We start from the raw sequence: 64,880 nt of genomic DNA, 5'->3' as shown, positions 1-64,880 counted from the left end.
ATCAAAGCAAGATCTACAAAAAACCGGTAAGTGCCTTACAGTTGTAAAAAAAAGTGTTTTCAAAATATAATGATTAAGACTGGAATTTCTCGGTAAACTCTGGCGAAAAACAGTTCAGTTAAAAGTCACAATTTTAAATGTTTTTCTTTCATCGCAGGGAGTCGCTCGTTGGTGTCAATGCTGGAATGAAAGTTTATGGAAATATCTACTGGAGAATTATTAAAAGTTACTCCAGTAAACATTCCGCCAACTGCTCCTGCCATCAGGTAACTAGAACGACTGGCATTGCTGTCAAGGTCACCAGTAGCTGCTGTGTTGCTTGGCGTGGCTGAGCTATTAAGAACAATCTCCCGTAAAGCATGACTTGAATAGCCGTTGGAAGTTGTCGTGCTTGGCGTTGGTTGAAACCGGCCAACTTATTCGACATTCGCCGCTGTTTTTCCAGAGGATTATGGCTGTAGCTGGATATGGATTCGGGATTGGAGTGGCCGGTGAGCTCTGATATCTCCACTGGGTCGAAATCATCACTGAGCGCTTGGATGACAGTTTTGCGACCACTCGAATTTGTGAATTTGCCGTCTAGCGTTTTTTGAAACTATGTGGTATCTAAAAGAGGCCAGTTCATCGTCTGTATAGGCTACAATGGTTTGGATTTCGGGAAAAGATGCTTGACCCTTTTCGGCATTGATACCTGTTTTGGTTTTCTTTCGTAACGCTTGTTTGGTTTTCCTCGGCGAGAACTGTGGTTTGGCTTTCTTCCCTCGTCTCTGGCATTTTGATTTTTTGTTATGCGTTTTCTCGTACTTTTGAGCGTAATTGGTTTCCTCCAATTTTCTAAAAATTTCAATTTCAATTCAAAATGTGGAAGACATTCGTTTTCTATATTTTTGTTCATATTTGTTCATATTTTCTTAGCACTAGTTGTATTTACGTTAATTACGTTCGTAACAATAATTTTTGCTCGCGACTCACGTCAGCTATATCGCTTTATGCATTAGTGCGATTCCACGCTAAATACCCTCTCTTCCGGTTGACGTATTGACCAATCAGAGCGCGTGTTTACTTTAAGCTCTGCGATTCCACCATGTACTTGCGCTCTAAAAGTTTCGTAATTTCCATTACTTGTACAACGGGACGAAACGAGGTCGGGAGGGGATATCTACTAAACACCTAAAATGATGGTTACAGTTCTATGGAATAAATCATATTCAGCTCATCAAACACGACTTACCTAAATTATGCTTTTATTATATAGTTGCCTTGTAAAACTTTAAACTGTGTTATTTTTAGGAGTAATATTTGTCTGAAATTTTTCTATACACCATATAAGGAATCTTCAACAAAGTTTGCTGGGATAGGAGATAGCTATAGATTAGCATGTTTTTGCAAAAGTATTATAATGACCTATTATGGGAAAAAAGTGAAAGAGAAGCTCAGTTTTGCATCCTTTAGACTGAGGCAATAGCCAAAGAGTACTTTCTTTGCCAAGTTTTCACCTCGCCTTCGTGTCAACTCGCATATGTCTTCTGTCCTCGGACAACTCACTTACTGCTTAGACCCGCATAGTGCGCAGTGCTTTCTTGGGCGAAAATTTCCACACCGCTCAATGCTGCTTCACAGTAAGACCCACAACTAAAACGTAGGAAAAAAACCATGATGATGAGGATGTGACGAATGCGATAATTAAAAAGTGGTTAATAAGTGCTTAGCAAACCTCCCAAGTGCATCCATAAATCAATAGTGTACGCTGTGGTATTAACCCTTTGTTTTATAACGTAACACTAATACACTGTAGCAAAATAATTCCCTTTTATTTAACGCTGAAATCTTACAAGACCAAGAGAAAACAAGCGGGCGGAAACTAGTCTTCGCATTAACTCACGTCAGCTGCGTACACCCATGGGCAAATAGTGGACACTGACTTGACCAATCAGAGCGCGCGCTTTGCTCTGATTGTGTTATAATAAAAATTATTAAAAACTAGATCATTGGATAATGCAATTCAAGACTTTTTATTGGCTTAGCCATTATGGTATATCAGCCAATATACCATAATCTACAAATATGGCCATCGTAAGTGTCAGCTTAATATTAAAAGGGAACTAAAAATTTAATAAAATTTTATACTTAATTTAACGTTTTTAATAAAACAATTATTCCACTCGCTCTTGTTGGATATGAGATGATTATAGCCAACTCAGCGCTACGCGCTTCGTTGGCTATCTATCATCTCATATCCAACGCGCGCTCGTGGAATAATTGTTAAATAGCAAACAACAAAATACCATATGCATTACTTTACTTTTTTTCTACGCCCCTGCTCAACTTCTCTACAATCTTTGCTCGATTAATGCTGTTGATACCCTTACTCGGTAACTCGTCTGCGCTTTTCGTCAACTTTTTGACTACTTTGGTCAACACGCCTACATAGTAAACTTGTCAACGCCTCTCATCAACCTGCCTACGTTCCTTGTGCGCTCGTCAACATCTATGCTTAACACCCTTACTTTAACCGGTCAATCGCCGACCTCTTTGATGAATTCGTCAAGTCCTTTGGTCATCACGCCCACTTTTGTGATCAACGTATCCTCAACCTCTCGTCAACTCACCCCATATTTGGTCACCTCGTCTCTATCTTTGGTCAAGTCGCCTCATCTTCGGTCAACTCGCCTCCCTCTTTGGTCAACTCACTGCATCTTTAGTCAACTCGCCCCCATCTTTATTCACCTCGCCTCCATCTTTGATCAACTCGCCTCATTCTCGGTCAATTCGCCTCCGTCTTTGGTCAACTCACTTCATCTTTAGTCAACTCTTCGACATCTTTGACCACCTTCCCAACATCTTCGGTCACCTCACAAGACTTTTCTGTCAAGTCAACTGTGTGTTTGTTCAACTAGCCCACAACATAAGTGAACTCGCAAGCATATTTTAATTAACCCATTTTATGCCTTGATATGCTGTCTTTGACACAAATGTTCTCTCTTGGGTAACAGCTAACGTCAGGATTCATTTCAAACAAATGAAAACCTCACCGCGATTTATCTGTTGGATAGCGCTATCCGCCTTTTAAACAACTGGGCCCAGATATAAACAATGGAACGAAATAACTTTTAGAAGCAAATAAACAAAGACAAATACAACATTTACTTGAACGGCGAAATATAAATATTGTGATTAAGTTCTTTCCTTCTGGATGGACTAAGCAATGTTACATAATTAACATTTGAAAGGCTAGCAAATGAATGACTAAGGTAAACATGCATTTTCACTCTTACACATTCTTTGTGCCAAACTTATTATCTTAGCTGATGCCTTGAAGAAGCTGAGTTGACCAAGACCATGATTGTGTTGAGACGTAGGTTGATTAAGTGACGGGTTACCTGGGGAAGTACTCTTTCAATTGGTTAGAGCGCTGGACTGTTTATTTAATCACTTTCACCAGAGTGTGGTGAGGGTCGCACAACAGAGCGAGGCTCCAAATTAAGTGCGCCCTATATCCCACCCATCCCACCCCAGGGGAGGACATCCATCACACAGTAATCTCGTGTGTGGGAAATTAACGTCTCCTACCCCAACCCTGCAGGAGACTGGACCTCCATTTATTCGTCCCTATCCGAGAAGACTAGAATATCTAACCATTTCTTGATGTTATAGAAAGGTAGCAAATTCTTCTCAATTATTTTTAAGACCCTGAGTGTTGGTCCGGCCGGGGCACGAACCTTCGACCTCCCGCACAACAGTCCAGCGCTCTATCCATTGAGCTAACCGGGAGACTGTTGTGCGGGAGGTCGAGGTCGATGGTTCGAGCCCCGGCCGGACCAACACTCAAGGTCTTAAAATAACTGAGGAGAATGCGCTACCTTTCTTTAATAAGAAATGGTTAGATATTCTAGTCTTCTCGGATAAGGACGAATAAACCGTAGGTCCCGTCTCCTGCATCTATTAATTAGATAATTTGGTTAGGTAGGGGACGTTAAAGAACCCACTCACGAGATTATTGTGACGTGGTCTGGCCTGTTTACTGGGAATTGGGGGGAGGGGGCATCTTCAAATCAAGTTTCCTTCGATTGTTTGGAAACTGCTGATGCAGTCTGACTAAAGTCCCCCGAACACTGTTGTGATGCTCTTTTGATCATATTGACATGTTAATTTGCGCAATATAAATGTTAAATTATTATTATTATTGTTATTACTATTATCAATGGCTTAATTTTGATTAGAGTTTCTGAAGGTCTTCTTTGCTCTGCTGATAAAAAAGTCTATTTTTTCTAAGACCCAAATATGACAAGAATTTTAATCGAACGTCGTGTTTGAGAACCTGGTAATGATCCAATGGTAAAATTATTCCAAGCCGTAGAGCTACAGCCGTTTGGCCTCTTTTCTATCTCTTCAAGTAGTTTTAGTGATAGAAATCTCAGCTTTCTTCATTTATTTTGTCACACTTGCAACCCCTGAAAGTATGAGATCGGCATGAAAAAAAACCCAAACACAAGTTAACATTGATCAGCCTTACAAGCATCACTAAGATCCATCCCTTATGTTTATAACAGTCCTCTAAATTATTAGCTCCTTGTTTGACTTCATAGGCATAATTGTTGCTATTGTTGTTTTTTTTTTTTGTCTGTTTGTTTGTTTTCTTAGAAATTATTTAACGTAGAAGCAGCCAGCTGTAGCACGGAACTTAGGGAGTTGCGCACCAGGCTATATTTCAACCACTTGGCCAATCATGGTTTTTTCTTATTTTAGGTGAGTAATGCTTCGTGCCAAGCTAGAGATTATTGAAGTACAGAGGTGCTCGCATTCAGCTCGCGATTTATAAGCTTTCCTCGCGTTCTCCCAACACCCCGCATGACAATGTGTATTCTACCGCTTAATTAAGAAAGTTTAGCATCATTTTATGAAAAAAAAAAAACACTTTTCAGGTCTCTTCTCTTATCATTTTTTTTTCTTAAGAGTGAACACAGACGCCCGCAGAAAAACTCTGCAGTTGGCTGTAAGTACGTTGGTAGATGTCCTTGCTGCAAACAGTTAAAACTTTTGAAGATATACCTTCTTTCAGATAAGTATATTATGTAATTTTCTTAATAGTTCGATACTGTTCTGTTAGGCATAACTACTGGCAGTTTAGAGTGACCGCAATGTTGTCTCTTTTGAGAATATTGAATATTGTTAACTGTCGCTCATTACTCGTCTGTAGATATGATCAAACTATCCTTTCGTCCATATTATACAGTTTTGCTAAATTACATGAACAAATGAATTTATTAACACATTGTACGATATAAGCCACACACAAGGGAAAATACACTATTGATGTTCTCTTCCCACACGCGATATACCAAACATCACTCCGATATTTTACTTGGAGGGAAACTGTCCAACTAGTTTAAGCCAAGTTTTTTTCTTATTCTAGGCAACCATTATATTGTTGATGATAGTCACACAGAAGGCAGGCTCGGTGAATTTGAAACTTGTTCGATGCAGTATACCATTTGATCATTTTATCAGTTTAAAATTAAAAAATTGATTTATGCGTATATCTAAAAGTGATACAGCGGAAAACGCCTGTCAGTAAGTTGTTCAGCATATGTAACATAACAGTAGCTAATAGTATTTGCATAGCAAGGTTATCTTCGTGGTTTGATCATATGTAGTTGTTCTCAGGCTGCTTTGCTGGCAGATGTGTTTAAATCTAATCCGTTAAAAACTGTTTATAAAATCGTTGACAGCAACAGCCAATTCAAGAGAAGTAACAAGAATGGGATTGTACTTACATGAAGTGATTTCTTGATTATACATCGGCCATTTATATCTCGCGCGCAAGCATGCTTAAAGTCAGAGCAATTTTTTATTCCTTTTAACATGGTCGAGTTCATTGTACTGTTCAGTTGCGGTTATATTTATCAACTGCTGTTCACTGATGTCTTTCATTTATTCACTGATACTTGCTTGCGTTTAGAACATAAAACATTTGGTGACGTTTGTTTGCGTTTAGAACTTGAAAATGTCTACAAGTTGGTTTCCCTGAGAACTTTATGTAAAACTATCTGATTGTGTTGCTAGTATTCGAAATCTTTTGTATCTACGAATTTTTGTGCGCTTGGCATCTATTTGGTTAAATTTACTTTCGTACTAGTTTATGTACTTAAAGATGTTCGCTGGAGGTTAGCAGTAGTATTTGATTTGGTGTTGCGCGGTTCTCACTTTCTATCCGATATTTGCCTGACATAGCATTGATTTTAAAATGATTGCTTGCGGTTTTTATTTGTGTTGCTGTTGGCTTCCTGTTTGCATTTATTTGCTGATGGTTGATTTTCCTTTGTGTTCATGATTCATTGCTATCGGTTGTGGCTGTTTTTTGTTGTTTTTTTTTTGTTTTGTTCGGTTTACATTTTTTTACTATTGCTTGCGTGAGATTGGTAACTTAGTTTTTTGCAGTTTGCATTTCTATATCTGCCGCTATCTACTTTTACAATGCATATATTTGTTTCTGTTAAATAGTGCTTTGCAGCTATTATTCACTTCTTAGCTTCTTATTTTCTGTTGTTTACTTGTCCTACACATTTATCAGTTACTGTAAGCTGTTTACTTATGTTTTTGCTGTTACTATCGATGTTTGCCTGCATACAGAACCTTATGTATACTGGCTATTCGCTTTTATTTACTGTTATTTTATTGCATATAGAACTTAATATATATTTACCAATGTTTGCTTGCGGTTCGCGTTAATCTACTGTTGTCTTTTTGCCTATAGAACTTTACCTATTTACTGATGTTTGGCAATTTTCTCATATCTGAGGGTAGAGAATTCCGATTTTTGGGCCAACTCTTAGCAAAGAGCTATGTATTTTTTCAGTAGATTAATGCTTCAGTGATTGGTAATGACAGAAGCCCATTGCTTAGAGCGTTCAACTCCCATACTGAACCTATGCCACGGTATTTTCACAAAACGGTTTATTTTTAGACTATCTTTTCCCGGGAAATTAACTACGTGCTAATCGTGACTGATCGAAGGGCTTCTGTGGGAAATCCCATTTCGGGAAACTAACTACGCGCTAATCGTGATTGGTCGAACGGCTTCCATGGGAATCCCACTTCGCGGTAAATTCAAACTAAAATGGGACTTGTCTGTGAAAACACCGCAACATAAACAAAGGGCAGTTGAACGCTTCAAGTAATGGGCCCCTGGTAATGACTAATACACCTGGGTAGCCTGAGCCACATCTTAATTGATGCACTACGACAATTTAATTGATCGTTTCCTTTACAGCCTGCTTCACTTCTTGTATTCCCCAGCAATAAGAATTGGGTTTAGTTATAAAGAGAAGTAAAGAATTGTTGTTGTTGCTCGAAGAAATGACGATCTCCAGGCAAATGGCTCTGAAATTGCAGTTGCTGATGGCGAAGACAGAGATACATCTTAACTTAAGAAAATTAGGATATTGATAAGGAAAATAACATCAATAAGTTCAGTGCAAAGCGGGCCTGTTCAAAATCCCTCCTGTCGTATCTTAACCTAATCAAAGCACAGTCTAGAAACCAAGTTACAACAACTTGGACACGGTTCCATGTGACAATATGTCTGTATGTCAGCCCCAAAAGCAGCGTAAGAAGCCTTTTTACCCAAATTGCCGCCAGTGTTAGTATGGTTACTGGTTTCAAAAGAATACCCAAAGAGCTGCTGTAGTATGAATATTTTCCTGTTTGTTTCGCGTCAAAAATGTATTAATTATTGCAAATAGAGGCAATGGAAGAAGTCTCACAGGAAGATCAGGGATGGACAAACAATGCAATAATAATTTCGTCGGAAGATACTTAGAAGTCATTTTACGAAGAGCAAAAGATCAAAGCATTATCCAAAAATGCAGTGATGGGCGGGGAGAAAGATGTTAAGAACAGTAAGAAATATGAAAATCCTGATGGAACCATGCTTATTAGGTATATTTCACTGGTCGTCACTGTCCTAGATCACTTGCCGTGACGATTCCATCAAAAATACGGAAGAGGAAGAAATATGGAAGACCCCACGGTACCGTACTCATCTGAAGTATTCTTTTGACGTCCAACATCCCACTCGCGGCACGGATGTTTGCCGTCTTAAGTTCCAAGTAAAGGAAATATCATTTAAAATGGTTTTTGAGAAAAAAGGCTGAAAATAGGTGGCAAATCAGTAAAACAAAACTAGAATAGTAAATGTAACTTCTATTAGCGTCTATAATCCAGATATTGCGTCAATACTTTATAGCATTAGTCTGCAAATCATTCAATAAGACAAAACTGAAAAAACTATCTTTTAAGCACATTTCTTTTTTCGCTGTTTGATGGTAATTTCATTTTTCTCCATAGGAATGAATCTCGTTAAAAAGGCCGTAGTTTTTGTCAAGACAAAATTGTAAAGTTGCACCAACTTAGACAAAAATTGGCCTGAAATTCTAGCCAATCGTTGATCTGATTGCATCCTTTGCACTCCTTGCCCTGACAATGAGACACAGCTTTGGTCAATAGAACTGTAAAATGTATTATTTTATAAGAGCTGAAGCATCAATTCATTTCTACGTCTTTAGATCATGAACAACTTAAAGAACTTTTGCATAGCAAGCACGTTCAGGAGGTTAAAGGTGACCAATTCAAGGAACTTTAAACTGGCAATTTCAAGGGTAACGGCAAAATTAGCGTTATATTGGACTTAAATATTGGAACTCTGCGGCAGCCGTGAAATGGAAAGTTAGGAAAATTAGAAATGGCAAGTTACTTCTAAGAGGTGACTTTAATGATGGGCTGAATGGATTCTTCAAAGTAAAGATTTCAAGGGAGTTAAAAGGGAGAATTTAGAAATGCCAGTTACGAGGTGACCAAGTATTAATTGCAGAAAATTATGAGACTAAGGGAAGGGATGATTTTCTGATTCATTATCCAATTCGTTTTAAATGATATTATAAGAAAAGTATGGCAGACAGTAAGGAGAACTACCGTTCCACACTGTACACTACTATAAAACTTCCCGTAAGATTTTTAGCAGCCTACCCACTAACACAAATCATGCAAAACAACATCATATTCGAAGTATGCCTTGTGTTTGAGACAATCATGAACTGAACTAGATTAGGACTTAAAAGAAATTCAGTTCTCTTCTATACGCTCGTTGCTACATTTGCAAGTTATGTTGAGACAGTGAACGCTCTAGCATACTTGGGAAACCCTTAGGGGAAATGGAAGCTCATTTTTAATCGCCGTTTTCCCATACGTCGCAGTCACAACACATTTAGATATTCAATAACAGGAAGATGGAGAGGAGTCACTGAAATAATAATTGAACAGGCAATGTTTTAGCTGCTGAGCTGAGCTGACCTGAACTATATTCAAACACACCCAGAGAATTTTTGATTTTCTGACTCGTAATGTGTATCTTCGGAAGGGAGAAGAAACTTATTTCTGTTTGTCCACACCACTAAATACACAAATAAATCAGTCGAAGGTGGAGTGTCCTCTCAGTTTATTTCCATAAATCTCCAACTTGTTAATTGACACAAGGCCTCAAGAAAAGTCCACTGGTCTGATTTTCATTTCTGTTTTTATAGGAGAGTTGTTTCCAGCGTTGCTAGAATTTAAGAATGCCCAGTAGATCCTGTTGGCCTTTTCTTTCCCATCAAGTGAAATAACACCATTTAGATTAGCTAGAAAACCACATCCAGCGTTACTTTCGTTATGAATATACCACCAGTGGTTCGCTTCATCTACATCATTGCAGGCCCCAAACAATGTGTTATTATGAGCACTGAGGGAATCACCAACAGTCGCCTCTGTGGATAAAAGAAAAATGCTTAGAACCCCTTCAGCACAAGATTTGTTATTTCGTTACTGCACGAAGGACTCCCAAAGGGGAAGCGTCCTTTTTTTCATCCTGTATGGCTATGTTTAACGTAGCAAATAGCTAAGCCTTTAGAATTGAAGAGAAAAGCCTCAATGATATTGTGACATTTATGTTCATGCAAATAAGGTGACTTGTTGTTGCTGTCGTTGACTTAGTTAAAAGATTGCCAATGTTCAGCTGGTAAGAAGAACTCTCGTCTCCAATTCCGAACCACGCATACTCAGCATAAACGGTCTTGTTAGCAGTAACTCCAAGTTCTACTCGCAGCCTGTTCTTTGTTTTATCTCGAGTCAGACGGTAGATCTTGTTCAGTCCAAGCCAAACTTCCCTGGGAAGAAAATTACCGAAACCATGTTTGTAGTCAGCCAAGGTGCGGGTGAAATTAACAGAACTATGCTGTCTCGTCTGAAGCACTGTCCATCCCCCGCCGTCTGTTAACTGGTCGCACAGAACATTAAAGGGACCTGAACCATCCTGAGGATCGATTGTATAGACGCCACTAATCCTATGACCGCAATTGTACAGCTCAGCACAGTTCTTAGCTGTTGAAGTAAACAAATTTACCAGGAGTTGCAAGCCAAGTGGACCTTTGCTAGTGCCTAAAAGGTGCGGAAGAAGCTACAGGGATTCAAATTTCTCTTATGTTTCTTTGCCAGGTTTACAGCGGTCAAATTTCACTCAGAATAACAGTTTCCTAACAATTAGTCCATAAATATTCCATGTCCATTCCGCCAGAAGAGTTGATGTATCTGCTAAAACTTGTAAAATCAGATTTTTTCGGTGGTTGAATTTCAAAAAAGATTCATGATGACAAGTCTCCTCAAAGTGGATGTCAAATGTAGAAATATGAACCCTCGGAGACCTTTATCCGTGAATCAAAATAAGTCAGAAAGCCTCACTTTAACTCAAATTACGTCGATTTTCGACCGCTTGTCGCTAAAAGTTTGGTAAAAAGTATTAATCACTGTCTTTAAACCAGGTTATCTATTAACCTTTGTCTTACCAAGGATAAATTTTTTGATTGTTTGACAGTGAATTGGAGAGGTACGTGGTGATGCCAAGTTATGAACTGTGCGACACAATGCCACAAGCAGCAAAACAGGACCCACTGAAATAAAGATAATGGTAGCATTGAATATTCCATTGGTTGTATTATAAGCAGCTTCATACCACAGAAAAAATCTGTTTCAAATTGTATGTATGCTCATGCAATCTGTCAGTTTATCAGATAGCCCTATCGACTGCACCTTATTGGGTCAATATTTTCCTAATACGCAGCAGACCACGGGGAAAATCGGAGAAATCGTTACAAATCCAAGAAATTAACGGGGGAAATGCTAAGTTGTAACACCAAAGTACTAGCAATCAAAGATTGTTTTAATGAACTACTCAGCGTAATTTGCAGGATGCACATTGTCCAAGAAATATCAGGAAGTCGCAAACTTACTTTTTCTGCCTTGAATCATTGTTCGTCTTTGGGGATGAAAAGCAGATTCTCCAAAAAATGCTGCGAAACAAAATACAAAACAAACGTAAATGAATAAAAAGCAAACTAAAAAGGGTGTGAATAAACTTTTTGATGACTACTCCGAGATCGTATGAAAAATGAGACAACTCTTAGATGCGAACAAAACAGCTTAACAAATTTAAAAAGGATAATACATTGAGCTATCAAACAACAAACATATGAAATACATATATATGAACTGCGGTTATGAAACGTATATGTGCACGATCCTTCGCAGTAAAGCACTATTTAAGCACTATTGCTTAAATAGTGCTTTACTGCGAAGGATCGTGCACATATACGTTTCATAACCGCAGTTCATATATATGTATTTCATATGTTTGTTGTTTGATTTATCATCTTACGGGTTTATGTCGAATTAATCTGATGGCCTGCTCCCAGTTGGCTTGTTAGCTCAATTGGTAGAGCGCTGCACTAGTATCGCAGAGGTCAGTGGTTCGAATCCCGTACCAGCCAGATTTTCACTATTGCTTAAATAGTGCTTTACTGCGAAGGATCGTGCACATATACATTGAGCTATATTTGCTGCGTGTCAAAGCCTCCACTAAATCATACAGTGGTACCCTGTTACCATGCAAGAATACAGTTATGGCAAAGGAACTCAATGTCCTTTCACAGGACTTAAATTCCTTCATTGTTCAGACGAAGAGGTATTAAGTCTAACGTGAGATCGCAACAGAATAAAATAAGATATGCCAACCTATAAAGCGACTATCCCCGTTACCTACCTTAACCCTCCTTCGCAGTCTTGAGAACTAAAGAAAGTGCATTATGTTATTCCTTTTATGCTCCAATAAAGCTAGCAATGGTCAGCCAATCAGAAACTCCTCCGCATGGCAGGGCTTCATTTTAACCAAACCGACATTTTTGCTAAAGGATGACTTGTTTACGAAAGAATCTCCATCGGATTTGTCGGTGGACTTTTTCTTGTAAGAGGCTTTCATGTGAAAAAAATGCGCCGATGGTAATCAACTAAAGGAGATTATATCGACATGGCTTATATTCTCACGGCTGCGGCAAAATTATTTGTTTTCATATCATGGAGAAATGGAAATCTTGACAACAATCAGCGCTAACCACAGCTACACTAGGCGGTCTTAATGGGGTGAGCTGTCAGCCGTAACACGGCAAAAAAAAAATTATAAAAATAAAGGTCGTCAGGCGTACTGGTTAACAACTTTTAAACGTAGGACGTAAAAAAAGGTAACCGTGATATCGATGAAGGGTTAGCGGAAAGGATTAGCGGAAAAACCTTTTAACCATTTGCTATAATAGTCAACACCTCGATGAGACCCTCGTATACAAAACTGAAATCACAATATGTTGGACAATTAGTCCCTAAATTACGAGGTTGTGATTGAATTATTGAAAAAATACATTAATTTGTGGTACTTTAGATGTCTCTGATAGACATGATAAGGGACAGTACGTTATTCTTCACATTTTTCTTTCACTAACCAAAAAGGTGACGCCCTGGTAAACGAATATTATTGACAAAAATATCCCGACTTCCATGCGCGTGATACTGTTGCACTTTGGTACCAATGGCTTAGATCTTATGGCAAGAGAAGGGGAAGTTCCTTATTTCTCTTCTTATTGACTGGTTTTCCACTAAGGATGATGCTTATTCATAAAAGGAAACTATTTTTACCCAACTGATGACCAGTCTAGAAAGGTAAATCTGAACAAGGACTAGTTGAATCCTTAAAGAGAAATTTGGGTTAGCTAAGCATTTTTCCAAGTAGGTCCTAAAATTGACAAGTTTGCAGACGATACAATTTTCAAATTACTGGACAAACGAATATTTTCTTGAAAATTTCACTTAGATTTTAACTTCCGTGCACAAAGTCAAATGCACCAGCACTCGCTTAACAACTGCTTCTTCGAATTTTAGAACAATGACTACCGATTGAAAATGCCTTCATCGCATGTGTTCACAACACACGCCGAAGCTAAGCAATTTTTCATCCGACAGAAAATTACACAGATGCAGGGCTTACCACTTTCTTTTAATATTAACAAAAGGAGGGGTCGATACACGTCTTCTGACGTTCTTTTCATTCCTTTTAATTCCTTTTCGGATCAGTCTCCTGACGCCTCGAGGTCTCAAGGATTTTTAAAAGTATAGTTTTCATTTTCACGTTCGCATTCTTACTTTGATGTGATAACTAGCCGAATGCGTCGGCATTAGATGCGAACTTTTAACCTCGTATTAAAGGTGCAATGTGGTTTTGAGCTTATCGCCTATTATAAATTGATCCCCTTAAGCAACGTATTATACTTGTACAGCTATGAGTTGCCAACAAGAAACAAACACTAATCCTCCAAACTGATTAAGCTTACATTGCTTTATATCGATCGGCACACGCGTATAGTCCACGACCTTTTTCCTCCTTAAGATATCCTTTCTTGTCGTTTTTTTTATTTGTTTTGTATTGCGTTTTGTTTTCTTTTTCTTTTTTTTTTTTTTTTTTTGCAGTGGCGGTTTTATTTCAGCGGAAAAATCGATTTGACGCGCAAGTTGATGTCCTCAGCTTCCCTTTAAACGCATGCAATATTCTAAATACTACACTGAGGGGGTATTAGGTTCGGTTTAAAACCGCAAAACCGTACAAAAATCATCCAAAACCGCAAAACCGCATGCAAAACCCTACAGTGGCGACGATTGGAGCTTAGAAGAGAAACCGGCCAAATATGAAAAAACCAAAATCCGCATCGGAACCAAATCCGAAAACCCGTTAGTGTTTTTGACAAAAACCGAAAACCAAAATGTTTTGGCACAGAAACCGAAAAACCGATCTAAAATATAGTCAAAACCGCAAAACAGAAAATCTCTATGCCCCCCTATACCGTTTTATCAATTAAGTTAAGCGATTTCAACGATCAACCATGATAGGGTTGAGTGGTTCAGTGCTGTCGGCACTTAAGATACAGCTTATAACGAATGGGAAATGCTGTTACGCTCCCAATGAAGGGAGATTCATTTTGGCCTGAGTGATGACTTTGAAAGAAAAATAAATTTGAAAAGGAGTTACCAGATTCCAAATGGAAAATCTACAATAGACGAACATTTTTAAAAATATTTAGTTTCGAAAAGAGGACAAATTTTTAAAGGCCAACAGTTTAACCATGGTATGCAAAGGAACATTTTGAACAGACAAACATTTTCCTGCAAATTCCATTGAAATTGGAACTTCCGGGCACCAAATCTTAGGCAATTTAAAAAGATTTAAAATAATATCACAAATAACTGCTTAACTGTTTGCTCGTCAATGTCCCTATTCTGACATCGGACGGTGGTGCAATTATTACCGATTGTGAATTTTCTCACAGTAAGTGCTCACAGCACACGCCAGATCTATTTCTCATACAGAAAGAAATTACAGAGATGCAAGGCTTGCTACTTACTGCAATAAAATCAAAAGTTTCGGTCGGCCAACTTTTACCACTGTACAACTTTACTTTATTTCTTCTTGTCTACCTTCTCGGCTTTTTCTGACCACTCGAGGTCTTGAGGTACACAAAAGGGAAGTTTTGAATTGGTTTCGACCTCTTTTTCTTTGAACAATAGAATGTGACGAGCTTGCCGGTTGAGTTGGCATTGAACGCGAACTGTTAACCTCAAATTAAAGAGAGGGGCATTAGGATTGTCGGTTTTGCGGTGTTGGCTATTTGTTAGATCGGTTTCATGATCTTTGATAATAATAATAATAACAATAATACTAACAAAGTCTTTATTCCATCATAAGATAAAACTACATATCGGTTCATCCTTTATGTTACAATGAAGGTCGTAAAAAAACTAATATACAATAGAAATCTACATACATATTATGAATTAAAAAGTATATATTACAATGAATGGAGCTTAATTATCAACCTATTTACAAAGGCTTTCAAAAAGCGCTGTGTATTGATTTTCGGGCGTGCGCAGCCTTCTTTCCTAAGATTATGTGCATAAGTCTTCTGGAACGGAATGATGTCTTTCAGGGGGAGGCAATCCGTTGATATTAATTTCTTCAAAATGTTTCGGTCTTGTTTGTTTGTGCCGAAACACTTCGATTTTTCGGTTTTGGTCTCCATTTTTTTTTTGTCAAAAATACTAATCCGGATTTGGTATTAACAACAAACCCAGGTTTCTCTTCGATCTGGGTGGCAATTATGCGCCTTTATTGATCTCGAATCAAGCAGCGAACTACTATCTTATTGAGAGGAACGCGTGACAAACCAAATCTCACCAAAATAATTCCTCTTAGGTCCAAAATGGTTTTTTTTTTTTTTTTTTTTTGGACGACGAAACAACCTTTCGCCATAATTATTTCTTTCTAACGACTTACATTGTTTGCCCCGTGATGATCCCAGAAATCTTGGCGCAAACCCAAAGATTCGATTACTGGTAACTCATTCATTTTAGCAGATACTACAGGCGGCGGTCTAAGCGTACTGTGTGTGATTTTGAGGTCCAAGAAAAAAGTAGCCAAAAGAGCGTTAAAACGACCGTAAGCGACAAGGCGGCTACAGAATGAAAGTTAAGAAAATTAAAACATTTTATTCCTCGCTTTCATTATCCTTTTTGTTTTTTAGATATATTTTTATATTTTCCCCTTTTTTACGGCACACGCTTACGTTCAATTAATTGCTGCGCAGCGAGTGTAACGAGCGCGCAGCAGCATAAACAGGCATTTAAAAGAATATAAATAGGATGCAAATTCTCGAAATTATCATTTGTACCAGAATGCACCACCTTTTACCAGAATGCATAACATTTAACCAGTCTGCACTGTGCCATGTTTACTGTATTTAGTGAATTACGTTACATAGTTTTACCTGACTGTAAGGACATCAATCGTGTTGTACATCTATTTTGCTTACTAAAGGCAAACTAAGTAACCGCAAGCATTGTATGGTAAATCTGCTATCTTGATCACTGAATGAAGGACGTTTGAATCAAAGCAATGCAAGGAGTTACTTGTCATGATCAATGAATAACTGTACCTTGCGTAAGTTGACACGCTGGTAAGCCGGAAAGCAAAAGAATTGTTGAGAGGCCTGTGCGACTCCTGCCATTCGCTATAGGTTGTAAAACTTCTAGCCTCAAAGTTAACTTTTTATTAGGATATAATCTCTTAATGACGTTCCCTTGTGATGTGATAACATAGGTTAGTTTTAAGATGTCATTTCCCCATCCGTATGTTTTTGGAGTTTGGATGAGTTTGTGTTACGGAGGGCAATATTTATCTTCTGCCTGCGCTTTTTCTTTGTTTTTAAGTATACTTTCTCCCCCGCAGAAAATAACCTCAGATATAGTTTTTTTCAAAACCTCCATCTACGCATCCTCCATTAATTACGACCCCCACCACCCCAATAGAAAAAAAAACATCCAATTAATCTTGGTATGTAGTCAATGAATGAATTAGACTCTCAATCCAGTGCTCAGACAGAATATCATTTGAAGTGAGAAGGCTCTTAAATCTTAGTACTGTAAAGCCACACCATTTGACACTACTTTGGAACGTGCAGTTAGATGAATCACTGCTTAAACTTTGTATTCCCGTTAATAACCTTAGACCCGAATTCCCACTTAGTACGCTTGGGCCGCCTGTTTAGATACAAGAAGACACGAGTGCTTCTGCCAAGTTTATAGCATTCTCATATACTGTCTTGAAATTATTGTAGTTAGCTCCAGTTCTCACAGCTGTATCGGATCGATTAGGGTTTTGATAACCGTGAGGTGAAAATGCACCAGTTTTGAAGCCTTTGCATGCAGTTTTCGGTTTTCGGTTTTGATAGAATTGTTTTTTCGGATTTGCGGTTTTGGATGATTTTTCCTACGGTTTTGCAGTTTCAAACAGATTCCGATGCCCCCCTCATTAAAGGTAGCTTTGAGCTCAGCTCCATCTCTCCTTTACCACGCGTAGGTCTTTAGCTGGCCGATAAAGCGTGTGGTAACTGTCCAGAGGTCAAGAAAAATATAAATGAACACAGCCTGGGGTCAATCAGCTAATGTTTGTTAAATATTTACTCAGAAGTATTGCCAATTTTTAACCACAGGTTTAAAGATCTAGTCTTTACAAGGGCTTAGGAATAAACACAAACACCGGAAATGGTTTTCTTCACCGAATACCGTTGATTTGAAATCACGAACATTGTGCACTGTAAGGTTTGAGATCACCGCAATACCGAGATGTGAGTTGCTCTTCCCCGCATTAAAAAACACGGTTCATCACCGCAACACTGCAACCCCAATGTCCCCCTCAGGAAAGACAGGAACACGTTTTACCCCACAGTTTGAGAGGTTTGACAAAGCCACACACGAATCTCCCACACACGAAATTACTGTGTGATGGATGTCCTTCCTTGAGGTGGGATTGGTGGGATATTGGGCGCACTTAATTTGGAGCCTCGCTCTGTTGTGCGGCCCTCACCGCACTCTTGTGAAAGTGATTAAATAAATAAATAAATAAATAAATAACTAATTAACCACTGACACTAAAACATGAGGGAGTAGTCGAGAGCGTTGTTAGCACTCAATTAACGATACCTACTCCTTAGGAGCAGCTATGTGCGATTATCGGAGGCGAAAGAAAGAGTGGAGGCCAAGTATATATTTAAAGCTATACATTTAATGGGAAGAGGAGCTTACAAGAGCAAGGCCTGAGGTCAACTGAACTGTTGCATAATCACATCAGGATATTTATAAGTCGAGCGCGGTTGGTAGGTAAGAGGATTAAGGGCTAATCCCACACGCTACGGCTACGTAAAAGATCGATCCATGCTGCTCTAACTTCATTGACCGCTAGGAACACAGTTTACGCGTTGGACTGTTGTCATTGCGTGTTGGAAGGTTGTCCTTGGCAGCAGTAAGGTAAAATGACATCGTTTACCGGAGGCTTTGTCTGTAGAGGCTTTGTCTGTAGAGTCTGTAGAGGCTTTGTCTGAGAGGCTTTGTCTGTAGATCCTGACAGCCCAAAACAGGTTTTTCCTTCGCGTTCAAAGTGGAGAAGTAATTTATTAAAGCATACCTCTAGGCATATGCTAAAAACGTAAAGCATAACCGTCTAACGATACCTTGCTAATTACAATAAAACTTTTGTGGCCCGAATTGAAAAGACAAAAGTGTAACCAGTTTGAGGAAATGTTCAGATTTTCTACCCTTGAGTCTCCGGAAGATTTATCGCTCGCGTCAAAGCTTAAAAATGAAGAATCGGTTTATGGCAAGGTTTGTAAAAAAAATGTCATAGATTGTCAAAACATTCCTTTCAGAATTTGGAAAGACCTTTTTATCATTTTGTACTTCCTATAAACTTCATATAGCCACATCAATTAGATAGTAGCTTTCGTTCCTCGTATTCGTCCTTGGTCTTGATATTTTTCATTACGTTTTGTAGCGGATTATTTGTTTTGTTGTTATTGTTTTTTTTTTTTCTTTTTTGCCTCCTAGTTCTTATCCATATTAACGTCACATCACGTAGTAGTGTAATGTTTCTTTACGTAACTTCATCAGGCTTACTGTTTACGGTCAACCTTTCAACTTCTGGTGCATGTGATTTCACCCTCACAATCACGTAGCAAAATCCATTCTGCTGAAAATACTTAAATCACTTTAAAATCACCCCGGAACTGGTATAATATTTTTGCAACCTCCGCTAATTTAACTCAAATCTGAAAAAATAAATAGATAAAACATGAGCAACTTTTTGTTCAGAATTGCACTCCAAACAAACGATCAACCGGGACTTTTGAATACACACGCCTGCAATGCAAAACTTCCATTCACTGCCAAAAGTTATACATTGGCGAAACGAGAAGACGACTGAATGACCGATTCCGAGAACACCTACGTGACATAGAAAAGAGATAACAAAAACGCCTCAGAACCGGTCGCTAGACACTAAAACCTTCTAAAACACTCGAAGATGTTCTAAGCAGCACGTGGCAGTCTGCGGCCTTTCCTTGCATCGTCCGAAAAGCGTCAAAGCCATAGAAAAAATCTATCTTTAAAATCGGCACTCTTAATTTCCACGGTATCAACGAACGCTTTTCATCCAAGTAATCTATCATTGCGTTTTCTCGTCACGATGTTCCCACCAATAAAATAGCTCCATCTTTCTGGCACACACACTGCACTACCCACGAACTCACACATTACCACAAAAGGCTCGAAATGTCAGCTCAATAATCTCTTTACGGTGGCCAATTGGTTAGAGCGCTGGACTGTTGTGCGGGAAGTCGAGGTCGATGGTTCGAGCCCCGGCCGGACCAACACTCAAGGTCTTAAAATAACTGAGGAGAATGCGCTACCTTTCTATAATATCAAGAAATGGATGGACATACTAGTCTTCTCGGATAAGGACGAATAAACCGTAGGTCCCGTCTCCTGCATCTATTAATTAGTTAATTTGGTTAGGCAGGGGACGTTAAAGAACCCACTCACGAGATTACTGTGATGTGGTCTGGCCTGTTTACTGGGAATTGGGGGGGAAGGGGGGCATCTTCAAATAAGTTTCCTTCGATTGTTTGTAAACTGCTGATGCAGTCCGGCCAAAGTCCTCCGAAAAGTGTTGTGATGCGCATTTGATCATATCCACATGTTAAGTTGCGCAATATAAATATATAATTATTATTATTATTAATACACATTACCAACTCGACTTATCAAACCATATTATTTTATTTGTTTTTCACTCGCTCTAAATTAATTGTCACAGATTAATTAAAACACCCATTCCATTTAGTGCCTAGAGTAGTATTTACCCGTAGCCTAATGATATAACGCTTTTACAATTCAAACGAAATTTGAAGTTATAGCTGCAATAGCTGACCCCTTGAATCATTTACCCTACATAACATGTTTTTATAAGATTCTTTACGTTATAACTACATGCTGCTGCTTTTTTCCATGGCTGCTCCTCTATGAAACCATTACCTGCCAGAGAATAAGAAAAAAAACAAGTACTTTACATGAGTAGCTATATTTTGACAATTTTTTGAACACCAGAAGAAGTAAATTTTGTGGAATATTTCAATCATAAGTCACCTCAGCAAAAACCGCAGGATTTTGGGCATCTTTCTTTCATCAGTTCTAGTTCGTCTTGGCAGTGAAATGGTTTACTGGTCACTTCAGGGCATCTTGCTGCATAGACCGGGTGATCTTTACAATCTGCCAATCATAATCAAAAGAAATGCCGGATCATATTTAAAAATGTTGACTGAAGAAGAAGAAGAACCTTTGTTGATTTATACCGCTCAAGGAAGCCCTTTCAGATGCAAAAAGCTGTCTGTTATATCAATGGGGGCCCTGAGCGCAACAATGTACCAAAACTGTAGTGTACATATGCATTACTTAACAAATAGAGAAGCCTTGACTGTGCTCTGTTCTATAGTAAAGCACGCAGGAAGCGGCTAGAGCACGAAAGAAGTGTAGGGAGAAACACGAGACGTAGTCGAGTGTTTCTCCCCACTTCTTTAGTGCTTTAGCCGCTTCCTAAGTGCTTTACTACAGAACAGAGCACAGTCAAGGCTTCTCTATTTGTTTTATAATAAAGAATCCGTTAAATTCCCCACACATTACTTGCAATTTCCAAACAAACTTTATTTTCAAAGCGAACAACAGTGTCGTCAGCATGCTCTATACTCTGACAGAGCACGCTTACAATAAGCCAATCAGAATCCTTGTTAGAATGGGCAACCTAATTTGATTGGATGAACAAGACCAAAGCTGTCAAAATGTCAAACCATCGAAAGCTATCACTAAGAATCGTAAATCTTGCTTAATAATTCGAATGCATAAAAGTGTACTTTTTGCGTACAAAAACCAGTATCTGTAGTAACATGATTAATGAAATCCGGCCGAATTTTGGCCCATGAAAACCTGAACGTTATCAACGTGACAATTTAAAAACAACTGTTTAAAGCTTGTGGTTGGAACTTGACAAACTGCTGCGCTGTGTTGTTCTTTGAATAAACAACGGTCGAATTTACAACAGCGTGAGGATTTTCTGAACTGGTCACTGCATCAGAGGAACTTGGCAGCAATGGTCTTCCATTCAATGCACCAGAGAGGATATCTGAACAAGCCCTTAGCTGTTCACTGGATGGAAGAGTGTTGTAATTCCTCAGGCTAGCTTCACTGCGATGACGAGAGACAGCCATTATGTGCCGCGATGGAACTTGCGCGTTGGACCACAGCGCGATTGCAGTGGCTATGACACTACGGTTAGTGTAGATTCTCGAAAGAGACGCTAGTTTAGAAATTTCTTTCATTATTCCTTCAATTCTGTTGACGCCCAGAGGCTAGTTGTCATACCAAACTTTAACTTAAGATTTCACGGCTCGCTTTGGGTACTGAAAAAGTGCTTCGCAGGCAGGATTTAACTTCTGGATAGGTCAAGCTCTTTGTTGCTCATTTCGTGGAGGTTCTTAGCAACTTTTCTTTCACTACACCAAGCTATTAAAAAACGGCAACGAAAAAAAAAAAGATTTTTATTTCTATTTTGGTGTTCATTTTCTAGAGAAAGTTATAGTTTTTGGTTTGAAACGCGTGTGTGCCAGCCAGTTTTAAAATCTTCCACTTTCCTTGATTTTTGTTTTTTTTTTGCAAGAAAGTTTAACAAATGTGCGTCCACTCTATTCGAGGTTTTCATATGGTATTTATTATATTTTTGCAACGAAAAAACTCGCCTTCAAAAACTCGGATAGCCCATTTGGTAGATTGTTTGGTTTTCTTTGTTTCTGTTCTTACAATTATCTCGTCTATTGCGGCACTTGACATGTTTTCAAATCTTTGCCTGTTTAAATTGCCGCCGCGCTCATTGTTTTTGTAATTAACTTTGCCGGAAACCTCACTTTCAGTTAAAGGTAGGTCGCATTGTCATTGACAGTATCCTCTAAATCGATCGACGCCAACAGCTCGTTTTCTCTTTCGTCTTCAAGGTCGTAGAGGACTTCTGGGTCGAATAAAAACCCAAGAGAAAAATTCCGCATTTGGTCCGCCATGTTAAAAATTGGCAGATGGCGTGACAGCTTCAACTCCATGTCTATACTCTGATAGAGCACGCCCTTTCAACCAATGACAGCAAGCGTTATATCCGAACTTTATTATAAATTGATATTGGTAATGATATAGATAGAACACTGTGTACAAATAAAAGATTTAAAAGTAAATAATACGAAATACCAATAAGATAGTTCGTTAAAAAGAGTGCAACCGTAGTAATAGAAAGATCGTTTTGCGATCTCAGTCCTCGCAGTAGATGGATGTAAAAGGTTGCTTTGTCTTGTGGCGCGCGCGTAGATTGTATTATTACGTTTGAAATATCCTTTAAAATATTTGGGACATTGACCTTGTAGGCATTTCTTAACGAGTTTTTATAAACAGTTTTACGACGACGCTCCTCCAGCGTGGGTCATTACAGAACGTCCATTGCCGGGTTGCTGTGCACAGTTCCTGTAACTATTCTGGCAGCCCGGTTTTGGAAAGCTTCAAGACCTTGTTTGTGACCCTCCCAGGAGCAAATACTATTCGAGGTTCAAATCACCAGCATTATAAATTAAAAAACGTTAATTGAAGATATAATTACCGCAATTGCGAAAATGAGCCTTCACCGGTACGGGGCCTGAAAAAAATAAATTTAAAAAAGCTTTCTTAGCTACCTTCTGCTTTCTTTAATGCAATTCTAAAGGAGTTGTAGAGACGATAAACAAGCCAATAGTCTTTCCTGCCCCATAAACTCACCGGGTCAATCTAGTTTGTTCTGAAAATAAGAAAAGCTAATTTTTCTACGGTACAAACCTTGCTCGCCACAAAAGCCGCACGATCTTGGGCAGTATTTGCTCATAAATTCTCCTTTTTTTTGACAGTATTGTTGAAATGAGGCCAGTTCAGGGCATTTACATCGATACCAGATGTGGTCTTGGCAGCCTATGGATTGCAAGCAAAGGGAGATGTTAAATTACAAGTTAATGATAATTAACAAGTTGCTGTCAATTTTCTATCGTCCATAACCTTATGGAGCATAGAAATGACGCCAACTATGTTCAAAACTAAAGTGAAACCACGGGGCACAGCTAAGGTTTTAGACGATGGAAAATTGACGTCAATTTGTTTTTTTTTTTCTTTTACAATAAAATTATGGGCTTAAGTTTTAAAATTTAAGTTTTTAGAAAATCACGCGCGCGTGTGTGAACCGAGAGTTTTAATTTTCTTTTTCTTGTTTGTTTTTTTCCGCGTTTTCTTTCGTTTCCATATTTCTAATATTTGCAAATGTTTCCACGCGAAAAAATTCTTCTCCGACAGATTGCTGACCATTGCATGACATGTACGTCATTTTTATGATCTACAACCTTGCTGACAATGGCTCTGGATCCATTAAGCGTCTGAGAATTATTACGGTGATCGTAAAAAAATAAATAACAAAAAGGAGATAGTAATAATCATATATACGAGTACACCACTAGCCATCCATTAACGTTAGTGCCTTTGACGATCCTAAACTGAGGATAAACCAAGAATATTTCTAACGAAGTTTAGTTTCGATTTCAGAAGTTAGAGGAGTAATGAACATTTTTTACCTCTTAAAGAAAGCGGAAAAAGAAACAAAAAAATCAGAAATCAACCAACAAATGAGTAATACCAATCGGGAGGCATTCAACTCCCTCTGAGCTTTAGAATCTAAGAGTTTGTCTTGATGAGTTAGTTACTAAATGAAATGGTGACTGACCCTTACTGACATTATTCATTGTAACATGTGGTCAATCCCCTTCAGAAATAATCATGCATCTGAATTTCCAAATTCAAGATCGCCTTGACAGAGGGAAACTCCATGCCGTTGGGCAATGATAAGAGCTTAATTTTCAAAATTGAAAAACAATCACCGATTGAACAGCTGATGTCGCCTTCCAGATCATCAAAATTGATGTGACCCCATCCTCCAGAGCTGGAATCAACAAGTTTTATGTGTGCTTCCTGACCGGAAAACTCTCCAACATTCCAGATCTTACGAGCCATCGTTTCAGTACATTTGCCGGTTTCCTTCTTGACAACCTGTTTGTGAAGAATTCATGAAAATTGCATCTTTCAACAATTGCTTAGTGGGAGGAGAAAAGTAGTAACATTGACGCGAAATTATCTCAACAAATTCTACCGACGCGGACTAACTATTATGGCAACTGCCGTCATCCGGTAAGCTTAGGAAATTGGGGTGAATCTGCTGTTAGAGAAAAAAGGGGCTTACCTGGTTATGTACGACCAACTCAACGCGAACTTTGTCAATATCACAGCCTCCACCAATAAGAAATGAGATCGTTGGACCAGTGATTTCAAAAGAGGGCGAAATAAGGATTCCTTTCGGAACGTCTCCTTGGATTTTCCCTGCCAGGGCCGATTCAGAAGGCCGGTTCTCGTATCCTCCGATCCACCAGTCACCCTGCTGATGAGCCGGCTGTCCTCTGTTTCGAGCTGTTGGGTTATCGCCAAATGTTGGCTGGTTTTGAAACGCCTCACCAACTGCAACCCAGCCGCGGAGTCCATTTTCGAAGTCAAATTTGCAACGCGCTTCCAATAATAAATGATAGAGATTTTATAGTTTTTGTTAATATATTCACTGACTTCTGTTTCTTATTTCACTTTTGTCTGCGATTTTATAGCACAGTTGTTAACTCACCGAACCTTAAGGTGACTCGTACCGGTTTTCATCTTTTTGATGGTTTGTAACTTTGAAAGAATACAACAGAAAGACTGACCACGGCCAGTTGAACACTTTTACGGGGTTGAATTACATAATCATTGGTTATCCAAAAATAAGTGACATTTCGTCGCTTTCATAGGCTTTCATTTCAAAGCTTTCATAGGCTTATTCAGACGCATTTTTTAGCTTGTGGCTTAAATAATTCGAAAACTAACCAGGTGACCCCGTGATCTTTTTCAGTGATTGTTTTTGGCATTTGAAAAGGAAAAGGCACAAAGATTTTTAAAAAATTCTACGGAGCGGAATTTCAGAAAATCTACAAAAAGGGCAATTTTAACACATCGCAAATTTCCTTCCGTATAATTTTCTAGTTTTTTTTTCTGATGTTTCCTTTCGACGTTATTATCATATTGGAACAATAAAAAGAAAGGGTCAACAAACTTGTTTTTATGCAATAGTTTTCGTGAGTTTAGCAATTTCCACGCGCGTTCTCGCGCATTTAATAATCTGGATTCTGTAGGATCGACATTTACTCATGATCTGTTTTAGCTACCGCTGACAATTGCGTGTGCTCGCGCGAGCACCTACGATCTGATACGCCATCTTTGTTTTGAATTTTCATCTTTTGATCTCACGCTTCTTTCGCACGTTTCTCTCGCGCGCGTCACGCAAGAGTGACTTGTTCCCCGCGCAAGGAGACTGGTACGAGCCACCTTAAGAGTCACCAGCATCTTATTTCTCATCGCCATATCACCCCTGAACCGCACATTAAGATCATAAGAACTAAGGAAATGATCCGCAATTTAAGAAGCTCTTAACTGTTCAACAAATTCTCCTTGCCAGCACCATAAGAACTGTGTAGAAAATAGTACGGAGAATATACATACTGATAGTAGGTTGTGAAGGGTTAAATACAGAACACGTCCTTCAGATATTTCTGTCAAGTTTAGGTTCCTTTTGAATCATTCGAAACCCACTCGATCATTAAAGAATTCGAAATAAACTACCTATGATTTTCCATCATCGAAATGTGGCTGTTATACTCAGAAGCTATATTTGTTCATCATTGTATGTTTTTGTTGTTTATAGATGCTCGTTCACCCAAATATAATCATTCACAGCCGGAAAATAACAAGGAAAAATTACCCGGGCAGCCCAAGCCGACTTGCAGATCGTCAAAGTTGATGTGACCCCAACCGCCAGAGCTGTAATCAACAAGTCTAACGTGTGCTTCCTGACCGATGAAATCTCTAACATGCCAAGCCTTACGCCTCATTGTCTCAGTGCAGTGGCCAGTTTCTTTCTCGACGACCTGCAAAAAGTGAATGTTAAAATACATCTTTCAAGACCAACAATTGTCCGACTGAGACAGAAAACAGCATCAAATGGTCCAACTATTTCACAAGAAGTGACTAACAGATGTAAAACCCGGTAAACCAGACTGAATATTGTAAACAGAAAAGAATTTGAGAGGACGATTGCTTAGCATTGCTTCATGTATACCTTGTTACCAACAATCAACTCTACACGAACAGTGTTTACATCGCATCCTCCGCCAATCAGGAATGAGATCGTTGGACCAGTGATTTTAAAAGTTGGAGAAGTAAGAGTTCCTAGTGGACCGTCTCCTTGGGTTTTCCCTGCTTGGGTCGATTCGGAAGGCCGGTCTTCGAATCCTCCAATCCACCAGTCACCCTGTTGTTGAGCCGGCTGTCCTCTGTTTCGAGCTGTTGGGTTATCACCAAATGTTGGCTGGTTATCAAATGCTGTACCAGTCTTAGCCCATCCATGGATTCCCCTTTCGAAGTCAAACTTGCAAGGAGCTTCAGATAAAAAAGAATCAAAGATGTTCTTAATATACCCTATCTAATAACTATGGTGGTATTTTTTTTTTCATGGCTGTACAAGTACGAATGCTGTAAATGTGAAATTTCGTCCGCCATGTTGCTTGCTTACTTTCCAGCTAATGGTGGTAGTGTTTTTTTTTTTTTTTTGTTTTTTTTTTCATGTCTATCCAAATACGTATGCTGTCAATGGGAACTTTCATCAGCGATGTTGCTTGTCTACTTTCCAGTTAATGTTCAAATGTTTTTAAGTTTAAAGATGAAGAAATCCTCACGCCATACTAGAGATAGTTTCCAATTGGCTTAGTCAGGAACGCTGGGAGGATCATGATCAAATCGACTCGTGAAGAGATTATCTACGGAACTCGAGCTTCAAAAGGCAAATATAGAAAAAAGATAGGGATTGAATAAAATACGATCCTCGTTCTTAAACTCGTCGTTTTAAGAAAAGAGGGGGAGAGTACAGCTCGGATCCACTTCTCGCCTTGGTTTTGAGGAAGAAGAAGTGCAACGAAAATAATGCTATTAAATATTAAAGGGTAGGAGGAAGATTAAAGATGAAAAGCATTTTTAATTTCATGAGACACAATGTGCAATGTCCTCGGTAAAAGAAAGAATCTTAGGTAAATAAACGCATAGCTTATATAAATTGAAACGGAGACCTGTAAAAAAAAAAATCCTTAAAAATACCGTGACACCATTAAAAAAAAAAACCTTCGATGGCAAATCAACTTCAGCCAGGAGCTGCAAAAATCTTCAATTCAGGAAAAATTACCTTCGACTGGGCAGCTCATGTCACCTTTTAGATCGTCAAGGTTAATGTGACCCCAACCGCCAGAGCTGGAATCAACAACTTTAATGTGTGCATTCCGACCGATAAACTTTTTAACATCCCAAGCCTTACGCGTCATCGTCTCAGTGCAGTGGCCAGTTTCTTTTTCGACGACCTGCGAAAAGTGAATGTAAAATTACATCTTTCAAGACCAACAATTGTCCGACTGAGGCAGAAAACAACATCAAATGGTCCAACTGTTTAACAAGAAGTGACTAACAAATGTAGAACCTGGTAAACCAGACTGAATATTGTAAACAGAAAAGAATGTGAGAGTACGCTTGCTTAACATTGTTTCATGTGTACCTTAATACCAACGATCAACTCTACACGAACAGTGTTTACATCGCACCCTCCGCCAATCAGAAATGAGATCGTTGGACCAGTGATTTTAAAAGTTGGGGAAATAAGAGTTCCTTGTGGACCGTCTCCTTGGATTTTCCCTGCTGGGGTTGATTTAGAAGGCCGGTCTTCGAATCCTCCAATCCACCAGTCACCCTGTTGTTGAGCGGGCTGTCCCCTGTTCCGAGCTGTGGGGTTGTCGCCAAATGTTGGTTGATTTTCAAACGCAGTACCAGTCTTAACCCAACCATCGAGTCCACTTTCGAAGTCAAACTTGCAGGGCACTTAGCAGAAGAGTGAAAGAAAAAACCTTTAAGTTCTGTCCAAAATATTTCTAGATATTAGGAGGAAGTTTGAGTTTCGATTTTTCCGTCACAGTACTCGATACATAAAAGTAGAGCGCGATATATGTTGAGTTAAAAAAATACAAAGACTACGCTTTCATTCCTACACGCTTGTTTCGGGATTGCTCACTCATCAGGGGTATAAATATAAATAATATAAATCTGGAACCTGCTTGTTAGTAGAGTTGACCTAGATAATGTTACCCTTCAGAACTTTAAATCTGTTCTTTACGGTTATTACTCGCGGGCTCTAGCAATAAAATATGACGCGGATTCTCCAAGGAGCTTCAAAAGCATTTGTTTGAAATGTAACACAGCCAGGTGTTTAGACCAAGAAATTAGCAGCTGCATGTGATTTAAATTGCTACTTTTTTTATATACTTCATATATTTGTAAATATCTATTGTATATACTTTATATATTATTTATATACTTTTAAATACTTTTATTTCTGGGTCCGCAGTAATTGGCCTTAGCTGTTGAGGTGTCCCTGCCCAAATTTTAAAGTTATTATTAGTGTATTGTTGTGTTCTTATTATTTATTACTAGGCTTGTATTTCCTTATTTTTTTTTTTTGTTTTTGTTTTTTGTTTTGTTTTGTTTTCTGTTGTTTTATTGTTTTTTTGTATTCTTCAGGGCGAAGCTAATAATATAAATAAATTCTGTATACGAGAGAAACCCTGATCCTTTACACCCCAAATAATCATACTTAAATAGAATAAATGTTTTCGAAAAGTAAATTTTCCCCCAGCGGGATTTGAACCCACGTCCCTCCTGTACTAGTCAGGTGTGATTTTTTTTTTTTTTTTTACTATTTCTACTAAAACAGCTCAATATGAGCCGCTTCTAAGCTATTCTATTTACAAGGAGACAAGGTTGAGATTTCTTAACTATTGCATGTTTTCTGCTTATTGCAGTGTTACATTTATTGAGACTAACTACTGATAACATAACAAAAGGTTTGATGTTACTGCGTATATATGGTGGGACTCATTACATTGTATTAACCCGGTTGTTGGCATATACTAGTCAGAATTACGTATTCCAATAGGTCACTATAGGTGAAAATGGAGTCGTTCATTTACTAGGCTTACAATAGTATCGTTAATGCACCATTTCAGAGGGAAATAGTAGCTGAGACCTGTGTGTTGTTGTACTTGAAAATCTTTTTGGATGAAATGTTTAACCTTAGCATTAAATATAGACTGTGGTGTGATGTGAATATCGTTTAAACGGAGTTCTGTTGCCGATTTATGTATAGCGTAGCGCGCTATGTTTAGAATGAAATTAATTAGGTTGATTTCGCTTCGCCAGTGGGCGTTAGCCTTCGTTGATGGGACTCCAAAAAGGGCTATGGGGTGTGTCAGGATTATGTTGTCGTTGGATATGTCAGTGATGTATTTTTGTATGGTCACGTAGAAAGGTTTAAGAGCAAAGCAAACTTTATTTACACAGGGTAGCCCATTCAGCTCTAAGGCTGGTATCCATAGGGGCCCTGTATTGAAAATAATTTACATCAAATTTCTAGAATAGATATATATATATATACAATGACTAAGATTTCACAACTACATCAACAGCCTAAAACTACAAAGCTAAAAACACAATTAAGACATAACAGTAAATAAAATATCAAATTACGGTAAAAGGAAATGTTTTGCTCGGCGACAGAACGTTTGAATGTTTTCACTCTTCACAATGTTTAAAGGAAGTTTATTAAAAATTTCTGCGCCACTAAAAAGAAAGGTCCTTCTCCCAAAATTCTGTTTTACTTTTGGTAGGGATTGCCTCAGACTTTGCCTCGTGGAATAATTGTGAATATTCGAAAATCTGGTAAAATATGATGAAAAGTAACCAGGAACTAATGAGTGGAGACAGAGAAAAACGAGTTTAGCCTTGTGGTAATAGCGTCTACTGGAAAGAGTCGGCCATTGCAGCTGATCTATTGCTTCAGATGACCGAGAGCAACGTGTAATAATCCGTGCAGATCTATTTTGTAAGCGCTGTAGTCGATCTATATCTTGTTGTAAAAGGTTACTCCAGGCAATGTCACAGTAATCAAATAAGGGAAGAATTAAGGTATTATGAACAAGTATTGCTGCCTCTTTTGTGACGAAACTTCTAATGCGGCCCAGAATACTAACTCTTGACGCCGCCTTTTTATACATATAGTCTGTGTGAGCCTTCCAAGTCATGAAATTGTCGAACACCACGCCTAGGTATTTAAAAGTAGTTTCGCAAGAAATGAGCTTTCCGATAAGATTAAGATTTAAAATACAATCGCGCTCTTTATGCCTTCGAGATGTAAATAGTACACACTTAGTTTTTGAAACATTGAGAACAAGATTGTTGTCTTCTAGCCATTCAGATAGACATTGAAGATCTTGATTAAAGTAAAAAGTTAAATTGTCTACTGTTGGGCCAGCAAGATATAAAACTGTGTCGTCAGCGTACATATTTACAGAACAGTGTTTGATACAACGTGGTAAATCATTAATGTAGACAATGAATAACAGGGGTCCGAGGATGGACCCTTGTGGCACTCCAGAAGTTATAGCAAGCTCTTCAGATGAATGAGAATCAATTTGCACGAACTGCTTTCTTCCCGTAAAGTAGTCCTTAAACCATAGAAGGCTTTCCTCGCATATACCATAGTACTCTAATTTTCTGAGCAAAATGTCATGGTCAACTGTGTCGAAAGCCTTTGCCAGGTCAATAAACACAGAACCAGTAACAAGGCCCTTATCCATATTCAGGAGAATCTCGTCGGCGAAATAAGTTACAGCCGTCTCAGTTGAGTGCATTCTTCTAAAACCGGACTGTAATTTACAGAGCAAGTTATGATCATCAAAAAAACTTGCAAGCTGCTTGTGGATTGAACGCTCTAGGACTTTAGATACCACTGGTAATACCGATATGGGGCGGTAGTTTCTTGGGTCATCTTTTGAACCTGATTTATGTAAAGGGGTCACCTTCGCTTTTTTCCATTCTGCAGGAATAACGTTTTGTTGGATAGTTAAATTAAAAATGAGCGATAGTGGATAGGCCAGGGCGTCTGATCCGTCTTTTAGTAGACGAGATGGAATACCATCAACACCTGTAGCTTTCTTCGGTTTTAAATCTTTAAGAGCCTTTCTAACTTCCGTCACGGTGATCTTTCGTAGATTAAATTTTTCTGGGCGGACAATTTGCGGTAGCCATTTGGAAAAGGATCGCGCGGTTGATCGGTGGATCGACCTTAAATCTTCGGCACAAGAGACAAAGAAGCTATTGAAGGTGTTACACTTGTCTTTTGCTTCATTAGCTGTACGAGCAGTAGCGCTGCTACTCTTTGAGCCATTTCCGAGTAGCCGTTTTAGGTTTTTCCAGGTCCCACGGGAATCTCCTCTTGTCTCCTGGAACAGTTCGTTGTAATATCTTTCTTTCTCTTTTCTGAGCTTCAAAGTCACAACATTGCGTAACCGCTTGTAAGAGCTCCAATGAAGCTCATTGTTTGACCTCAATGCCAGATTATGAAAGCGGTCTCTCTCATTCATTTGATGTCTCACCTCACGTGTTAGCCATGGTACCCTATTTCCCCTGACTCGCACGCGGATTCTTGGGGCATGGGTGTCGGCTACTTCACAAAAAAGGTGTTTAAATGAGTCCCATGCGTCCTCAACATCTGCGAAGGAATCCGTCAATGACCATGGAACTTTATTTAGATCTTCAATGAAAGCATCACGATTAAAACGCTTGAAATTCCGGGTATCAATTATCCTCGGGGGAGGCGGTTTCAAACGATATAATTTACGGACGGCATATGTTGCGGAATGATCACTAAAGCCAACTGGTATTACCCCGGAGACATATAGATCCGGACGACTGGTAAAAAATAAATCGATCAGGGTCTTTGAATTTTCAGTTATGCGAGTGAAATTATCAATAATCTGCCGCAGACTAAACTCTTTCGCCATGTTCATAAAGCGCTTCGTAGATTCAGGTTTATTCGACTGTTTCAGGTCGAAATTCAGATCCCCGGTAATGACAATTTCCTTTTCCCGATCAGCCATTACTGTTAACATATTTCTCAAGCCCTCAACGTAAGTTGCAACGTTGTCAGCATTCGGTGGGCGGTAGCAGGAACAGAAAATAAAACCTTTAGATTTTGGAGGTGTTATTTCCATCCAAAGGCATTGAATATCCGGTTGATCATTTTCAAATTCTTGAATAACTTTGTAATTGAGGTTCGAGGGAATGTAAATGAGAACACCACCATTTCGGCGGGTTTTATCTCTTCGTACAAGTGAGTAGCCGGGAAGCTGAATTTCACTGTCACTGATTGATGAGTCTAGCCAAGTTTCGTTTAGGGACAGAACGTGCGGTAGGTGGGTCTCACAAAAAACTCGGATCTCATCCATCTTGTTGACAAGACTTCGCACATTCAAATTACAAATTCTTAAGCCTTTTACCGTACTCAACTTGAAGTTTCCACTTTGAGAAGTTGATTTTGGACCAGGGTTTCGCTCAACATTGCCACTGGACAAGAGTAGCGATAAGCATAGGCAATAGGCCAAGGTAGAGGTGGTGTGCTTTGAGAGTTTGACTTTATGGTTGCCCGCCGTATCGACTGCTCGAGCTGCAAACTCATTCAGCGCAGTTTGAGCTATTTTTGCCTTGAAGTCGCTTTTCCAGCGCTCGTTTAATCCTTCCAAAGGTTCTTCACCAAGCAGACTGCCATGTCGAAATATTTTATGCTGGTTTACCGGCAAAATAAAGCAAAGGTGAAATAAGTAAAGAGCTGCCGAGATGCCAACCAACCCTCTTGCCGCCATGTTCGTTAATTTGAGCGCATATGAACCAAAAATCGCAACAATTTTCGCGGTCACTTTTTGATTTGTTCTTGGGTGACTAGAGTTGGAAACGAAATGCTTGGTAAATGCAAATAGAGCGGGGCAATGGACGAGAAGGTGATCGAGCGTTTTGGTGTCATTGCAGTGCGGGCAGTCCATCGTGGAGTAGACGCCTATTCGGACGAGGGACAGGGCCTGTGGGAGGACCCTGTGAACGATTTTCCACGTGATATCGCCGAAATGATTGGGAAGCAGGGGAGTGTGAAGTGATTTCCAAAACGCGGAGGTTTGATGACCACTACACTATCAGGACAACCATGCTGGCAATACGGCAATCGAAGATTTTATTTGCGTGATCGGACACGTGGTCTACCGGGAAATTTAACTTTCAAGCTGACAGGGTAGGGGAAGCCTATAACCCCATATGAAACCCAACTAAGGTTCTATTAAAGATACACGACTGAAGTCAACTTAGCAGATGACAAAGGAGGATCCAATTACGAATACAGGCTAATTTCAATTAAGCAAATTCATACAAGGGAAACCCTGACCCTGTACACCCCAAATAATCATACTTAAATAGAATAAATGTTTGAAAAGAAAATTTGCCCTGGGCGAGATTTGAACCTACGTCCCTCCTGTACTAGTCAGGTGTGATGACCACTACACTATCAGGACAACCATGCTGGCAACCCGGCAATCGAAGATGTGATTTGCGTGATCGGAGACGTGGTCTCCGACATATATATTTATTAAAAACTAGATCATTGGATAATGAAATTCAGGACTTTTTATTGGCTTAGCCATTATGGTATATCAGCCAAAATACCATAATCTACAAATATGGCAAGCGTGCGCGTCAGCTTAAAATTAAAAGGGAGCTCAAAATTTAATAAAATTTCATAAAATTTCATAATTTAACTTAATGTTTTTAATAAAACAATTATTCCACTCGCGCTTGTTGGATATGAGATGATTAAAGCCAACGAGGCGCTACGCGCCTCGTTGGCTATCTATCATCTCATATCCAACGCGCACTCATGGAATAATTGTTAAATATATATATATATATATATATATACAACTAGTAACAGGAGAGACGTGGAGAGGTTATGTATTTGGTACATTCCTGGCCAAGTTGAAAGATTGGCTTTGACCTCTTGCGTGACAGCCGTTCAACGTACTTTATTTCAACGGGTCACTATTCAGACTTGAACGTAACAAAATAACAAGAAATTAATATTTCCTAAGAGATAAAAGGACTATCTGCTAGAACACTCAACTTAAAAGCGGGATTGTATCGCGTTGTAGCGTACGAATTTGCCAAAGTTGTATCATTTTTCATTGCTTTACTGGGAGGACAACGGCCATTTAGGCGGATTTCTAACTTTTCGCTTTATCGGAGAAAAAAAGGCGCATAGAACTTTTTGATATAATTTACGAAAAAGGTTCATCAAAAGGGTCCTTTAGAAAAAATAAAACGAATTACAAAATTAAGCAACTGTCGGCGGACTCTCGATATTACATAGTTAATTTACGGTCAGTAAACAGACTAGTCATCAGGCAAGAATAAATTTTCTTTGAGCGGGAATCGGGAGAATAAATTATAATGTTTAACTGGCTCTTACTCAGGTTCCACTTGGTTCGTCGGAAAAACAGAATAGAAATAGATACATCGCCAATTTCTATTCTGTTTCGCCAATTTCTATTCTGTTTCGCCAGTTTCTATTCTGTTTCATCAATTTCTATTCTGTTTCGCCAATTTCTATTCTGAAGAGAATTTGATAAAAAGCAATAGCATACAGGTTTTTTAGAACAGAATTTGAAACAGGATATTGGCGGAGATGACCCCTCATACTTCCCGAGGTAACCCTGTGGGTAATAACCTTGGGTTGGGATGGGTTTGGGTTGAGTTTGACTAATGGTCGTGGCTCGTGGGTCGTGGGTACAAGTCGTGGGTCGTGGGTGTGGGTGTGAGTAAAAGTCTTGGGTGTGATTAATACTTAACAATGACATTAATCATTTAAAATATTAGTTATAATAATACATGAATATTATACAACCCTTGTCCAGTCATTGTATCAGCTCGGTTTAGTGGGCCATTGATTCATTGATTTCATCCAAAAGAATTAATTCAATTTACCTAAAAAGAAAAGTGAAATCAAAGACAAAGCCCTTATTTGCAGAATGATGTAATCTCTTAAAATGAAGGTCATTCCAAAGAGTTTGAGGAATTTTGTTCAGGTCAAACGCTTGATCAACACACCAAAAAATAATCTTACACTGAAAAGAGAGAAGTGTTAAACTTAAAAGAACAACGTTTTCAGAACATGAAAGAAGCTTCGAGGATCAGAAACACGGCTATTGGCCGTATTCTTGAATTAAAATTGATTTGTGCTCTCAGTGCCGGTTAAAAATAAATGAAGTTTCAGAAGTAAAAGTATATCCCTCTGCTGGTTAGGGAAAATAAAGCTTTTGTTGATCAATGACATTGGGACAAAGAGCCGAATGCTTCATCAATTGTCACCTCTGTATCGCGTACCATCTACCCCGCATCTAAGAAAAAAACTAAGTGAAACAGCGAACTGTTGCAAGATAAGTCGATATATAGATAGCAACGTTGCAACGTTAGTGGCAGGTCTGGAGATGTTGGCTTCAAGGTTTTTCCAAGCCACGAAAATATAAAACCTCTGGTATCCAGTCTGCGGTACAATCGACAACCGGAAATCGCAAGCCAATGTTAAATTGGTTACGACAACTGGCATCGGTGATAAGAAATTAAACGAAGAACCAATGAGTACAATCTTAAAATTTTTCTTCGTCCATTTAACTGGCCAGGTCCTTTTCTAAATCATACAATAAACTAGATATGAACAATTATTGAAATAGGTAAATTAATAAATAAAGAGGTTCTAATAATTTCAATTTTTAAACGATTCATTTCTTATCTGACAACTGACCAGACTCTGCAGAGTTTCGAAATATGACGTACTCAAGAAACATACGTTTCATTGTTCGTCGAGAAGTATTGCATTACTTCACGGTAGTTAATGACAGTCATGTTTCACGTCTTGTTTTGAGACGCTTACAGGATAAAATTTTAGAAAAGAAGAATAACAGCGGTTCAGGTCACGTTTCGAGAAAGAAGCCAGTCATTTCGCAATTTCCATGAAGAAAAGGCGCTTCAACGTTCACGGCGATATAACCAAATCATGTTTAAAACCAGCCACAGGGCCCTTCACGATCACGAAAAAACCCTTTTCCCCTACAAAAATAACAGTAATTGATTATTAGTAGTGGTACTATTAACATTTTAAATATGAGCTCTTAACCATTAATTGTTATGTATTATGCACACCCACGACTTTTACCCACACCCACACCCACACCCACACCCATACCCATACCCACGCCCACGACCCACGACTTGTACCCACGACGCACGACCCACGACCCACGACCCACGACCATTAGTCAAACTCGTTTGGGTTTCCGGTTTGGTTTAATCCTCCGGTTACATTGCAAATAATTACCCGAGGTCAACTTTTGACCTAGCAGTGTTTGGCGGGAAATTAATTCATCATGGATATCACAAACCGCGAAACTTATGGTTTTTATTGGAGTATTCAGAGCAAAGACGAGTAAAATATACATAATGTGAACCTCGAAAGTTGGCCATGTTTGATGCCGCGTGTTTTGAATTTGGTACTTGCGAGGATATTTGCCGCGATTTCAGCGCAACACCACAAAAATGCCCAGCATGTGCTGCGGTTTCCGGATTTACTATTTTCTTCCATCCGACTGGTTGAACTACTCTTGTGGTTAGATAAACCACTGCTAAACCCTACGATTTGGTTTGGGAAACGTCATGGGTAATTCTTTTGTTCTTTTTTATGTATCCATAGTGATTTCCCATGGGCAGTTTCACTGTGGGAATAGAGGTCACACACAAAACACAGACTACCCGTTGGTAAGGTCTCACTTTCCCGTTGGCAAAAGGTCTAGTGTAACCACAGCTATTGTCTTTCGTTGCGAAACTCGCGGATTAAACAACTTTAAACAATTTAAAAGTAAATGTGGCACAGGATCCGAAAGTGCCCACTCAAAGGAAAGGAAAAGGAAAAGCTAAATTGAACAAAATTACAGTGAAATATATAGTACCAGTGTTAGTTTTGGCTGTTGACCGAATTTGACAGCTTTAACAGCTTCGACATTTTTAGTGCGGATGAAACAGAGGAGACAAAAATTTGTCAAAACAAAATTTGTCCTTTGATTTTGTCGGGGCAATTCTAGTTTTGTCTACTAGTGCGGATGGGCTCTTCATTAGCATAGTGATTATTCAACAGGTCACCAACATTTTCCGGTTTTGGAGTCACCCACATAAACAGTATTTACAATAGCACTGGTAAGTTCCTGTTACAGATTCCTAACAGTGAAAAATAAAATAACATGTTTTTCGTTCATCTTTCCAAATGTTTCAGTGATCCTTCATTAGCACTCGCCAGATGTTTCTTATCCTGTTACGAAAGAGCAAGCGAACGAACAGGTTGTAGGGCGCTACTGATCTTTAACAATGCGCTCTAACGTCTTAGGAAGGACTATTGTGTTTCTAACTTAATTGATAATTAATAGTGGATATTTATAGTGGGCCACCAACATTTTCTGGTTTTGGAGTCGCCTACAAAAACATCCTGTTACAGATTCCTCACAATGAAAAATAAAATAGTATGTTTTTCGTTCATCTTCCCAAATGTTTCTGATCCTGTTACGAAAGAGCAAGCGAACGAACAGGTTGCATGGCGCTACTGATCTTTAACAATGCGCTCCAACGACCTGGGAAGGACTGTTGTTTTTCTGACTTAATTAAAATACTGATTATTCAAGAGGCCACCAAAATTTTCCGGTTTTGGAGTCGTCCAACAAAAACATTATCTACAATAGCATTGGTAAGTTACAGATTCCTCACATTAAAAAATAAAATAGCGTATTTTTCGTTCATCTTGCCAAATGTTTTAGTGATCCTCCATTAGCACTTACCAGATGTTTCTGATCCTGTTACGAACGAGCAAGCGAACAAACAGGTTGCAGGGCGCTACTGATCTTTAACAATGCGCTCTAACGTCTTAGGAAGGACTATTGTGTTTCTGACTAAGACATTATGAGCTTACACAATTTTCGTGTACAAATTATAAAGAAGGATCGCGAGAATTACAAAGAAAGTAATGAAGCAAAGCTCAGATAATAAAATAAATTGTGACGATAACAATAGATAAATTCTAACGGAAAAAACGAAGAATGAACGTGCATATACTCGTATAAGGTAAGCATTTAAGTAAACCGGTGACCAGTACATGAAAGATGCATAGAATTAAACATAAAAAAATACAATAAAGCAAAAAAGAAAAAAATCTGCAAATTATATATCTTTATTTCGTGGCTTACCTTTGTCCAAAAAAAACAATTTTAAAGTTGCCTATAGTTATCTATGGTGTGGAGTTTGTTTAACTGGAAACGATAGCTAAAATTGTTTAAGTCATCTGAGGGAACTTTTAGAATCGGGGACGAAACTCTGTTTCAATGCGTGCTTATTATATTTGAGCTTGAGTAAAGTGATGATAAGAAATGAAAAGCAGAAATAAAGAATAATTCAACTCTTACCAGAACTTGCGTACATTATAAAACGAACGAGAAACATCAGCAAACAAACGAAGTATGCCATACTTGTTGTGACTTCTACGCCTGCTTTGCAAAGAAAGATTAAAATAAGTAGAGTTGTAAGCGGCTTGTCAGCTCAAACCATTAAGAGACTTCGTTGTTCCAGATAATTAATTTTGTGCTTCTAGCATAAGAACTTGCTTGTGATCAGTTATATTACGTACCTTTTCCGGGTAATTGGAAGTTGCAACTAAAACTTCTGAAACTTCAAGTCCATTTTACAGCATTATGAAACTTAATTTGCATAATGCTACCATCGAACCCTAAAGAGTTGCGCTTTCATTGCAATTTAAATTGATTTGATTGTGAGCAGAAACAACGAAGACTCCACCCAAACATGCCAAGCCATCGGGGTATCCGGCTTTGTGACATTTTATGCCCTAAGATCAGTGGAAATTAAACCACTACCTGAAAATTTCAAAGTGTAAAACTACAAAATTAAGATTTAAAACGAATTACAAAAAAAAGTATCCTCACATCATTTCACATTACGTGATTTTTCGGGATTTAGGCGTAAAGCTGAGAAGAAGGAAAAAGTGACGGTTGATTGAAGGGTTGTTTGTATGTAGGTTGGAATAAGTTAAGATGCTAACCAAAGTTGAAAGTGTAAAGCAAACTTAAGCTTTAATCAAAAACTTGCCCTAATAAAAGCGCTTTCCGGTTTCAAAGCCGAATAGAAGTGCGCTCTTGAAAAACAAAACAAAAACCTAAAAGGTAAAATCTATTAATAAAAGCGATTAATGAATTAAGATGCCGCGTTTATGTGCCTTGGCATGTCTTCTCGAGACTCTCGCACAGCTGAAGGGAACGGGAAAAAACCTGCGTAAGCTAGTACACATGCGCAAGCTAGTACACATGCAAATGAGTCTGATCCACCAAATATTTTGGGGTGATCGGGCTACGTACGGATGAACTTTACGTCAAAGTACTTGTTAAGCCTTGCTGTTGGAAAGGTTTCTTTACAAAACTCTGAACTCTCGAGAAATCGTGGATAGTATCACAGAGTATTTTCGCATTTGCTCAGATTTTAATTGGGCAGAAACTTGGCTGTAAATAAGCACAACTCCAAACGATTGTGGCACCTTTTCCAAATATTGAATTTGAATAATGTTACCACTAAGTTGGCCAATTTACGCCTTTATTACTACGCCTAATATTGATTTGGTTGCGCTGATTTTGAAAGATGTCGTCTGCGTGGGTTAGGCCCCAAGGGTGTCTTTGTTCACTGACATACGCAAGGATGAAGCGTAAATAAACAAAACAAAAAAAAAAAAAATACACCAACTTAAGTGATAGGGAGGAAAACAGTTATAAAAAGTGGCTAAATCAAAAATAATTGGAATCAATAGATAATAATTGGAATCCTGTGCTACATTTCACTTTGCGTGCAATTTAGTTAATGCGAACGAAAATAATTATGACACCTAAGCGGAAAAATTAAACTGAGGTTGATTGAACGTAAAGAAAACTCAGACATACAATACATGTTTTATCTCTGCCATGAAAAATTACATTCAGATCACGAAATGTTGTTGTGATCAGTACTGTTCGAGGGCCTCTTCAGTACCATACTTGCCGGATGCTTTAGAATAAAAAGTAACGAATTTCAAATTCGCATTTTCTCCGAGAAGGGCGTAACTCGTAGCCCCGATGCAATAGCCCGCTTTCATGTTGCCGGTGGCTATTTGCTGCTCGTTGAAAATAGGACAGCGAGGCATCTTCCGAAACAGCTTAGCTAATCGTTTTCGTGGCCTCTCTGTGCAATTCTTCGAAGCACATCAAAGCCGCTAGCATTGCATACTTTAAATGTAAGTTCTCAAGGATTCCCGGAAAGTACTTCTAATATTTAGATCTACTGAAGCAGTAGGATATAAAATTAACTCCCCCCTGCTATTGACATATGACATTCAGTTTATCAACCTGTTTGCTCGCTGAACAGGGTCAGTAAAGATACTCGAATATAAAAGGTTCTCAATTACGGCTAACGGTTAACCCAAAATGACACAAAATAACTCATTGTAGAGAGGAAAATCTTCACGGTTAACTTTTTTTTACGACTAACGATTAAATTTTGTAATTTGTTTCACCCAACGGCTAATTTTTTCAGCCGTTCTACGGCTAACGGTTAACCCTCACATATGTGTACAAAGGTTTCAATTTGCCCTTCATTTCACCCTTAGTGAAGACAATGATCATAATATATTAATATGAAATAATCTGACTAAAAGAAACCCCTAGGATCTAATATAGTATTAAAAAATTTAAAGAAAGGAAAGGAAATAGAAGAAAGAAAAAGAAAAAGAAGAAAAAAAACACTTATATGTGAACGATCCTTCGCAGTAAAGCACTATTTGAGCAATAGTGAAAATCAGACCTGAAAAAAATTTCAGGCCTGTACGGGATTCGAACCACTGACCTCTGCGATACTAGTGCAGCGCTCTACCAATTGAGCTAACAAGCCAACTGGGAGCAGGCCATCAAATTAATTCGACATAAACCCGTAGATGATAAATCAAACAACAACAAACATATGAAACATATGTATGAACTGCGGTTATGAGACGTATATGTGAACGATCCTTCGCAGTAATTTTTTCAGGTCTGATTTTCACTATTGCTCAAATAGTGCTTTACTGCGAAGGATCGTTCACATATACGTCTCATAACCGCAGTTCATACATATGTTTCATATGTTTGTTGTTGTTTGATTTATCATCTACGGGTTTATGTCGAATTAATTTGATGGCCTGCTCCCAGTTGGCTTGTTAGCTCAATTGGTAGAGCGCTGCACTAGTATCGCAGAGGTCAGTGGTTCGAATCCCGTACAGGCCTGAAATTTTTTTCAGGTCTGATTCTCACTATTGAGTGCTCAAATAGTGCTTTACTGCGAAGGATCGTTCACATATACGTCTCATAACCGCAGTTCATACATATGTTTCATATGTTTGTTGTTGTTTAAAAAAAACACTATTAGTAAGAAAATTTTCTAAAACAATACAACTTTTCAATCTTGGTAGATGTTTTGTAGTTGGAGAGTTTTTGTTCAACTCTGAGCCCCTACCGGAGTTGATGCGCCGGTTCAGCAAGCAAAAGAACTTGACAGAGCCACGAAAGACTACAATTCATCCTTTATCGTGGCTGGAATATAACCCACGGTAACACTAGGAAGGAAGTTCAATTAGCAAACTTCAGGAAAAAGAAGAATAAAGCAGGCCTCTACTCTGTTTTACCATGCTAGTACGATTGAAGACTAATAGGAATGGTTGTAACTACTAAGCGCCCTCCACTGAGTAAGCGATTTACGGTCACGTCGCGCGAGACTCATCTCTCCCGAAGTCATGTCGCCCAAAACCTGAGTCACGTAGCCCGTAAATTTTAGTCACGTCACCCAAAGAATAAAATTCTTAAAAGATCAGACTTAGAAACCGTAAATAAGCAATAAAGTTGAGAAATCTCTATCACTAAAATGCTCTTTGTTTCTGACACCGTGAAGATTCTAAAAGCGTAGCTTGTTTCAGAGTCTTAAAGAGGCATTCATTAAGACGATTAATTAGCGATCGATGAGAGGAAATGTCAAAGTAGGTTTGCTTGCTTAGTATTTGAAATGCTTTTCATCAAGGACTCAAAGCAAAGTTGAACGGGCAAGCGGATTCCATACTTACAAAGCTTCTTGTTTAGTTTTCATTTTTTTTTAGTTGTGTATTGTTTTGAAACGTTTCAATCAGTACCTATAGCTATTTTAGTATTTAAAGCCTCTTGAACTTACAATAAGCTTCCTCCATTTAGCCCAAATTACATATGAGCGTCTGGGTGCCTATTCAAACAAATTCGGTATACGAGATGCATTCTTGACTGGATTATATTTCCAAATACATGCTCTTATTGTTGGTGCCTGGCATAAAGATTGTTTCTTGTCTATATTTAACAATTATTCGCCAAAGGCGAGGTGAATATCGTCGAATAATCCCCGAGACGAAGTCGAGGGGATTATTCGACGATAGGGGATTATTAGACGATATTCGACGATTATTCGACAATATTCACCGAACCTGAGGCGAATAATTGTTTTAGTATAATTTTAAAGCTGAACAAAAGAGAAATTACTAAAGTCATAACATTTTAGTAACATTTATTAACATTTTATTTTAGCATTTTATATAAACCGCGTGGAACGGTTGATATAGCGTCATATAAGGAACCGCTCGACCAATCAGATTGCTGGAAACTCTTTGCTCAGTTTTGAAATTATACTAATTCAAATTAGCTGTCTGTAGGAAAGAAAGCTAGAGCTGTAAAAATTCTGACAACTTGAACAAGTTGCATGCATATGTAAGTGCATATAGCTGCATGTGCATGCGTAATAGTAAACAATCATGCACAAATACCTTTCTATAACCGCAGTTCAGATATGTGAAGTTCATAGATTCGTTGTGTTTGATTTATCATCTTACGGGTTTATGTCGCAATAATTTGATGTCCTGCTCCCACTTGGCTTGTTAGCTGACAATTAGTAGAGCGCTACACTAGTATCGCAGAGGTCAGTGGTTCGAATCCCGTACAGGCCTGAATTTTTTCAGGTTTGATTTTTACTTTTGCTTAAATAGTGCTCTTCGTAGCACGAGCTGCCCTACTTAATAGGGCTAATTGTAAAGACATTAAAATCTCATATAAAAATCATATGGTTAAAGCTAAAAGAGCAAAGGTATGAAACTTGAAGCGAAAATTCGAAAGTTAAAACTTAAAAATGTCATTAATTACGAGCTTAATGATTCTTATTTAAACACTAATAGCTAATAAGCGCATCCTGACTTCAAAATAAAACACCATGAGAAATCTTTTCTGCTTAAGTGTCGGCCAGAATTAAATTACGTGTTTATTGCTACCATTTATTCGACAAACTAAAGCCCGGCATAAAGAACGATGAAGGAAGTTGCTTATTTTTGCGCGCAACTTGCAAATCGTATTTCATAATTTGTTGTTATTTTGATGAAGATGAAGTGGACTGAAGATCACGATATTCAGCTAGCTGAAGACGTTCTTGGAAGTGAGCCCTATGTCGCCTTCCACCTAAACTTAAGGTCGGTAATAATGGTCGGTTACGTTTGAACACAATGAAGTAAATCTAACAAGGAAAGGCGCGGTTAGGTCAACTTTCTGATACCAATGCCGACTCTCAAATTAGAATACTAAAGTTGCAAACGTTCAAAAAAAGGCCCAACGCCGCCAATCGAGACACAAAAGAATGGGAGAAACAAAAGCACTGTTGTCCTCCAAAAATGTAACCTGAACAACAGGCCAAATTTGATACGTCAGTGAATTAAACGTGGTATTGGAATTGCCCGAGCATGCACCAGTTGCCGGAAGGCTACTAGGGACGATGAGACTGCTATCAGGCATTATTTTTGATGACACTTTATCAGAGGGCAAATAACTAAAATCAACCAATCAAAATGCTCTATTGCCGGTCAATATTCTCTCAGTATTGGACCGGGCACTGTCCCGGATGGTCCTGAATGATACCGCACTTGTGTCCCTTTGAACTTCAGTCGTATAATAAATCTCTTTTTTTTTTCAGGTCTGATTTTCGCTATTGCATAAATAGCGTTCTCTAATGCGAGGATTGTGCATCATACGCATTTCAACTTTGTTGATATACCCAAAGTATTCAATTAACTTTATTCGCCCAAATCTGAATGAGGCTCCAACTAGTGATCCGAATGAAATAAGCAACATTCTTAACAAATATTTTGGAGATATCAACAAAGTTGAAATGGTAAATTGGCCACCGTAATGACTTTTGTAATCATTACGGTGGCCAATTTACCATTTCAACTTTGTTGATATCTCCAAATTATTTCGTTATTCCCACCGACGCAGCCCCAAAGTTTCTTTCGAAACTTTCAGCCTTTATTCTTAACAAATATTTCGCCACTGTTGGAAGCAAACTGGCTTCTAAAATTCCTCAGACCATTGATCCATTCTTTGATTATTTTGATTCACCACTCAACCGCACTTTCTTCTTTGATCCTATTATTCCGAAAGATATTAATTTAGAAATTTCAATTTTGCAAGACAACAAGGCCCATGGTCTCCACTCTTCTCTAGTTAGGTTGCTGAAATTGGCAAAAAGGATCATATCCGTACCTCTAGCTACGATATTTTATCGGTCTATTTGCTCTGGGATTTTTCCATCTAAACTACAACGTGCTGAGATTATCACGATATTTAAAGACGAAGATGATTCTCTACTGGAAAACTATCGACCTATTTCACTGCTCACGATTTATAACAGAATTTTTGAAAAACTTATGTACTCTAGACTTATCAAATTTGTCAAAGATTGCAACATTCTCTATGATCAACAATACGGTTTTCGCAGTAAGCACAGCACTCAGCATGATGTACTCGATATCGTCAATTAACACAATTCTCCAAAATATGGACAACGGTAAATTTTCGTGCGGCGTCTTCATCGATCTCAAGAAGGCTTTTGATACTGTTAATCATGAGATTTTGTTAGCTAAACTTGAAAATAATGGTGTTAGAAGTGTCATCAACTCCTCGTTTAGATCATACTTAACTGATCGAAAGCAAAATACGGAACTTAAGTTGTGTCCGACGCTGAGACGACATTGTGCGGCGTACCACAAGGCTCAGTCTTCGGACCTCTCTTGATCCTTCTGTACATCGATCATATTCACAAGTCCTCTTCGTTAGTTAACTTTTATTTATTTGCTGACGATACTAGTATAATATCTGCAAATCGCAACTTAAAGGAACTCGAATCTCTTATTAATCGCCAACTTGGTAACATCAACGATTGGCTTAAGGCCAGTAGACTATTTCTGAACATAAAAAAATCAAACTTTGTAATTTTTCGTCCCCGACAAAAAAAATATGCCGGATTTTATACCTAGGATTAGAATTTTTGACTCCGTGACTTATACCTATGCAAACCTTGAAATGAAAGACTTGGTAAATTATCTCGGCTTAATGATTGATTCAAATCTTTCGTGGGATCATATAGAATCTATCTGCCACGAAATTAGCAAGTCAAAAGGAATTATTGCCGAGATTCGACATTATGTCCCGCGTCGTGTCTTACTTTCAGTTTACAATTCACTAATTGTCCCTTATTTAACTTATGGGATTTGTGCTTGGGGAAATTGTGCCATGACATTTCAAAAAAAAGATCACAATTCTTCAAAAACGGGCTTGCACACCGTACCCTTCTTTCTAAGATCGAATTGTCTTCCCCAACCTAGCCTTTTTTTCAGATTGTAGCTATTTATTGTATGATATCAACAGACTGACAGCACCAGTTAGTATACTCAATCAGTTTGTTAATTGAAACAAGTCAGATTCAAAACTACAGAACAAGATCAGTCTCTAGTGACTCGTATTTTGTCAATTCTCTAGAAAAGATAAAATGTATGCTTCTTTCTCGAGAATTGGTGCCCAAATTTGGAACTCTATCCCCTATTCGATTAAACCACACAAACGTTCGTCTTCTCGTAAAAAAGATAAAGGAGTTACTACTAAATTTTTTACGGTCAAAAGATGATTATGTCGAAGTCTTCCGTCTTATTAAGTTATTTAATACTTTAGGTTAGCCTCGTTTCGTAATCTTAATATACTTGCTGTGTTTTATGCTTATTCTATTTACTGCATAGTAGTGTTTTCATTGTTAGTCCATTTATAGATAAATCCTGTACTTGAAAACTGTCCTTACATCTCCCAGCCGATTAGTTCATAAGCTATTTACGGGGAGAAACCAATGTACTTAGCTATATTTCTAACCTCAGATAAATTGTTGTTGTTGTAGTACATGAAGCCCCCCCGTGGACGTCAAAAGCTTACAGAGCTTCCTCGGTCTAACCAATATTATCTGACAAGATACTCTGGACGCCTAGCCACCCTATCAGCACCACTGAGAGACCTGGCCAAGAAAGACAAGGTCTACTCCTGGGGACCTGAGCTCGACCAAGCCTTCACCCAAGTTAAGAGAGAAGTCTCTTCAATCGGCATACTTAGATACTTCGACCCAAACGCAGAAACCGTCATCGAAACTGACGCTTCGCTGAAAGGATTAGGCGCTGTGCTCTTACAAGACGGAAAGCCTGAATCATAAGCTTCTAAAGCCCTCACCGAGACTGAACAGCAATACGCCAACATTGAACGCGAAGCACTCAGCGTTGTTTAGGGACTCAAAAGGTTCCATTACTTCATCTACGGCAAATCCTGCACAATCCACACAGACCACAAGCCACTTGAAGCAATCTTCAAGAAGAAACTCAGCAAGTGCCCTGCAAGATTACAAAGGTTTGCACTACGAGCACTAAAGTATGACGTTACCATATTATATGTCAAAGGAGCTGAAGTACCCATTGCCGATGCCCTCTCAAGGGTGTCACCACAGCCAGCCCCACCCAACGAAGAATTCCCACAGCTGGACATCCACCAGATCACAAAGAACCTCCCAGCGTCACCGATAAAGCTTCAACAGATTCGCAACGAAATAGCCAGCGACCCAACGTTAAGCAAAAAAAACACATAGCAAGACAGTTTCTATAACAATACCTAATATTTTAATAGCAAAGAGTTTCTTTACAAGTAATTTTCCATTAACCATATGCACCAGTAATCAGTGAATTTGTATAAGTTTCCAGTGAGGCTTTAGATATCATGTGACTTAAGTTTAGCGATGGCGTAAGAGACAATTTCACACGGCATTCTACTTGACTATTGCACAGATAAGCACATCCAGATGGGCATTTGCTGAAACATTCAAATAAAAAAGGTTCTGGGGTAAAGTTAGTGTCTGTCACCTTTTTTCCCAGCCACCTAAAACAGAATAAATAATTAAAATAATTAATTTGGACTATGGAAAATTAATATAATTGTTAAAACAAATATTAGTGCGAGTATGTGACAAACAAGTAACAGTAAAACAAGCAACTTCCTTAATAAGAAACGTAAAATAAAAAATATTGATAGTTTGTTTAAACAAGTATGTGTAAACAAATAATCTTTTTTACCCTTTTAAATTCTTCCATATTTGTTGAGTCTAGAGGGCTTCCAATAAATCCAATATACTCCACAACTGTTGTTTCTTCATTGCCTTGGTTGCTTTGGAAAAATAACTACAGAAAAGATAATATGTACATTTGTAATGAATAAATACTGTAAATAACAACAAAATGTTTTACTAGGTGAATAAATTGAGGCAGCATTGCCTCTTAATCACCGGACTTTCAGTCAGTGGAGATAAGCAGGACAAGTTGTCAGGACAAATGGCTGCAGAATGCACTCCTATCATTGTCAGGACAAATGGCTGCAGAATGCACTCCTATCATTGTTTGCCCTCCCGGAAAAACCAGGCAATGGACTTTGCTTCTGCAGGACTGTTACAGATCACTCTCCCAAATAGCTCAATATACATGTATGAAAATATGGAGTGTACTGATGTTCAGAATAAAAACAAACTACTGGTGAGAGCAAAAGAAAGGCTGCAAATAACGTTGCTCATATTAATAATTCACATCCTCAGATATACTCTATTTCCATTGACCAGCGTGAAAGGGTACAACGAACAATCTATTCCACATGCACTAACCGTCATGCTTCGGACATTTTGAAACTTGACAAACTTCAGTGGAGTGATCGCCTCCTCTGCTAAATCTTCTTGTGTTAACCTATATTGTATAAAACATGGAGTAGTTAGTATGGACTAACTAGCAAAGTTAGTGCTGAGAGCATATCCTTACACCTATTTTGAAAAAATTGAAATTTTGTCAAGTTTACACTTAATTTGCTTTTACATCTTTTTGGAAAAGAATCCAGAATAAGGTAGCATACTCAAGAGTTTGCACTGCTTCAAAGCTCTCTGCTGAGTCAAAATCCATGCTTTTTGTGAGGTTAATGAACAATTTGATTGTCTTTGGTCCTCTACCTGAGTAAGTGAGAAAATAAATCAGAAACATTACTAACAATACATGAGGAATGTACCAAGTCGACTGGTACATAATAAAATGAGGACTGATGTAATACCTAGGGAATGTACCAAGTCAAGAACTGGAATTAAGGCTGTTGACCCAGTCTACCTGTAAAATGACCAAGCTTCTTGTCAGTACTTACCATCTCCTGGTCCTTGTATCTTGAGTGAGTGTACCTTCACAGCTTGGTTGAAGGCTATTGTTACAAGTAACTAAATATAAATTGTAAAAAAAAAACTCTATTACTGATCATTAGGATAATCATAACACTGTGGTTTGATGTTCAACTAAACAATTTTATTTTAGTTAAGAGTGTTTTCAGAAAATGTAGTACGTGGTAGGTGCTGCAAGCTCTTGTCTGCAAGGCATACTGTAGATATAACAGCCTGGGTATCAAACAACCTGGTTGGGTTTAACACATTGTTTTAATTTTGTCCTTGGGTAGGAAATGTTACTCTCTCGGTCCTCTTCTCCAGTAAGGAGTTTAACTCTTTAACCCTCAAGAGTGAGCAGCATCTAATTTCTCCTTACACTATCACCCCTGAATCACACAATAAGGTCACGAGAATAAAGAAAATGATCACCTACTGAAGAAACTCTTGATAGTTAAACAAATTCTCCTTGTTGGCATGTTATAAAATGTACATAGAGAGCAGTATGGAGAATGTGCACACTGATGTCAGGCTGGAAAGAATTAAATAAGCTGCTGAATGAATAGCAGGTATTACTCATGCACCCCATCTAAGAAGAGGAGTCCAGTACTTTAGTCATAAAATTAGTGATGCTTTGCTCTGCTTTTTGGATACCAAGAGTACATGCATAACCTGTTACAACTCATTTAACGATCACCAGCACCTCCACATCAATAAGCTATTCACAATTTCCAAACACCCATCCTCACTTTCAACATGAGTCCAAATTCAAAGCTTTTCTTGTGAATGTGAGTTTTGTTTGCCTTACAATATTCATTCATTTTCATATAAAGGCTTTACACTTGACCTCATTTTAAAACAGAGGCTCCAAAGTGGCCCATTTAAGTTCAGCTATTCACAAAAGTAGATTAGGTTCTCCAATGAAGACTACAATCAAGTTCCCTGTAGATAAGATTTCTTTGCAGCGCATGTACCTGTTCATCACAGTCACTTTCCAAAAAGTCAGGTCCCTTTGCCAAAGCAGCTGCCAAATGGTGGTCATCACTTTCATTTAAACTCTCACATCCACTCTTGTTAATAAATATTCCTAAATCCATCTGCAATATTAAAATTGACAATATAATGAGTACTTCAGATATATCCACTAAAAGGCACGTTTTATAAGACTTGTCATGACTCATGATCGGTATAAATTAAGATATTTCTTATCAAATAATATAATTGGCCCTATTGCTTCTTTTCTTCTTATGTATATGTTGTAGTTCAATTTTATATTTGGTTCAAATTTTAATTTCCTTTGTTCTCAGTCATGTTAATGTATGATAATGAGTTTGAGAAAAAAGGAAAATAAAATTTGCACCAAGGATAAAATTGAACTACAACAAATACAATGCACTTGAAGCAAACAATCATGCAATTTACAAGGGGTTATTTTGAGCTACATGCATAATCATGGCAATCAACATTATCACAATAGCCTCCACTTTTCTGGTAATTACCCTTGGTACCCTTAATTCATAGCTGTACTCAAACATGACGTACAAAGTAAAATGATTATAATTAGTTCAAAACTGTGAACGTTGTATGAGACATTCCTGATGGATTTGATTTTGTGCAATCATCTACACCTTTCACTTCAAAAAATTGGAATTCTTCTGACTCTGCATCTTGTTTGTGCACAATAGTTCTATATTTTAAGTCTGCAATTTCCTTCAAATGTCAACTATCTACCATCATTTTTCTCAATAATTCCATAACTTACATGTCCCTTAACTCCAGTGTCACTATCACTATCTCCAATCCATTTGATTATTTTTTCCTCCAGCTTCTTTGGATCGGCTCCTGACATTTCATCCACCTTTACCTTTCCCTTAAAAAACAGGAAGGTGGGCATGGAAGTCACCTTGTACCTGGCTGCTATGTCCTACAAAAAATACAATAAAAAGAAAGTTAAAGGTGGTAAAATTGAATCTCTATCAAAAACAAAAAAACAAAAACAATATAATTCCATGAGCGAGGGACAAAGAATAAATCTGACACTCTTAGATGTTTGGATTTTGTAATTTTGTACATTGTATTCTACTACTGAGCTACATACATACTCTGGTTCATTCTGGTGTGGCAGCTTGGGAAATAAGGCGTGTGGAGGAGCAAAAAAGTAAACACCAGCAATGGCAAAGAATAGCAAAGAATAGCAAGTGCCGACTCTCAGCCTGACCCACCTCTGGTAATCTGTGTATACATTGTGATAGACTGTTTCAAGAGAGGATTGGACTTTACAACACTTAATAAAACAGAAAGTTGTGGTTGCCATTAAATCCTCAATGGGAACTGAGACTTTCTCTGACCTATGCACAAAATTGTCATAAAAACATGCCGTGATCTGTAGCATTCAAATACAACAACATCAATTTAGATAAGAGCCTTCCAGCACCCTGACATAATTCTAAATAGAACAACTTTGCTTTAATTTATTCTTATTTCTACATTTTTTTTTTTTTTTTATTTTTGTATTAATGAAATAAAAGTCTACTTACATCACATTTGTCCACATCTACTTTCAAAAAAACTGCCGCTGCATAATTTGTACTATAATTTGCAAAAGTTGGAGCAATTGATTTACATGGGCCACACCTGAAACAGGGAAAACAAATAACTTTAGGGTAAATATTACTACAATTCTTAGGGATATGCACTTCAAATCAAAGGGAACCAGATAATAAGCAAGCATCCAGATTGTAGTGGGTGGATTTTTTAATTAAGAGACAAGAAATCAAGGATTTGGCTTTTAAAGACTACACACCCTGTAGAAGCAATCTGCACCTAAAATTGTGATTAATCAGACCTACTGCAGTGCTCGAAATTAGCGGTCGTCTGGTCGTCCGAGACGACCAAAAAGTTTACCAGGCAGCCAATTTTTAGTAAAATTAAGAGGCTGGTTGTCCGGGGAAAAAACAACGGACAACCCAGCCAAAAATAGAAAATAAATTAACCATAAACAGCACCTGACCTATGTGACGGTTTTGTTTTGTCAATGTCCGCTAGTGTGAAGTTAAAAATAATTTGCCTCAGCAAAGCATTTTCCTGTGTTTTGGATATCTATAAATTTTATGACGCATTGCCAGGTACAAAAATGTAAGAGACAAACACAAAGTTTCTTGTCTGGAGGCAATCAAGATCAAGACGCCATTTTGAATATGCCACAACTTAAACCCAGACTTCCACAAAAACCATTGCCACATACTAAGAACTATGGGATTAGTTCAAGCTTGACCATCATGTGATTACATCTGAAGCTCTATACCGCATAAAAATGGATGTTTTTTATGTAGTGAACTTAAATGTGTGGGTTTTTCTACCGGGCAACCAAGGATTTATCAGGGCAACCAAATTCATGGCTTTGGTTGCCCAGCTTTTGAAATAGGGACAACCTGGATTTTTTTTTAATTTCGAGCACTGCTACTGTAGAGAATTATAATTATTCATTTTGCTATAATTTAGCAATACTACACCGCACTATAGTTTGCACTAATGTTATAACTACAGTATGTCTATTGTGCAGTGTTCTTCTTATTTAGAGAGACTTATTCATTTTTTACCAATTCCAAAAATTTAATGCCGTAGGCCCCTCTGTGTGAGCCTGATAACTAGAGGCCGGTGGTCAATGTCCCTGCAGGTCTCAGTAATGTAAGTTATTTTAGGCACATTTCCATCTAAATACGTATGGAATTAAATGTATTTTAAAAGGTTTTGCACACTTTTTGTCAAAAAAAATACTACCAATTCAAACAACCACAGATAATTAATCAACAAACACAAAGCGGTCATTTGTAATGAGCTAAGACACTAAATGCATAACAATCATGTACTTCAGATACAATGAAATATATGAAGTTTATATATTTTGAACTGTGGTATTAGATACATATGATGCACGATCCTCGCAGTAGATAGCGCTATTTAAGCAATAGTGAAAATCAGACTTGAAAAAAATCAGGCCTGTACAGGACTCGAACCACTGACCTCTGCGATACTAGTGCAGCGCTTTACCAATTGAGCTAACAAGCCAACTGGGAGCAGGCCGTTAAGTTGATTCGTAATAAACCCGTGAAAGGTTTAAATCAGATGTCTGATTTAAACCCGTGAAAGGGATAAATCAGATATCTGATTTATCCCTTTCACGGGTTTATTAAGAATCAACTTAACGAATCAACTTAAAAATCAGATGTCTGATTTAAACCCGTGAAAGGGATAAATCAGATATCTGATTTATCCCTTTCACGGGTTTATTACGAATCAACTTAACGGCCTGCTCCCAGTTGGCTTGTTAGCTCAATTGGTAGAGCGCTGCACTAGTATCGCAGAGGTCAGTGGTTCGAGTCCCATACAGGCCTGATTTTTTTCAGGTCTGATTTTTGCTATTGCTTAAATAGCGCTATCTACTGCGAGGATTGTGCATCATACGAATCATGTACTTCTTTGGAATAAAGATCTAATTAAAATCAGCACAAAAAAAGTTTTCCTTGAAAGTTTTCAAAAGTTATCTGCAATAACTGTGTCAGTTTGAAAAAAAAAACATCTTTAGAAAAATACGAAGCTTGTGAAAGACTTGACTACTTTTAAGAACTTTTTCTTGGGCATTACTGCTGAGTCATCGGACTTGTTGAGTTTAAGACTACGTGTAGGTATAGCCTTGCCGAATAAATATGACGAAGAAATTGGTTGTAACGAGAACAATTTCAATTCCTTGTTTTCATTCACTCATAACACGTAATGACATTCCAAACGAGCTGGTGGGTGGCAAACTTATTTTGCCAATCGATGAGACTTCAATAATTTCTTTTGAATCCCAGCCATGCACGCAAAAACATCCGCAAGAATTCAAGCCTTCTTTTTGGAAACGATTCACAGATAGGTAGTTTTGTACTCACCAGGATGCTGTAAAGTCCACAACTACCAGTTTGGCGCCAGCTTTTACCATTTCCGACTGAAAATGGCCGTCATTTTCTATAACTATTACATTGTCCGATGGCGCCATTTTGTTTGACTGAGAAGAAACTTCGTTGTCAAAGAAGGACTGAGTCTGAGTGTTTTAGGTGTTCGAGATTACTGCTGAGCAAAGTCATAGTGGGCGCGCGGAATGTTGACAAGATCTCAAAGATGTCTTCCTCCTCTGTCGTACCAGTGGTTTTATGGGGAAGTACACCTCCATCACATTGTATCTCGTGTATTATAACTACTTATGATCAAAAAACGGTCGTCACTGGATCAACAGATGGACAGCTGGGGATCTGGGACTTACGATTCAGAGAACATGGAGAGATCAAAGTAAGACTGCTAATGGGAATTTTAAGGCTGACAATGATCATGTGGGGACAAGTTTCACGGTTATTAAATCTATTATTTGTAGGTTTTATTAGTTGCTCTCAAAAAGCAGTTTTAATCTGGATTCCATCAGTTTTCTAGATTGTAGTCTTGTCACACTAGCCACATACATGCTTTATCATGCCAAATTAGCTAAAATAATTATAACAAATTGCCGAGGTTTAGATTTTGTTTTGTTTTGTTTTTTTAATTTTTTCCCTTTTTTCTTCATTTAAACGAAATGTCTAACTAAATTAAAGGTGCGCATAGCCTAAGATTTTAATTTAAAGCAGGCTTTGAGCTCTTGATCTGAACCACACCAGGAATTTTTTACATAACAATTTAATAATGTCGTGTAATAATAATTTAATAATTTAGCAATGTCTTTCTAATCACTCATACATTATGCATGACCCTTATGCCTGTGGATCTGAAACATTGCCATGGGCCTTCCATATAGTCCCTATACTATACCAGAAAGAAAATGTGGGAACAATGGTCTTAAAACATGATTACCAATAATGGAGATCAACTTAATCCACCAGTAAAATGTAACAAAATTAATTGAAAGTGGTTTAGCATGGTCTGTACACTTGTCAGCAACAATATTCATCTTCATAGGGGTTAAAATATTGTGGACCTATGAGGCACAGCCAAGCAAGTCTGCTACAAATTTCTACCACTGTGATGAGGAATATTGTTGTTGATAAGAGTACAGACCATGCTAAACCACCTGACTATCTAATTTTTTTAACACAGACAATTCTTTCAGTGTGACTTGTTGCATGACACATCGTGTGATATTGACATAAGCAGGGTTGTCTGTAATCTTATCAACAAAGGCAAATTGGCCGATCAGATTGCAACACTCACTGCAAATTGTGGTAAAATAAATCAGTGATTTTACAGTTCTCAAAAATAAACCTAAATTCTGTTGTTATTTTTCCATAACTTCACTTATGAATACATTATGAATACATTGTATGTTTTCCTGAATACTATAGGTCATACCCAGGAACCTTATATTTGCTCATTCAGCAAAAGTCACAGCACTGGCAAAAGCTACAGATGGATGGGACAATCACTCCAGTGTTATAAGTGCAGCTGACAATGGGTAAAACACAGCAAGGAAGTTTATATCTATTATGGCTGTGCCATTGATTCTTAGTACAATACATGTATCTGTAGCATTATTCACATGGAAATCTTATTTCTCAATCAGTACTGTCACTCAGACAAAGGAGCCATGACTTCCAGGGCTCAACACCAATGGTAGCCAACTAGCCACAAACTAGTAGAATTCAGTTTTGGCTAGTGGTTTTCAATTTCCACAAGCCATTTCGGCTAGTAAACAAACTGAAATTGTTGTAATATCTAAGATATCACAAGCCACTTGGCTAGTAAGTTGAAAAGTTAGTGTTGAGCCCTGACTTTTCTAGCTCTGGTAAAGCACTTCTTATCTTGCAAGTTTTATTACAGAGGCAGGTTACAAGAAAGGCCTATATATTGTTGTTCTCTATGGTGAAGTTTTTCTGCTCATTTAAAATATACAGGAGCAGTCGTATTTACATTGGACTTTCTCCATAAGAACTGCTTATGGTTGAAAGTATTTATTTAAGGGTGTCTTTGTGAACAAGTAATCTGGCTTTCTGTTTACAAGTGAGACCTTCTTTAGTGTATTTACAGCTTATTTGAGCCATTTATCAAGTGACTTTTTATTCTCAGAGAGCTATGCTTGTGGGACACAGATGATGGAATCTGCATTCAAACAAATGTCATCCCAGGGACACATTTGGCTCTATTGGTAAGTAGGTCGACTGAGAAATGACTGACTGATGTCGTGAATGACAAGTTTACCTGTCAACATAATAACTGATTGGCTGACTGATCAGCTAGCTGGCTAATTGACTGACTGATAGACTAGCTGACTGATTGACCTGTTAGCTCACAAATTGACTGACTGACAGACAGACTGACTGGCTGACTGATTGACTTGTTAGCTCACAAATTGACTGACTGACAGACAGACTGACTGACTGGTTGACTGATTGATGGAGTGGCTTACTCACCAAACTAAACATAATCAACAAATTGACTGCTGTATACTGTAATGTGTATGCATTTCATAATTCTTTTCAGTCTTTCCACGTTAGCATTGGCACAGGAAAAGAATGGCGTGTTGTTTGTTATGGCAGCTATTCTGATATTTATGTTCTTGATGCTCTGTCTCTTGAGGTAATAATTTCAAGCTAATGTAATGAGTTCATTTTAGTTTTATGTTGTTGACAGTCAAAGATGTGTTTGTTCACAGTGGTTATGATGATAAATGTAGCCTTTAGTCCAAAATTCATCTCTTGATTGAAGCCACATTAAGTTTTTGAATCAAGCTATCAATTGAAGACTGCAGTTTTTTGGCTAGTATGATGAAGACTAGCAATACAACTATGAAAATGTTACAAACTTCAGTTTGATGACTTGACTCTTCAATTGATAGTTACTCTAAATTGTGAGATGAACAATGATTGTTTACTGTTTATCACTGACAGTGTACTCAATAATCTGGCTGCTGTTTGTTTAGATTTTGTACACCCTACGTTCTCCATCAGCCCCCAATTGGATCAGTGCTGCATGTGTTGTGAGACCTGCAAGAAGACCAGGTATAGAAACTACTAATAATAAAATGTTATTTTTATAATAGTTACTTCAGAGTATAAAAAGTTAGTTAGCTAGTTAGCCCTTTTTGAGCATCCATGAACATATGGTCTTGACCAGGGAACACCATTGATCTTTTTTACATCTGCTGCCAGATGTCTAGCCTTTGTCCCAATATTTGCTTTCTACACTTCTACTCTAAGTTCCCTTTTCAGTAGTCTTTACTAGCAAATGCTTTAATTGGCAAACATAATCTTGGATTACATTTGATACAAATACTGACCTATGACTGCACGTTTCTGTTCTACCCCAGATGACGTTGTTGTTGCAGTCTCTTTGTCTGGTATGCTCAACATTTGGATGTTGAAACCAAATGTTGAGTCCAAGGTGTGGTATACAATTGTATGTTTACGTACAGGTTGTACAAGTCTGATGTTAAACATTTATTTGTAGCAGCAAACATCTTTCCTTGCCCAGAGTTCTTAGCTGCTTTGAACAAACTACAAAACTAAGAGAAGTTATTGCAGAGAAGCCCACTTATCAATGAGCTACATACATCCACTAATATATGTAACAATATCACTAAAATGTTATTAATAGCCTCTACTGGCTTGCGCACTACAATGAGAACTGATATATCCCTGATGTGCGCACACATGTTCTGTTCTGAATTCTTTGCAATGGCCAACTTATTGTTAGATTAAATTGTTGTATTATTGAGTTCTGTTGTTTAGTTCACCTATTGATCCCCTGTCTATGTTATGATATAAAGGCTGATAGTTTCGAAGGAAACTGTTTGGGATTGCGTCGGTGGGAGTAACGAAATAATTTGGATATATCAACAAAGTTGAAGTGGTAAATTGGCCACCGTAATGATTACAAAAGCTGACGTTTCGAGCGTTAGCCCTTCGTCAGAGCCCTTCGTCGCTCTGACGAAGGGCTAACGCTCGAAACGTCAGCTTTTGTAATCGTTACGGTGGCTAATTTACTACTTCAACTTTGTTTATATATCCAAATTATGATGTTATGATATGCAGGTTTCTTTGATGGATGTGAAGTTTTGCATTACACTCATTAATTTTCGATAACTTTATTATTAAGGTTTGATAGTTAAGCTAACTTTTAACTTGTATTTTATTATCATTTCTTCTCATTTGATGTTTTTTTTTTTGTACCCCATTTTTTTGTCAACAGTTCAGTGAACCCACATTTGAACAAGAACTGAGCCAAATCACCAACAGCAAAGCTACAGGGATCTGTTGTAATCCTTTCACTCAGCGCACCATTCTTGTGGTCTGTGCAAAAGAGTGGTTGGTGAGTTTATACACGATTGTGTACCTTATGGTTACTTTTTTTTGAAATATTTTTATTTAACTTGCAATTTAAATAAACAAAATTGCCTTTTAAAGTGAATCATAAACAATTTTATACCCATCATTCATGTTGTTTGTGGACATTACCCTAGTCTTAGTCTTAGTCTAGTAACCAGTAAAGGGGTAGTTGTAGAAAAGCTTGTCTGACCAGTTACTGTTAGGGATGTGTTAATTAGTGGTTTCATAATGTTGTGTGCTTGAAGTTTCATCATTGTCCAATTGCCTTCGTGCAAAGGTAACTGAAATATAAGTCTTCTTTTCTTGCTAAATTACCAAATGAAGTCTTTTAAAATATGCTTAGAGCATAGCTTTTTGCAATACTAGATCATGCCTGCGAAAATGGGTGACATAATAAAACATAGCCACACAACCATCCCTTTTATGCAAAAGCATCTTAAACGTCATTGTTTGACTCAAAATCTTGCTTACTCAAGATTTTATAATTTTACAATCAAATTATGAAGGAGAGAACGTGTGCACATCCATGTAAGTAGTTGAGACCAAAACTCCACAAACTGTTAAACTATACATTTAAACTTTGCCTTTCGTGGCAGATGTATGATGCAGGTGATTTCAAGTTTCTAACAACTGTTGCCAGTCCTCCGGGGCAAAACTGGATGGGTGGAGACTTTGTAGCAGCAGACTTTGTGGTAGTGTGGAGCAGAGTGAGTAGAAGACATTATTGTTCTAAGTATGAACATTTTTTTGTAGATGTTTATTATGAAAGGCAGCAAGTTAATATGCATTTTTTATTTTGCGTACAGGATGGGAAGAGCTATTTGTTCAAGCTTCCTGCTTCGTAAGTACAATTTAACAATTCGATTATTATTACTATTATTATTATTATTATTATTGTTATTATTATAATTATAATGATGATCATAATTAAGGTATAAATATTACAAAACAAGACTTAGTGTAAAAAGTCTCTAACTGAGAGAAAAGTTTTGAATCTCTTCGGTATTAACTTAATAATAATAATAGATTTTTCCTTAAAAATATTTCACAAAAAGCAGTTCTCTGAAAGAAAATTAAAAGTTTAGTAAACTAAGCTACATACTAAAAAATTGACTACTTAAATTCTGGCTTGCGCACTTTCCGATGTAATGTCAGTGTCAGATATATTGGCTACTCTTCTCTTTCTCCTGGTTCCTCTGAGACACAGCAAAGCTGAACGTAGAATGGCAAAGGATATCTTCGCCCTTATCCAAGATATGGTTGTAGCGTAGTCATCTCCTTTCTTTAAAGCAAGTAACTCAGCGACGCGGCTATGGAATCTCTTGCATTCATCGGCCATTCCACTTGTACTTGTAAAAACTAATGGTGTGAATGTCGCTTGCTCCACTTATTATTATGAATGTCGCTTGCTCCAATTATTATTATTATTATTATTATTATTGTTATTAGTTTTAGATATGCTTTTACTTATCAGATTATTAGACTTTGAATCTGTTCAGATTTGACTCCGTTATTTATAGTTTTCCGGACACTTTGACATTAAAAAAATGGAGTAGATGTGAGCCGAAAGTGAGTTATTATTTTTGGATCGGTTTTTACGCTGTTAATATTTTGTAAATTGTAGAGGATTTTATGGAAATTATTGCTAAATAAAGATTATTATTAAAGCCATTATTATTGTTATTATGATTATTATTATTATAATTATGTTATGGCTTTTAAAAGCAGGGATGTGTGTAGGGATGTGTGCAGACAGCCGTTTTAGATGGTCCATAAGCTTTATCTCAATATTACTCATCATTTCTGCTTCTCTCATTAGATGTTGTCCAGGTTTTCAAGACCAGTGGAAAGGTCTGTTAACAGTAAACATTATTATGCTTATCATCTGGACTATCTTTGTTATCGTTGCCAGTGTTTGATTGTATATCTCTTTACGTATGGTACAACTGGAGGCGAGCGCTAGGCGATCACAGCAAGATGAGATTAGTGCAAAAGAGAAAAAATGGAAAATGATGTTTCCATCTCTCCCTTGTCTCGTCTCTCCTATAAAACTTAGGACTGTTTTGTCTTCTTGTAACACGCCTTTTCGAATCTCAGAAAAGTATTCACCAACAGCCTGCGAGAAAAAGCTCAATATTTGTTTGGGAGGAAGTTGACCCCTATCATAGATTTTTATGGCAGGGGAAGGTTGGAAAAAGAAATACATTCTTACGCATACGTGTAGGGGTTGATACACCTGTAGATAGGAAGGAAAAAGGAAGCGTAAAACTATCTTAACGTAGGAAAAGAGGTTATTCTTAATATATATCGTCAAGGATTGAAACCGAACGTTTCAAATGTTGTTTTATGAGTGAATTTCCTTTAAATATATTTAATTGGCTGTATTGAGTCAATATAAATTAATTATTCTGGTTGTTATCTGGAACGTCTGCTTTTTAAACGTTATAAAGACCTAGAGTAATGAAACATAAGCCTCGATTAAACGTTACACAAGTATTTACTTTCTTTATTGTCGGTAGGTGATCCTATCGAGAAGCCAAAAATCGTCCAGGTGTTTGAAGACTCGTATGATCAGGTACTTCCCGCATTCTTATGGGCATTTCTTTCAGGCTGGTTCTCTAAATTTTGAATTCTTTTGTAGAGCACTGCCCCAGATTTTGACCCGGCTATGTTTTTCTCGTATGGGCGAAGAGGACCTTTCTACAAATTGTTGCTCAAAGGCGGATCGAATGGAAGGTAACCAAATTACTACTCTTGGAGTAGATTTGAGGAATACTGTACTTGAATTAAGAAATTACCTTTGAATTGTCGCCTATGCCCGCCCGTCAGATTTCATAGAAAACTTACAAACACAATTCTGAATACGGTAGACATCATGAAAGTAATAAATACCACTTATGCAGTAGAAAAAGTAAGGCCAGTAGAAAAAGTAAGGCCTGTAAAAAGTTCAGGTCTCTTCTGGAGTTGAACTCGTGACATCTGCGATACCGGTGCAGTGCTCTGGTTCACACTAAACGAAGAATAAATGACTGTGAGTACATGAAACTCATATATGTGAACTGCGGATTAAGAAATGGATACAAGAGCGATCTTCGCAGTAATGAAAATAAAGCCTGAAAAAAAAAGACAAAAAATTCAGAATTGTATATAATTCTATCAGTTAATCAAGAGTAATACTGGCAATCGTGATTGCAGATCTTTTATTCATACTTAGCATTTTTTCTGGCGTTCTGTAACGAAACTTTGCGGCCATATAAGAAATTTACTTCAAAAACTTTTTTTTTTTTTTTTTTTTAATTAGAGTCAACATCAATTTGAGTTCTTCATTAAGGCGCTGCTCCACGATAATAGCTTCACAATTATATTAAAAAATATTTTCAACGTTTTTTAGTTTTTGTTGTTGTTTTTGTCCTTTTTTTTTAGTGTCATTGTTTGGAAACTAACCGAGAATACCTTCACGTCAACACAATCTGGAGACACTAGTTCAAAAGGTAGAAAATGAATAGCATATTAAAACACGTTTTCCAGTTACCCATGGCTTGCTACAAGTTTGATCAGATGATTGAAAAGGGAAAATAAAATTGTAAAAGGCCAAGAGCTGAAAAAGGAATTAATTTTATGTAAATTGATTTTCTTATTGTTTGTTTTGAAATGGCTGTTGTTCTGTAGGTGTGCATCCAGTGGTATCCTGTAGTTACTCTGACTGCTGGGAAACGACTCTCAAGCCCTGTGGTCTTATCGACTCTTTGGTAAGTTGACGCCTTGACTAAGGGGTTAAGAGGTTCAAGAGTACCAAACTGTTTTGTTGCGCTAAGAAACAATGGAAAAAAAAATGCTGTTTTGGTATAGTTGTGGTAAACACGTCATGACTGGCGCGCTGAAGTCTGAGCCGAGGAAATGTAACAACCTTTGTGTTGAATTTTTTGAGGAAATACTTTACACTCACAGTACCTCTCTCCATCCGGGAGTATAAGATGGGGAGTGGGGAAAGGGCAATAAAGATGTTCCTCCATGTTCCGGAAACTGAGATAAACTCCTGTGGATTCGACCACGTGACTGGAGCCCAAGAACGTCAAAATAGACTCAGGAGAACTTCATCTTTGATATTCACCATTGCAAAATATCGAGTGTTACGGTTCATTTTACCGTCGAAGAGGAATGGCACAGGGAAAAGAGAGAGAACTGTCGTGCCTGCGATCAATATTCACCTGCAGCGAAATTTAACTGAAACAAAAATGATGAGCCTTTTCTTTTAATTTTGGTTCAATAGACTCTTATCACTAACTGCGCTCGCTCTTGTTATATGATCTGATGTTTTTGTTCCTTAGGATGATTGCGGACGTGCTACCCCTCTGAGTGCTTCGCTTTATTTGCCAACTCAAGACTGTATTGTGTGTGGCCGTGAGGATGGTTCCATTGTTGTAATATCAGCAGCACGAGCAGCCATAGCTCAGCTTCTTCAACTGCCAGGCTCAGGTACGCCACCACTGTCTCCTTCTCGCGTCTTGAAACGTTGGCCTTGCTTTGACTTTTTGGATTGTTGAAGTGGACGTTTTTCGACTTGGGTCAGGCTACGACATCTGGCTCATTAAAATAGGGAACCACTGATCAAAGTTGCGCTGAAAAATAAGGAAAAAACTTTCCACAACATTATCGCACGAAAACAAGAGTTGTCAGTTGGCAATGGCAGTACGGTAGTTTGGTGCTGTAAATGGCTGCTTAAGGTGAACATCGAACTTGTTAGGTGCACTGTGTCATATCATCATGTTTTTGTCTTCATTTCCTCAGGGTGGCCTGTGCACAGGGTACTGTTAGGGCATAGAGGCCGAGTGACCTGTCTCCTGTACCCACATGATGAGTACCCTCGCTATGACAGGGAATTTCTGGTGTCAGGAGGAGCTGACTTTTCTGTCAAATTGTGGGACATCTTTACTGGAGACCTGTTGTATACGTTTTCTACTCATGGAGGAGAATTACTGCGACTAATCTGTACTCCACCCGAGTGTAGTGTAAGAGTTTCGCTCCACGATTTAGTTTTGTTTTGAAGTTTTTCCTAACTAGTTTTTTTTTTTCTGTTTTTTTGTTTCTTTTTTTTTTTTGTCTTCAACGTGACTTCTCGTTTTCTTCTTTATTTTCAGAATCGCGTCCAGTACTGTATCTGTTCTGTAGCACAGGACCATTCGGTTGCGTTGTTAGGACTTCGCGAGCGGAAGTGCATCATGTTGGCCTCCCTTCACGAATTTCCGGTGGAGACAATAAAATGGCGAGCGTTGGATGATTTTTTGGTGGTAGGCTGTACTGACGGCTCGGTGTATGTGTGGCAAATGGAAACTGGTAAGGGTCGAATTTATAGAGGATTTACTTGAATCTAGCCACGCTTAAATAACTGTTCCTTCGAAGTTTAGTGTAGTTCCTCTTATCTTTGTTATCATCGCTGTTTTTGTCTGTCATAGTTATTGACATTATTATTCAGGTCACCTTGACCGGTGTGCGAGTGGCCAGGTTGCTTTGAACATCTTGTCAGCTTGTGATGAAGAGAAGAAGTCTCCGTCGTCTGGCGTCCCTACCAAGTCTAAGAGTTCTCTAGGAAGAAAAATCAGTCACATCACGTCCAACCTGCAGACAAGCGCTGCTTCCGCTGCAATGAAGAAACTTAGGCGGACCTCCAACTCACAAGCGACGTCCAGTTCATCTTCTTCTCCAAAACTATCGAGTAGGTGGAACGGAGAGGCTGAAATATATTCAGTGATCGATAGCTTAATTCTTTAATAGATTTAGGACTTGCAGCTGTCACCAGATCACGGGAAAGCCCCTAAAATGGTTTTCGCAACTGTCTAAGATGAAAGTCTCGATAATGGTCAAGTTAAAAAGATAATCTATAGATTTAGTTTGGTGTGAAGCAAAAGTGTAAGGTTTAAGCCGACTATAGGCAATAGACGATAGACGTCGTCCAGCCGACGTTTGGTTGCAGAGCACATGTACGTATCCCCTTACTCATGACTATCGATTCTTTTTCGTATATTGAGTTTGTTTCTATGGAATCGCGTGTTGTAGCGACCACATTCTCTTTCTGAGCGGGAAAGTAGTCTATCGCAGGGTATCCCTTAGAAATTTGCGTTGTCGCCCGATCATTAGGCCAGAACTTCTGCTAGTCTTGCCAAAGATGTCAGTTCAGGGACCCGCTTCAGACTCGAGCGGACGGTGTTCGATGCAGAATCCAGCTTGCTACCCAACAGACCATCTGTTCTCCATCTGGCCCCGGTTGTTCGAAGGATGGATAACGCTATACAGTGGATAAATCTCTATCCGGTGGATAGCGATTTATCCGTTGGATAGCGCTATCCGCGCTTTGAACAACCGGAGCCTGAAGTTTACGTAAACAGTCAATATATC

At 38.2% G+C, this 64,880-nt stretch overlaps 4 protein-coding genes across 5 annotated transcripts in view; 1 reads left to right on the top strand and 3 right to left on the bottom strand.

Moving 5' to 3' along the window:
* Positions 1-9,476: 9,476 nt before the first annotated feature.
* On the bottom strand, positions 9,477-17,136 carry LOC111340266 (fibroleukin). The gene is made up of 4 exons (XM_088741411.1): positions 16,395-17,136; positions 11,319-11,378; positions 10,875-10,979; positions 9,477-10,413 (listed from the first exon to the last, which is right to left on the bottom strand). Exons 2-4 carry the CDS (start codon positions 11,335-11,337, stop codon positions 9,932-9,934), a joined length of 606 nt encoding a protein of 201 aa, XP_088597537.1. The 5' UTR covers positions 11,338-11,378; positions 16,395-17,136; the 3' UTR covers positions 9,477-9,931.
* Positions 17,137-20,051: 2,915 nt separating this feature from the next.
* LOC111340271 (uncharacterized) lies at positions 20,052-39,220 on the bottom strand. The gene is made up of 12 exons (XM_022947096.2): positions 39,158-39,220; positions 38,937-39,017; positions 28,067-28,386; positions 27,704-27,875; positions 26,588-26,907; positions 26,231-26,396; positions 24,632-24,951; positions 24,273-24,441; positions 23,191-23,319; positions 22,979-23,014; positions 20,437-20,559; positions 20,052-20,325 (listed from the first exon to the last, which is right to left on the bottom strand). The coding sequence occupies exons 2-11, from the start codon at positions 38,995-38,997 to the stop codon at positions 20,438-20,440; spliced, it is 1,815 nt and encodes a 604-aa protein (XP_022802831.2). The 5' UTR covers positions 38,998-39,017; positions 39,158-39,220; the 3' UTR covers positions 20,052-20,325; position 20,437.
* An 8,338-nt stretch (positions 39,221-47,558) lies between these two features.
* LOC111340262 (thioredoxin-like protein 1) lies at positions 47,559-54,229 on the bottom strand. Its single transcript, XM_022947086.2, has 9 exons — positions 54,072-54,229; positions 51,678-51,774; positions 50,903-51,064; positions 50,115-50,237; positions 49,131-49,200; positions 48,852-48,945; positions 48,610-48,688; positions 48,032-48,136; positions 47,559-47,837 (listed from the first exon to the last, which is right to left on the bottom strand). The coding sequence occupies exons 1-9, from the start codon at positions 54,176-54,178 to the stop codon at positions 47,808-47,810; spliced, it is 867 nt and encodes a 288-aa protein (XP_022802821.2). The 5' UTR covers positions 54,179-54,229; the 3' UTR covers positions 47,559-47,807.
* A 49-nt stretch (positions 54,230-54,278) lies between these two features.
* LOC111340260 (WD repeat-containing protein 7) overlaps positions 54,279-64,880 on the top strand; it is an 18,311-nt gene continuing 7,709 nt past the window's right edge. For both annotated transcript variants that reach the window (XM_022947085.2, XM_022947084.2), the window contains exons 1-18: positions 54,279-54,468; positions 55,509-55,618; positions 56,230-56,308; positions 56,644-56,739; positions 57,083-57,161; positions 57,470-57,543; positions 58,351-58,470; positions 59,084-59,194; positions 59,294-59,328; positions 60,307-60,338; positions 61,007-61,062; positions 61,129-61,223; positions 61,911-61,978; positions 62,157-62,236; positions 62,816-62,963; positions 63,276-63,496; positions 63,626-63,821; positions 63,961-64,200. In XM_022947085.2, the coding sequence (XP_022802820.2) occupies positions 54,301-54,468; positions 55,509-55,618; positions 56,230-56,308; positions 56,644-56,739; positions 57,083-57,161; positions 57,470-57,543; positions 58,351-58,470; positions 59,084-59,194; positions 59,294-59,328; positions 60,307-60,338; positions 61,007-61,062; positions 61,129-61,223; positions 61,911-61,978; positions 62,157-62,236; positions 62,816-62,963; positions 63,276-63,496; positions 63,626-63,821; positions 63,961-64,200 (2,008 nt within the window). In that variant the 5' untranslated portion in view covers positions 54,279-54,300. The remainder of the gene's footprint in view (positions 54,469-55,508; positions 55,619-56,229; positions 56,309-56,643; positions 56,740-57,082; positions 57,162-57,469; positions 57,544-58,350; positions 58,471-59,083; positions 59,195-59,293; positions 59,329-60,306; positions 60,339-61,006; positions 61,063-61,128; positions 61,224-61,910; positions 61,979-62,156; positions 62,237-62,815; positions 62,964-63,275; positions 63,497-63,625; positions 63,822-63,960; positions 64,201-64,880) is intronic.

The sequence above is a fragment of the Stylophora pistillata genome, chromosome 1 (assembly GCF_964205215.1).
Source record: "Stylophora pistillata chromosome 1, jaStyPist1.2, whole genome shotgun sequence".
NCBI lineage: Eukaryota > Metazoa > Cnidaria > Anthozoa > Scleractinia > Pocilloporidae > Stylophora > Stylophora pistillata.
This window is presented reverse-complemented; position numbering and strand designations above follow the sequence as displayed.

Excerpts from the sequence above, each read along its gene's own strand:
- LOC111340266 (XM_088741411.1), bottom strand. Across the intron at positions 10,414-10,874 it reads AATCAAAAAATTTATCCTTG|CTAAGAACTGTGCTGAGCTG; the intron begins GTAAGACAAAGG and ends TTACTTCAACAG.
- LOC111340271 (XM_022947096.2), bottom strand. The coding sequence starts at position 38,997 with ATGGCATACTTCGTTTGTTTGCTGATGTTTCTCGTTCGTTTTATAATG. Across the intron at positions 27,876-28,066 it reads AGTTGATCGTTGGTATTAAG|GTCGTCGAAAAAGAAACTGG; the intron begins GTACACATGAAA and ends CACTTTTCGCAG. Across the intron at positions 23,320-24,272 it reads CGACATCAGCTGTTCAATCG|GCTGCCAAGACCACATCTGG; the intron begins GTGATTGTTTTT and ends TGCAATCCATAG.
- LOC111340262 (XM_022947086.2), bottom strand. The coding sequence starts at position 54,178 with ATGGCGCCATCGGACAATGTAATAGTTATAGAAAATGACGGCCATTTT. Across the intron at positions 51,775-54,071 it reads GTGGACTTTACAGCATCCTG|GTGTGGCCCATGTAAATCAA; the intron begins GTGAGTACAAAA and ends TCCCTGTTTCAG. Across the intron at positions 49,201-50,114 it reads AAAGTGACTGTGATGAACAG|TTACTTGTAACAATAGCCTT; the intron begins GTACATGCGCTG and ends ATTTATATTTAG.